This window comes from Pseudophryne corroboree, chromosome 3 (assembly GCF_028390025.1).
Source record: "Pseudophryne corroboree isolate aPseCor3 chromosome 3, aPseCor3.hap2, whole genome shotgun sequence".
In the NCBI taxonomy this organism is placed as follows: domain Eukaryota; kingdom Metazoa; phylum Chordata; class Amphibia; order Anura; family Myobatrachidae; genus Pseudophryne; species Pseudophryne corroboree.
In genome coordinates, this window is record NC_086446.1 from 769,086,616 (window position 1) to 769,158,704 (window position 72,089).

Sequence of the window (72,089 nt, forward strand, 5' to 3'; positions counted from 1 at the left end):
CAGGGAATCCGACCAGACCACCCCAGCACTGCACATCCAGGCTGAGGCGATGGCTGGTCGCAGTATAACACCAGTATGTGTGTATATACTTTTTAGGGTAGTTTCCAGCCTCCTATCAGCTGGATCCTTGAGGGCGGCCGTATCAGGAGACGGTAACGCCACTTGTTTTGATAAGCGTGTGAGCGCCTTATCCACCTTAGGGGGTGTTTCCCAGCGCGCCCTAACCTCTGGCGGGAAAGGGTATAATGCCAATAACTTTTTTGAAATTAGCACTTTTCTATCTGGGTTAACCCACGCTTCATCACATACATCATTCAATTCCTCTGATTCAGGAAAAACTACAGGTAGTTTTTTCACCCCCCACATAATACCCCTTTTTGTGGTACTTGTAGTATCAGAGATATGCAAAGCCTCCTTCATTGCCGTGATCATATAACGTGTGGCCCTACTGGAAAATACGTTTGTTTCTTCACCGTCGACACTAGATTCAGTGTCCGTGTCTGGGTCTGTGTCGACCGACTGAGGTAAAGGGCGTTTTACAGCCCCTGACGGTGTCTGAGACGCCTGGGCAGGTACTAACTGGTTTGACGGCCGTCTCATGTCGTCAACTGATTTTTGTAATGTGCTGACATTATCACGTAATTCCATAAACAAAGCCATCCATTCCGGTGTCGACTCCCTGGGGGGTGACATCACCATTACCGGCAATTGCTCTGCCTCCACACCAACATCGTCCTCATACATGTCGACACACACGTACCGACACACAGCAGACACACAGGGAATGCTCTATTGAAGACAGGACCCCACTAGCCCTTTGGGGAGACAGAGGGAGAGTTTGCCAGCACACACCCAAGCGCTATAATATATATGGGAACAACCCTATATAAGTGTTGTATCCTTATAGCAGCTTAAATATAGTAATATCGCCAAAAAAAGTGCCCCCCCTCTCTGTTTTACCCTGTTTCTGTAGTGCAGTGCAGGGGAGAGTCCTGGGAGCCTTCCTCACAGCGGAACTGAGCAGGAAAATGGCGCTGTGTGCTGAGGAGAATAAGCCCCGCCCCCTATTTCGGCGGGCTCTTCTCCGGAGTTTGTGAGATCTGGCAGGGGTTAAATACATCCATATAGCCTCAAGGGCTATATGTGATGTATTTTTAGCCATAAAAAGGTATTATACATTGCTGCCCAGGGCGCCCCCCCAGCGCCCTGCACCCTCCGTGACCGCTGTGTGAAGTGTGCTGACAACAATGGCGCACAGCTGCAGTGCTGTGCGCTACCTCAGGAAGACTGAAAAGTCTTCTGCCGCCTGCTTCTGGACCTCTTCCATCTTCGGCATCTGCAAGGGGGGTCGGCGGCGCGGCTCCGGGACCGGACTCCATGGCTGGGCCTGTGTTCGATCCCTCTGGAGCTAATGGTGTCCAGTAGCCTAAGAAGCCAATCCATCCTGCACGCAGGTGAGTTGACTTCTCTCCCCTAAGTCCCTCGATGCAGTGAGCCTGTTGCCAGCAGGACTCACTGAAAATAAAAAACCTAAAACTTTTTCTAAGCAGCTCTTTAGGAGAGCCACCTAGATTGCACCCTGCTCGGACGGGCACAAAAACCTAACTGAGGCTTGGAGGAGGGTCATAGGGGGAGGAGCCAGTGCACACCACTTGATCCTAAAGCTTTATTTTTGTGCCCTGTCTCCTGCGGAGCCGCTAATCCCCATGGTCCTGACGGAGTCCCAGCATCCACTAGGACGTCAGAGAAAATAGCTTTTAAAGTAGCCTCCTGCTTACGATCAGCCGGCTCCTTAAGAGTCGTCGACTGAGCCGCAGGGAGCGCTACCTGTTTAGACAAGCGTGCTAGGGCTTTGTCCACTGTGGGTGGTATTTCCCACTTATCCCTATTCGCTGCGGGAAAGGGGTATGCCACCTTGATCCTATTAGGAATGAGAAATTTCTTATCAGGTGTATTCCAAATGCCATCAAAAAGGTCATTTAGTTCAAAACAAGGAGGAAAAGAAACCGAGCGTCTCTTTTCTTTGTAAATAAGGACCCTCGTTTCTGGTGTAAAGGGGTCCTCGTCAATACGTAATATGTCTTTGACAGCCACAATCATATATTGAATACTCTTAGCCAATTTAGGATCTAACCTAGAATCAGCATAATCGGACCGGTATCAGAGTCCGTGTCGGTGTCTGTGTCATCTAATTGGTCAACACTACGTTTCAGTGACCCTTGAAATAAAGCGTCATCTACTGATTTCTTCCAAATCTGCAGCTGAGAGTCAGATTCAGTAAACTTTTGATTTAACAGTGTAACATTAGCATTTAAAGCATTAAAGCAGTTAACCAATCAGCCGTCGGCGGTGCCGACAGGACCCCCAAACCATTTGGTGTCCCCAATAAATGATCCCCTTGAGAGGAAAATTCTGCCTCAGACATGTTGTCTCCCTAACAGCACCCAAAGAAAAGCCTGTGAGGGAACAAAAGGAAAGGAGCCAGCTCACACCCCAGCGCCAAAGTGCAGGTCTGAAAAAAACACCCTCAAGTGTCACAGAGCTGCAGCGCTATATATCTGTATGGAAATAATCTGCCCTCCCTCGTTTTTATAGCCCCTGGTACTTGTCTGCTGTGAGGAAGGACCAGCGCTGCTGCTTGGAGGAGGAAATGGCGCCGAATGAGCCTGGAGGAAGAAGCCCCGCCCCCAACATGGCGCGCTTCTTCCCGCTTATTTTTACATGTTTATCCTGGCGGGGGTTTGCGGGCAGTGCCAGTGCACTGTACAGATATGCCAGCCTTATTTATGAGGTATTTTTAGCTCCCCAGGGCGCCCCCCCCCCCCCCCCCCCCCCCCAGCGCCCTGCACCCAGCGGTGTGTACAGTCCGGGAGCCTGGCACGCACTGAGCAAATCATGCTGTGCGGTACCTCTATATGCCGTCTTTGTTGAAGAGAGGATGTCTTTTCCTCACATACTCACCTGTCTTCTGACTTCTGGCTTGAAGAGGGGGGACGGCAAGCTGTGGGAGCGAGCATCCAGGAGAGCCTGGCGTTCATCTCCCCAAAATAAAAAACCTAACATTAAGTCTTTTCAGAGAAACTCTAAAGGTGGGTACACACTAATAGATATATCTGCAGATCAATTGATCTGCAGATATATCTATGGACGGATCGAGCAGTGTGTTCAGCATACACACTGCCCGATCCGTCGGGGACTGACGTCATGAACTGGGCGGGCGTGTACACACGCCCGCCCAGTTCAGCTGTCAATCACCGCCGGCCGACGCAGCATGTGTACGGGCGGTCGGCCGACGCAGCATGTGTATGGGCGGTCGGCCGACGCAGCATGTGTACGGGCGGTCGTACACACACAGCGACGCGCCAATTTATCGGTAGATATATTGGCCGTCGATTGTGCTGCGGGACCGACGCGATACATCTGTGAACGACGGAGTTCATAGACTTATCGGCCGTACACACTGGCCGACGGTCCCGCGATATATCGGCCATTCAGGAGAACGGCCGATATATCGACCAGTGTATACGGGCCTTAAGAGCTCCCTCAAGTGCCTCCATCTCGCAGGGCACATTTTCTAAACAGGGGCCTTAAGGTTATGGCACTCTAGAGCCTAGAAATTGGAGATTACATTATTACCATTTTACAGCTACAATACCCTATTATTTCTGGACTTGCAGGGTCCAGTCTGTGAGTTAAGCGTTAAGCGGTCACCATACCTCTAGTCGAAATCCCGACGCCACAGGATTTCCTCCCTCTATGGGTGTCCACGACACCCATAGGGGGAGAATAAATCTTGCGGCAAGCGCAGCGAGCCACCGTGCCCGCAGCGTGGTGAGTGTAGCGAGCCTGCAAGGGGCTTGCTAGCACTCGCCCCGCTCAGGGCATATCGTGGTCAGGATCCCGCCCACCAGCTGGATGCTGAATGCTTTCCATATATATTTCCTATTAGGATTGAGGGATATTAGAATGAATGGACAATAATACCTCTTTTAGAATAAAATGTTGAGTCGCACACGGGATCTTGTACATGGGTCCAACCTGGGTGTGACCCGGCTGAGACCCCTTTCAGACTGTTGGCAGGACCCAGCTTACTGCAGGGGCTGTGACGTCATCGCACATAGGTGCAGCCCCCGGCGCTGGGAGATTAGATCATCTCCTAGCGCCGGCTCTCTCTATACTGCAAATGGGTGCCAGGTCGCATCGACCCAGCTTACCCGTTTACACTGGCCGCAACCCGGGTCCTACCCGGGAACTACCCTGCAAGCTAGCCGGGTTGGATTTCCGGGTCACGGGGCTTGGGTTAACCCTTTGCCACTGAGCCACTCCCAGGTTATCACGACAATGAACCGGGTTTTAGCGGCAGTGGAAAAGGGGTATAACTAGACTGCGAAAGCTAAACCACCCCTCATTGTTTCTAGGGGATCCGGTCTGAAGATCGACAGTGTCTAGGTCGAGAATGTTTAGGCCGACCACTATAGGTCGACAATCACTAGGTCGACATGGATGGAAGGTCGACAGGGTTTCTAGGTCGACATGTGCTAGGTCGACAGGTCTAAAGGTCGACATGAGTTTTTCAATTTTTTTTCTTTTTTTTAATTTTTTCATACTTAACGATCCACGTGGACTACGATTGGAACGGTAAAGTGTGCCGAGCGAAGCGGTAGCGGAGCGAAGGCACCATGCCCGAAGCATGGCGAGCGAAGCGAGTCATGCGAGGGGACGCGGTGCACTAATTTGGGATCCCGGTCACTCTACGAAGAAAACGACACAAAATTAAATAAAAATCCTCATGTCGACCTTTAGACCTGTCGACCTAGCACGTCGACCTAGAAACCCTGTCGACCTTCCATCCATGTCGACCTATAGTGGTCGACCTAAACATTGTCGACCTAGACACTGTCGATTTGATGAACCACACCCGTTTCTAGGCCATTAATGTTGTCATGGGATGTAGTTCCTGACATACAGGATGCCAGCGGACAGAAAACCGGTGACGGAATGCCAACACTCGCTGGAATGCGGATGCCGGTATCCCCAACTTAAGTATGCCGGGGAGGGTTAGGCCGTGGAAAGGGAGGGATAGGGTTAGGCTGGGGAGGGGGGGTAGGGGGGGGAAGGGGAGTTGAGGGTTAGGAATAGGGTTACCTGAATTGAGAGCCCCTGTCGGGATTCTGACCGCCGGCATCCCATAACCAACCCGTCGCCATAGCTCGGGGAAAAGCAGATTCATGTCCCTGTCTTTGAGATAAATAGAAAAAAACAATTGGGGGAGAGAGGGGGGAATTCAATTAGGTGTGAGTTTGGTACTGCGAGCTGTAGTCACAGGGAACTTGCACTGCGAATTACATTCACAATTCAATTATAAACTCACATTTCTTTTTCAGAGTAAATTTGGGTGTTTTTGTTGATACCCTCGCCCCCGAGCAGGTGAAAAGGTGGGGAAGTCTTCATTTCAAGGTGAAAATGTCGGGACTTGCTTCAGAACCCCTCGGACACCCCCACCGCCAACCCCAATAACTAAGTAGGAATTTGGAAGTTTACAATTAGGCAAATTGTGCAAATAATTACATCATTATTGCAGTAAATATAATAATTGCCTCAAATTCCCCCAAAACAACTTTTTCTTCGTTAGTTCATGCACCAAAAATGTAATTATTTCAGTGAAAAGCAAATTTTTTGATTTTTTTGTTTGTTTCACAACTGCCCTCAGAGAATGCTGGGTATTGTAGTTCCACAGTTTATACAATACCTTCCCTGTGAGGTGTACGGGTGAGGCGCACTTATTACTAGACTATAGTAGCAGGGACCATGTGTGAGTGACAGCAGGGCCCGGGATGACGTCACATGGGCGGGGCAGAGCTGGTCGCAGTGTGGGCGAGGCTATCTGTTGTCATGGACATCGGTCAAGAACTACTTCCGGTCTTATCTATGGTTACCAGGAACGCTCATTCCGACTTCCGGTGATGTCTGTTGCCATAGTAACCAGCGCAGCCAGCAACGAGGTGAGAGCGATGTGTCCTGTGCTATATATATATATATATATATATATATATATATATACTGTGTACACTAATTCTTACTGTATATACTGTTACTGCTGTAAGTAGCCTTATATACAGTACTGATACTACTTTAAGCTATATAAGCATTCTATATATATTATGTACACTAGTGCTATATTTACTGATACTACTATTATATTCACTGATACTATATAAACTGATATTATGCTACATATACTATATTCACTAATACTTTATATACTGATACTACTGTAAACTATATAATCATTATACTACATATACTATGTACACTAATACCTTATATACTGATACTACTATAAGATACATTAATGCTATATACATTGATACTGTATACACTATGTACCAGTGACGTGCGGTGGGGGGTTAGCCAGTGCCTCCTGAGCCATTTAGCTCACCGCACGTCCCTGCTATGTACACTAATGCTTTATATACTGATACTACTGTAAACTATACACACTGATGCTATATAAATTGACACTATATACTATGTGTATATACTGATATTTTCTCTGACGTCCTAGTGGATGCTGGGTACTCCGTAAGGACCATGGGGATAGACGGGCTCCGCAGGAGACTGGGCACTCTAAAGAAAGATTTAGGTCTACCTGGTGTGCACTGGCTCCTCCCCCTATGACCCTCCTCCAAGCCTCAGTTAGATTTCTGTGCCCGGCCGAGCTGGATGCACACTAGGGGCTCTCCTGAGCTCCTAGGAAGAAAGTATATGTTAGGTTTTTTATTTTCAGTGAGACCTGCTGGCAACAGGCTCACTGCATCGAGGGACTAAGGGGAGAAGAAGCGAACCTACCTAAGTGGTGGTAGCTTGGGCTTCTTAGGCTACTTGATACCATTAGCTCCAGAGGGATCGAACACAGGACCCGACCTCGTCGTCCGTTCCCGGAGCCGCGCCGCCGTCCCCCTTACAGAGCCAGAAGCAAGAAGGTCCGGAAAATCGGCGGCTGAAGACTTCTGTCTTCTCCAAGGTAGCGCACAGCACTGCAGCTGTGCGCCATTGCTCCTCATGCACACCACACACTGCGGTCACTGATGGGTGCAGGGCGCTGGGGGGGGGGGGCGCCCTGAGCAGCAATATTAACACCTTGGCTGGCGAACTGGCACCATATATAGCCGAAGGGGCTATATGGGTGCTTATTAACCCCTGCCAGAACTTTTACAATAGCGGGAGAAAGCCCGCCGAAAAGGGGCGGAGCCATCTCCCTCAGCACACTGGCGCCATTTTTCCTTCACAGTTCCGCTGGAAGGATCGTTCCCTGGCTCTCCCCTGCAGTCCTGCACTACAGAAAGGGTAAAAAAAGATAGGGGGGGCACAAATTAGGCGCAGTATAAATATATTATGCAGATATAAGGGGAAAACACGTTTTTATAGGTGATATCCCTGTGATATATAGCGCTCTGGTGTGTGCTGGCATACTCTCCCTCCGTCTCCCCAAAGGGCTTTGTGGGGTCCTGTCCTCTGTAAGAGCATTCCCTGTGTGTCTGCTGTGTGTCGGTACTGCGGTGTCGACATGTATGAGGAGCAAAATGATGTGGAGGCGGAGCAAATGCCTGTGAATGTGATGTCACCCCCTGCGTGGTCGACACCTGTGTGGTTGGACTTATGGAAGGAATTGCGTGAAAGTGTCAATTCCTTACACAAAAGGTTTGACGACATAGGACAGCCGGCTACGCAGCTTGTGCCTGTTCCAGCGTCTCAAATGTCATCAGGGGCTTTAAAACGCCCGCTACCTCAGGTGACAGATACAGACGTCGACACGGATACCGACTCCAGTGTCGACGATGATGAGACTAGTGTACCCTCCAATAGGTCCACCCGTTACATGATTGAGGCAATGAAAAATGTTTTGCACATTTCTGATAATACCCCAGGTACCACAAAAAAGGGTATTATGTTTGGTGAGAAAAAACTACCTGTAGTTTTTCCTACATCTGAGGAATTAAATGAGGTGTGTGAGGAAGCGTGGACTTCCCCCGATAAGAAATTGATAATTTCAAAACGGTTATTGGCAGCGTACCCTTTCCCGCTAGAGGATAGGTCACGTTGGGAAACACCCCCTAGGGTAGATAAGGCGCTGACACGCTTATCAAAGAAGGTGGCACTACCGTCTCCGGATACGGCTACCCTGAAGGAACCTGCTGATAGAAAGCAGGAAGCTACCCTAAAAGCTATTTACACACACACGGGCATTATATTGCGACCAGCGATTGCATCAGCTTGGATGTGCAGTGCTGCTGCTGCGTGGTCAGATTCCCTGTCGGATAATATTGATACCATGGATAGGGACAATATTTTGCTGACGATTGAGCATATAAAAGATGCAGTCTTATACATGCGTGATGCACAGAGGGATATTTGCCGGCTGGCATCAAGAATAAGCGCTATGTCCATTGCCGCCAGAAGGGGGTTATGGACTCGGCAATGGTCTGGCGATGCCGACTCTAAGCGGCACATGGAAGTACAGGTTCAGATTTGTGGTACAGGACTGTCACTATCAGTTCCAGATGCTGCCGTTTGGGTTATCCACGGCACCGAGGGTCTTTACCAAGGTAATGGCCGAAATGATGATACTCCTTCGCAAGAAGGGAGTTTTAATTATCCCGTACTTGGACGATCTGCTGATAAAGGCGAGGTCCAAGGAACAGTTGGTAGTGGGGGTAGCGCTTTCTCGGGAAGTGCTACAACAGCACGGCTGGATTCTCAATATTCCAAAGTCACAGCTGGTCCCGACGACACGTCTTCTGTTCCTGGGAATGATTCTGGACACAGACCAGAAAAGAGTGTTTCTTCCAGTGGAAAAAGCCGAGGAGTTGTCATCTCTAGTCAGAGACATCCTAAAACCGGGACAGGTGTCGGTACATCAATGCACACGAGTCCTGGGAAAAATGGTAGCTTCGTACGAGGCGATTCCATTCGGAAGGTTCCACGCAAGGACTTTCCAGTGGGACCTGTTGGACAAATGGTCCGGGTCCCATCTCCAGATGCAACAGCGAATAACCCTGTCGGCAAGGACCAGGGTGTCGCTGCTGTGGTGGCTGCAGAGGGCTCATCTACTAGAGGGCCGCAGATTCGGAATACAGGACTGGGTCCTGGTGACCACGGATGCCAGCCTTCGGGGCTGGGGTGCAGTCACACAGGGAAGAAATTTCCAAGGACTGTGGTCAAATCAGGAGATTTCGCTTCACATAAATATTCTGGAGCTAAGGGCCATTTACAATGCCCTAAGCCAAGCAAGGCCCCTGCTTCAGAACCGGCCGGTACTGATCCAATCAGACAACATCACGGCGGTCGCCCATGTAAACAGACAGGGCGGCACAAGAAGCAGGAGGGCAATGGCAGAAGTCACAAGGATTCTCCGATGGGCAGAGAATCATGTGTTAGCACTGACAGCAGTGTTCATTCCGGGAGTGGACAACTGGGAAGCAGACTTCCTCAGCAGGCACGACCTCCACCCGGGAGAATGGGGACTTCATCCAGAAGTCTTCCAGATGCTGGTAAACCGTTGGGAAAAACCACAGGTGGACATGATGGCGTCCCGCCTCAACAAAAAGCTAAAAAGATATTGCGCCAGGTCAAGGGACCCTCAGGCGATCGCTGTGGACGCTCTAGTGACACCGTGGGTGTACCAGTCGGTTTATGTGTTTCCTCCTCTACCTCTCATACCCAAAGTACTGAGAATAATAAGAAAGCGAGGAGTGAGAACTATTCTCGTGGCTCCGGATTGGCCAAGAAGAGCTTGGTACCCGGAGCTTCAAGAGATGCTTGCAGAGGACCCTTGGCCTCTGCCGCTCAGACAAGACCTGCTGCAGCAGGGACCCTGTCTGTTCCAAGACTTACCGCGGCTGCGTTTGACGGCATGGCGGTTGAACGCCGGATCCTAAAGGAAAAAGGCATTCCGGAGGAAGTCATCCCTACCCTGATCAAGGCCAGGAAGGATGTCACCGCAAAACATTATCACCGCATTTGGCGAAAATATGTTGCTTGGTGTGAGGCCAAGAAGGCCCCAATGGAGGAATTTCAACTGGGTCGATTCCTGCATTTCCTGCAAGCAGGTGTGACGTTGGGCCTCAAATTGGGGTCCATTAAGGTCCAGATCTCGGCCCTGTCTATTTTCTTCCAGAAAGAACTGGCTTCACTGCCTGAAGTTCAGACTTTTGTCAAGGGAGTTCTGCATATTCAGCCTCCTTTTGTGCCCCCAGTGGCACCTTGGGATCTCAATGTGGTTTTGGAGTTTCTGAAATCACATTGGTTTGAGCCACTTAAGACTGTGGATTTAAAATATCTCACGTGGAAAGTGGTTATGTTGTTGGCTCTGGCTTCGGCCAGACGTGTGTCAGAATTGGCGGCTTTGTCATGTAAAAGCCCCTATCTGATTTTCCATATGGATAGGGCAGAGTTGAGGACTCGTCCTCAGTTTCTCCCGAAGGTGGTATCAGCTTTTCACTTGAACCAACCTATTGTGGTGCCTGCGGCTACTAGGGACTTGGAGGATTCCAAGTTTCTGTACGTAGTCAGGGCCCTGAAAATTTATATTTCCAGGACGGCTGGAGTCAGGAAAACTGACTCGCTGTTTATTTTATATGCACCCAACAAGCTGGGTGCACCTGCTTCTAAGCAGACTATCGCGCGCTGGATTTGTAGCGCTATTCAGCTGGCGCATTCTGCGGTGGGACTACCGCAGCCTAAATCTGTAAAAGCCCATTCCACAAGGAAGGTGGGCTCATCTTGGGCGGCTGCCCGAGGGGTCTCGGCTTTACAACTTTGCCGAGCTGCTACTTGGTCAGGGGCAAACACGTTTGCAAAATTTTATAAATTTGATACCCTGGCTGAGGAGGACCTGGAGTTCTCTCATTCGGTGCTGCAGAGTCATCCGCACTCTCCCGCCCGTTTGGGAGCTTTGGTATAATCCCCATGGTCTTTACGGAGTACCCAGCATCCACTAGGACGTCAGAGAAAATAAGATTTTACTCACCGGTAAATCTATTTCTCGTAGTCCGTAGTGGATGCTGGGCACCCATCCCAAGTGCGGATTTTCTGCAATACTTGTAAATAGTTATTGTTACAAAAATCGGGTTGTTATTGCGAGCCATCTGTTCAGAGGCTCCATTGTTATCATATTGTTAACCGGGGTTCCTATCACGAGTTATATGGTGTGATTGGTGTGGCTGGTATGAGTCTTACCCGGGATTCAAAATCCTTCCTTATTGTGTCAGCTCTTCCGGGCACAGTGTCCTAACTGAGGCTTGGAGGAGGGTCATAGGGGGAGGAGCCAGTGCACACCAGGTAGACCTAAATCTTTCTTTAGAGTGCCCAGTCTCCTGCGGAGCCCGTCTATCCCCATGGTCCTTACGGAGTACCCAGCATCCACTACGGACTACGAGAAATAGATTTACCGGTGAGTAAAATCTTATTATATACGCTAACACTGTATAAACTGCAGTAACTCTGCTCCCTGCCTCTCCCTGATACTGTATACATACCTCCTAACATGACCATCTCCGGGAGGGACAGAATGCTCTGCGCCTGACGTATAAGGAGCTAACTTCAGCCTCGTCTGCTCCTGGACTTTTCTCTCAATGTATGATTGCCATCACCTGTGCTGTAACACCTTTCTTATCCATTAACCTGTTCAACACAGGTGCCGGCAATCATAAATTAAAAGTCCAGAAGCAGAGCATTGTGTCCCTCCTGGACAGTAACTCTGCTCCCTGTCTCCTCCGCCTTCCTCTGATACTGTGTGTACTGCAGTAACTCTGCTCCCTGTCTCCTCCGCCTTCCTCTGATACTGTGTGTACTGCAGTAACTCTGCTCCCTGTCTCCTCCGCCTCCCCCCGATACTGTATGTACTGCAGTAACTCTGCTCCCTGTCTCCTCCGCCTCCCCCCGATACTGTATGTGCTGCAGTAACTCTGCTCCCTGTCTCCCCGATACTGTATGTACTGCAGTAACTCCGCTCCCTGTCTCCTCCGCCTTCCTCTGATACTGTGTGTACTGCAGTAACTCTGCTCCCTGTCTCCTCCGCCTCCCTCTGATACTGTATGTACTGCAGTAACTCTGCTCCCTGTCTCCTCCGCCTCCCCCCGATACTGTATGTACTGCAGTAACTCTGCTCCCTGTCTCCTCCGCCTCCCCCCGATACTGTATGTGCTGCAGTAACTCTGCTCCCTGTCTCCCCCTGATACTGTATGTACTGCAGTAACTCCGCTCCCTGTCTCCTCCACCTCCCCCGATACTGTATGTACTGCAGTAACTCCGCTTCCTGTCTCCTCCACCTCCCCCGATACTGTATGTACTGCAGTAACTCTGCTCCCTGTCTCCTCCGCCTCCCCGATACTGTATGTACTGCAGTAACTCTGCTTCCTGTCTCCTCCGCCTCCTCCCGATACTGTATTTACTGCAGTAACTCTGCTTCCTGTCTCCTCCGCCTCCCCCCGATACTGTATTTACTGCAGTAACTCTGCTTCCTGTCTCCTCCGCCTCCCCCCGATACTGTATTTACTGCAGTAACTCTGCTTCCTGTCTCCTCTGCCTCCCCCTGGTACTGTATGTACTGCAGTAACTCTGCTCCCTGTCTTCTCCGCCTCCCTCCGATACTGTATGTACTGCAGTAACTCTGCTCCCTATCTCCTCTGCCTCCCCCTGATACTGTATGTACTGCAGTAACTCTGCTCTCTATCTCCTCTGCCTCACCCCGATACTGTATGTACTGCAGTAACTCTGCTCCATCTCCTCTGCCTCCTTCCAATACTGTATGTACTGCATATAATGCAGTAATATTGTTTCCTATCTCCCCTGCTTCCCACTGATACTATATATATTGCAGTAATAGTGCTCCCTATCTCCTCCGCCTCCTCCTGATACTGTATGTACTGCAGTAACTCTGCTCCCTGTCTCCTCCGGCTCACTCTGATACTGTATGCACTGCAGTAAATCTGCTCCCTGTCTCCGCCTCCCTCCGATACTGTATATACTGCAGTAACTCTGCTCCCTGTCTCCTCCGCCTCCCCCCGATACTGTATGTACTGCAGTAACTCTGCTCCCTGTCTCCTCGCCTCCCTCCGATACTGTATATACTGCAGTAACTCTGCTCCCTGTCTCCTCCCCCTCCCCCTGATACTGTATGTATTGCAGTAACTCTGCTCCTTGTCTCCTCATATCCTCCGCCCCCCCCTCCCCCTGATACTGTATGTACTGCAGTAACTCTGCTCCGCCTCCTCCGCCTCCCCGTTACTGTATGTACTGCAGTAACTCTGCTCCATGTCTCCTCTGCCTCCCCCTGATACTGTATGTACTGCAGTTACTCTGCTCCGTCTCCTCCGCCTCCCCGTTACTGTATGTACTGCAGTAACTCTGCTCTCTATCTCCTTTGCCTCCCCCCGATACTGTATGTACTGCAGTAACTCTGCTCCGTCTCCTCTGCCTCCCCCCAATACTGTATGTACTGCATATAATGCAGTAATATTGTTCCCTATCTCCCCTGCTTCCCACTGATACTATATATATTGCAGTAATAGTGCTCCCTATCTCCTCCGCCTCCCCCTGATACTGTATGTACTGCAGTAACTCTGCTCCCTGTCTCCTCCGACTCACTCTGATACTGTATGCACTGCAGTAAATCTGCTCCCTGTCTCCGCCTCCCTCCGATACTGTATATACTGCAGTAACTCTGCTCCCTGTCTCCTCCGCCTCCCCCCGATACTGTATGTACTGCAGTAACTCTGCTCCCTGTCTCCTCCGCCTCCCTCCGATACTGTATATACTGCAGTAACTCTGCTCCCTGTCTCCTCCCCCTCCCCCTGATACTGTATGTATTGCAGTAACTCTGCTCCTTGTCTCCTCATATCCTCCGCCCCCCCCTCCCCCTGATACGGTATGTACTGCAGTAACTCTGCTCCGTCTCCTCCGCCTCCCCGTTACTGTATGTACTGCAGTAACTCTGCTCTCTATCTCCTTTGCCTCCCCCCGATACTGTATGTACTGCAGTAACTCTGCTCTGTTTCCTCTGCCTCCCCCCAATAATGTATGTACTGCATATAATGCAGTAATATTGTTACCTATCTCCCCTGCTTCCCACTGATACTATATATATTGCAGTAATAGTGCTCCCTATCTCCTCCGCCTCCCCCTGATACTGTATGAACTGCAGTAACTCTGCTCCCTGTCTCCTCCGACTCCCTCTGATACTGTATGTACTGCAGTAACTCTGCTCCCTGTCTCCACCTCCCTCCGATACTGTATATACTGCAGTAACTCTGCTCCCTGTCTCCTCCGCCTCCCCCCGATACTGTATGTACTGCAGTAACTCTGCTCCCTGTCTCCTCCGCCTCCCTCCGATACTGTATATACTGCAGTAACTCTGCACCCTGTCTCCTCCCCCTCCCCCTGATACTGTATGTATTGCAGTAACTCTGCTCCGTCTCCTCCGCCTCCCCGTTACTGTATGTACTGCAGTAACTCTGCTCCCTGTCTCCTCTGCCTCCCCCTGATACTGTATGTACTGCAGTAAATCTGCTCTTGTCTCCTCATATCATCCGCCCCCCCTCACCCTGATACTGTATGTACTGCAGTAACTCTGCTCCGTCTCCTCCGCCTCCCCGTTACTGTATGTACTGCAGTAACTCTGCTCCCTGTCTCCTCTGCCTCCCCCTGATACTGTATGTACTGCAGTAAATCTGCTCTTGTCTCCTCATATCATCCGCCCCCCCTCACCCTGATACTGTATGTACTGCAGTAACTCTGCTCCGTCTCCTCCGCCTCCCCGTTACTGTATGTACTGCAGTAACTCTGCTCCCTGTCTCCTCTGCCTCCCCCTGATACTGTATGTACTGCAGTAAATCTGCTCCGTCTCATCCGCCTCCCCGTTACTGTATGTACTGCAGTAACTCTGCTCCCTGTCTCCTCTGCCTCCCCTGATACTGTATGTACTGCAGTAACTCTGCTCTGTCTCCTCCGCCTCCCCGTTACTGTATGTACTGAAGTAACTCTGCTCCGTCTCCTCTCCGATACTGTATGTACTGCAGTAACTCTGCTCTCTATCTCCTCTGCCTCACCCCGATACTGTATGTGCTGTAGTAACTCTGCTCCGTCTCCTCTGCCTCCCCCTGATACTGTATGTACTGCAGTAACTCTGCTCCCTGTCTCCTCCGCCTCCCCCTGATACTGTATGTACTGCAGTAACTCTGCTCCCTGTCTCCTCCACCTCCCCCGATACTGTATGTACTGCAGTAACTCTGCTCCCTGTCTCCCCCTGATACTGTATGTACTGCAGTAACTCTGCTCCCTGTCTCCTCCGCCTCCCCCTGATACGGTATGTACTGCAGTAACTCTGCTTCCTGTCTCCTCCGCCTCCTCCCGATACTGTATTTACTGCAGTAACTCTGCTTCCTGTCTCCTCCGCCTCCCCCCGATACTGTATTTACTACAATAACTCTGCATCCTGTCTCCTCCGCCTCCCCCCGATACTGTATTTACTGCAGTAACTCTGCTTCCTGTCTCCTCTGCCTCCCCCTGGTACTGTATGTACTGCAGTAACTCTGCTCCCTGTCTTCTCCGCCTCCCTCCGATACTGTATGTACTGCATTAACTCTGCTCCCTATCTCCTCTGCCTCCCCCTGATACTGTATGTACTGCAGTAACTCTGCTCCCTGTCTCCTCCGCCTCCCCGTTACTGTATGTGCTGCAGTAACTCTGCTCCCTGTCTCCTCCGCCTCCCCCTGTTACTGTATGTACTGCAGTAACTTTGCTCTCTATCTTCTCTGCCTCCCCCCGATACTGTATGTACTGCAGTAACTCTGCTCCGTCTCCTCTGCCTCCCCCCAATACTGTATGTACTGCATATAATGCAGTAATATTGTTCCCTATCTCCCCTGCTTCCCACTGATACTATATATATTGCAGTAATAGTGCTCCCTATCTCCTCCGCCTCCCCCTGATACTGTATGTACTGCAGTAACTCTGCTCCCTGTCTCCTCCGACTCACTCTGATACTGTATGTACTGCAGTAAATCTGCTCCCTGTCTCCGCCTCCCTCCGATACTGTATATACTGCAGTAACTCTGCTCCCTGTCTCCTCCGCCTCCCCCCGATACTGTATGTACTGCAGTAACTCTGCTCCCTGTCTCCTCCGCCTCCCTCCGATACTGTATATACTGCAGTAACTCTGCTCCCTGTCTCCTCCCCCTCCCCCTGATACTGTATGTATTGCAGTAACTCTGCTCCTTGTCTCCTCATATCCTCCGCCCCCCCTCCCCCTGATACTGTATGTACTGCAGTAACTCTGCTCCATCTCCTCCGCCTCCCCGTTACTGTATGTACTGCAGTAACTCTGCTCTCTATCTCCTCTGCCTCCCCCCGATACTGTATGTACTGCAGTAACTCTGCTCCGTCTCCTCTGCCTCCCCCCAATACTGTATGTACTGCATATAATGCAGTAATATTGTTCCCTATCTCCCCTGCTTCCCACTGATACTATATATATTGCAGTAATAGTGCTCCCTATCTCCTCCGCCTCCCCCTGATGCTGTATGTACTGCAGTAACTCTGCTCCGTCTCCTCCGACTCCCTCTGATACTGTATGTACTGCAGTAAATCTGCTCCCTGTCTCCACCTCCCTCCGATACTGTATATACTGCAGTAACTCTGCTCCCTGTCTCCTCCGCCTCCCCCCGATACTGTATGTACTGCAGTAACTCTGCTCCCTGTCTCCTCCGCCTCCCTCCGATACTGTATATACTGCAGTAACTCTGATCCCTGTCTCCTCCCCCTCCCCGATACTGTATGTATTGCAGTAACTCTGCTCCTTGTCGCCTCATATCCTCGGCTCCCCCCTCCCCCTGATACTGTATGTACTGCAGTAACTCTGCTCCGTCTCCTCCGCCTCCCCGTTACTGTATGTACTGCAGTAACTCTGCTCCCTGTCTCCTCTGCCTCCCCCTGATACTGTATGTACTGCAGTAAATCTGCTCCGTCTCATCCGCCTCCCCGTTACTGTATGTACTGCAGTAACTCTGCTCCCTGTCTCCTCTGCCTCCCCCTGATACTGTATGTACTGCAGTAACTCTGCTCTGTCTCTTCCGCCTCCCCGTTACTGTATGTACTGCAGTAACTCTGCTCCGTCTCCTCTGCCTCCTCCCCGATACTGTATGTACTGCAGTAACTCTGCTCCATCTCCTCTGCCTCCCCCTGATACTGTATGTACTGCAGTAACTCTGCTCCGTCTCCTCTGCCTCCTCCCGTTACTGTATGTACTGCAGTAACTCTGCTCCCTGACTCCTCTGCCTCCCCCTGATACTGTATGTACTGCAGTAACTCTGCTCTGTCTCCTCCGCCTCCCTGTTACTGTATGTACTGCAGTAACTCTGCTCCGTCTCCTCTGCCTCCCTCTGATACTGTATGTACTGCAGTAACTCTGCTCCCTGTCTCCTCCGCCTCCCCGATACTGTATGTACTGCAGTAACTCTGCTCCCTGTCTCCTCCGCCTCCCTCTGATACTGTATGTACTGCAGTAACTCCGCTCCCTGTCTCCTCCACCTCCCCCTGATACTGTATGTGCTGCAGTAACTCTGCTCCATCTCCTCCGCCTCCTCCCGATACTGTATGTACTGCATATAATACAGTAATATTGTTCCGTCTCCCCTGCTTCCCACTGATACTATATATACTGCAGTAATAGTGCTTCCTATCTCCTCTGCCTTCTCATCTGATATTATATATACTGCAGTAACACTGCTCCCTAACTCCTCTGCTTCCCACTGATACTGTATATACTACAGTAATACTGCTCCCTACGGTCCGTCAAAATGGATCTATGAAAATGTTTGTTTCTGCCATTAATGTACCATGGGGGTCATTCCGAGTTGTTCGCTCGCTAGCTGCTTTTAGCAGCTTTGCACACGCTAAGCCGCCGCCTACTGGGAGTGAATCTTAGCATATTAAAATTGCGAACGAAAGATTAGCAGAATTGCGAATAGACACTTCTTAGCAGTTTCTGAGTAGCTCCAGACTTACTCGGCATCTGCGATCAGTAAAGTGCTTGTCGTTCCTGGTTTGACGTCACAAACACACCCAGCGTTCGCCCAGACACTCCCCCGTTTCTCCAGCCACTCCCACGTTTTTCCCAGAAACGGTAGCGTTTTTTCGCACACACCCATAAAACGGCCTGTTTCCGCCCAGAACCACCCACTTCCTGTCAATCACATTACGATCATCAGAACGAAGAAAAAACCTTGTAATGCCGTGAGTAAAATTCCTAACTGCATAGTAAATTTACTTGGCGCAGTCGCACTGCGGACATTGCGCATGCGCATTAGCGACTATTCGCTCCGTTGCGACAAAAAAATAACGAGCGAACAACTCGGAATGACCCCCCATATTCCACCTCTTATTATTTGAATAATTTCATATGTCTTTGTTGTCTGTGCTCTCAGGAGATGTCAGACACTGAAGACGAGGGTTTGGAGGAGGGACAGGAGGCTGAGGAGCCTGCAGAAGAGACAAATGAAGACATCGAGGAAGGAGACGAGGAGCACAAGAGAGAAGACAAGGATGAGGAGGAGAATGAGGAAGAAGAACCGGAAGTAGAAGAGGTGATGGCAGAATATATGGAAGATCCCATGTGTTACAGTCACAGGACGGAGTTTTATACGTATCACCTACATACAGGGAAACAGTATTAGCTCACCATGGATGTATTGCCTGATTGACACCACAGACTGAATGCCCAGGAATATGGGCCCACCCATAAATATAGCTGCTTCCACCGTATGTCGGGGGTTGGCAGAACAATGATTGAAATAAGCAGTTTGGGGAACATATTTAGCAATTGCGCATTAGCCTGATGCTTTGCAATGTTGTGAAACGCGTCTTCTGCATTTATCACTTGCTCATGCAGTGATGCTATATGCATGAAATGTAAGGACAATCGCCACAGACAGGCAAACGCTTGCATTAGTGTAAGGTAGTAAACTGGCTGCTGCGTGCGTACGGGAAAGTGCCCACAGATGCGTCAGACTTGGCCACATTGGGCCTTATTCAGAGTTAGCTGTAAGAGCAATTGAGGGAAATATACTCCCGGAACAAACCATGGTGCAGTGAGAGGGAAGCAAATGCAATTATCTTTTTGCATGCAGGTAATATACTGGCTGCGTCTGCACGTAGTGAACAAATACCAGGCAGCTTGCTTTATACACTGACAAATTAGAACAATCCTGTAGTCCAGCGATAGGGCAGAATAAAAGGACTATACACTCTTTGGCCCACTATACACACATAGGTACAGAGTAATAATGAAGTTGCAATAGAAGGTACAGTTATAATTAGTCTTTGCAAGAGTGCTAATATCAGAGGTATAGGGGGGAATTCAATTGTGGGGGAAGGATGTGAATTGCCTTTGCCGTGGTGTTTAAACACTGACAACCTTCTCGCACATTTCACATGGCCGATTCACGCAAAAATGCTTGCTGCCCTATGTAGTAGCGAACACTTTTGTGCAAGAGCTGTCGCTGCCGTAAAGCAAAGCAACTGCTGCGCTAATTTGGCAGGGTGCATACATCTGCCCACAATTGAATTCCCACCATAATCTCAGTACATAAGGAGCAGTCTCTGTGGGTTTGGTATGTAACCGACAGCGGCATCCCAACACTAAAGATCTGAACACCAGACCCTCCCACACCCCTACCCTAACCCTCGGGGGGCGGCAGCTATGGCTAACCCTCCGGGGGTAGGCGGTTACGGCTAACCATCGGGGGTGACGGCTATGTCTAACCACCACACCCCGAAACCCCCCCCACCCCTCTGCTCCCTAACTCTAAGCTGTCCGCCCATACTTACCTTCGTAATGCCGGCAGTCTGTATTCCGGCGCCGGTCTCCTGAGTTGTGTCGGGATTCCGGCATTTGTAACACCCCGTCTCTATGGCCCATTTACTAACATTGCATTTAGGTGAAACATTTGCCCTGAACCAGACAATCATTGTCCACTTGCACTAAAGTGTCAAGCTGCTTCCAGTTTCGCACTGTGACCACCGTTGCAAAACCATTGTGGCACACGCGCAGTGCGACTCAGATCATGTGCATTGCGAACAGTTTCCGCCCGCCTCTAAATCAGGCCCAGAGGAGATTATGATTACTCTCAACAGCAGAGCAATAATTGCGTGACACCACGGTAGTCACAGGTAACAGATCCGTGTAGTGGCGTGTTAGCGGGTGATGACTGTGTCGTCGTCTCTTACAGCCTCCTCCCCATGTGCCGCTGACTGAAGAAATGCTTAAGGAAGCCCTGTCTCTACTATGTAAGACTGGAAACGGACTGGCTCATGCCTACGTCAAACTGGAAGTCAATGATTTGTAAGTAAAAATCATTCAACTCTAACTGGTGATTTATCATTACCTGTTCTCTTCTTCTGCCTTACACTCCTGTCTTACACTACTACTACTGACAGACCCTACTCCTGCCTTACTCACACTACAACAGAGAGTCCCCACTCCTGCCTTACTCACACTACTACTACTGACAGACCCTACTCCTGCCTTACTCACACTACTACTACTGACAATCCCTACTCCTGCCTTACTCACACTACTACTACTACTGACAATCCCTACTCCTGCCTTACTCACACTACTACTACTGACAGACCCTACTCCTGCCTTACTCACACTACTACTACTGACAGACCCTACTCCTCCCTTACTCACACTACTACTACTGACAGACCCTACTCCTGCCTTACTCACACTACTACTACTGACAGACCCTACTCCTCCCTTACTCACACTACTACTACTGACAGACCCTACTCCTGCCTTACTCACACTACTACTACACAGAGTCCCGACTCCTGCCTTACTCACACTACTACTACTACTGACAGACCCTACTCCTGCCTTACTCACACTAATACTACTACAGAGAGTCCGCATTCCTGCCTTATTCACTTTACTACTACTGGTAGACCCTACTCCTGCCTTACTCACATTACGACTACAGACAGTCCCCACTCCTGCCCTACTCACACTACTACTACAGAGAGTCCCCACTTCTGCCTTACTCACACTACTACTACAGAGAGTCCCCACTCCTGCCTTACTCACACTACTACTACTGACAGACCCTACTCCTACCTTACTCACACTACTACTACAGAGAGTCCCCACTCCTGCCTTACTCACACTACTACTACTGACAGACCCTACTCCTACCTTACTCACACTACTACTACAGACAGTCCCCACTCCTACCTTACTCACACTACTGCTACTATAGACAGTACCAACTCCTGCCTTACTCACACTACTGCTACAGTCCCCACTCCTGCCTTACTCACACTACTACTACTGTAGACAGTTCACACTCCTGCGTTTCTCACACTACTACTATTACTACAGATAGTGCCCACTCATGCCTTACTCACACTAATACTACTGACAGACCCTACTACTACCACCTTACTCATACTACTACTACACACAGTCCCCACTCCTGCCTTACTCACACTACTACTACAGACAGTCCCCACTCCTACCTTACTCACACTACTACTACTACTACTACTACTACTACTACTACTACTACTATAGACAGTACCCACTCCTACCTTACTCACACTACTACTACAGTCCCCACTCCTGCCTTACTCACACTACTACTATTACTACAGATAGTGCCCACTGCTGCCTTACTCACACTACTACTACTACAGAGAGTCCCCACTCCTGCCTTACACTACTACTTTCTTTTTCATCCACTAGGGGTCACTGGAGTACTCTTGGGATATGGACGGTTTCCGTAGGAACAAGGCACTGAATATTAAAATTTAGAACTCTCCTCCCCTCCATATCCCAGAGTACCTCAGTGTTTTTTCTGTGCTTCTCGTAGCAACAGGGCTTGTGTGGAGCTTAACCACACTACTTTGAATATTTTAATTTTTTTTTTTCTACTTTTACATTTTTTGCTCACAGCACATCCCTTCCCAGTTTCTGTAAAAACTTGGGTCCGGGATAGTGCCGCTGCACGGAGCAGCGCATGGCGTGTCGGTCCTCACAAAGAGCACCCTCACAGCCACACGCAGCTCATTCCCTGACTGCTGCTACAGCTGGACAGAGCTTACAGATAGAAGCCCCGTCACAGCCTTCGCCTCTGGAGTCAGGTATGCTTGGGGTACGGGGCGATCAGCGCACGCTGCCGCCCCGCTGTTGGGGGGACACTGGTCACTGACGCCGCTCTCACTGCGCCCGCAACCGCCTCTCCTGACAGGCGCCCCGGCAACCGCTCCGAGCAGCGCCGCCTCCACCGCTGAGACCCGCCGGCCGCCGCGCTCACCTGCCGCTCGCACCCGCCGGCCGCCGCTCACACCCGCCGGCCGCCGCTGTAGGACCGCGCTCCATTACAGCGCTCCCCGGCTCCCTGCACCCTGATTGCGCTGGGAGTGAGATACCCGCGCCCCGGTAATTCCCGCTCAGACAGCGGTACACGGGCCACGGGGGAGGGAGCAGAAGGGGGGGGGAGATGACATTAGCGGAGGGCTGCATAAGGGGGGTGACATTGATGAAATAGGCTGTTAAGCCTATATTACAGGGTTGGCTGCACTTGTTACATATACCCTGCACTGTGAGGCATGGTGGCCATTTTAATCTTGCTTCCTGTCTTCCAGTTTGTGATTCCAGAACGTTCCTGTACTACATCTCTACTCCACCGGAGGCGCAGGGGTGTAGGTGGGAATTTGGGATCAGTTTCATATAGTACTGGCCACGTGCACTACACTTTGCCAGATATATATATATATATATATATATATAAATATATATATATAGAGACACCTTAGTACTATTTACTGAGTCGTGCAGGTTGTCTGTCTTTGTATGTTGTATTGTCTGTCTGCATAATGAGTAAGGCACCGGCAAAACCAAAAAAGCACTGCCATGTCTGTGACAGTGTGTTACCGGATGGTTCTACCACATGCGCAGTATGTTTTGTGGATTCAGCTTCTAATACAATCTCTGCTCCGCTGTCTAAGCCGGTTTCATCCCCGGACCCTCCATGGGCTATGCTAGCTGATGTCATGGCTGGATTGCAATCAGAATTGTCCGCCGCTCGACGGGAGCAGGAAGCGGCAAGATCTGAGTCTAGGGTGAGACCGCTAGGACTACCGGAGGGGTCTCAGCCTTGCCAACAGTCTAAGTCCATTTTGGGTAGTAGGGATAAATTTACTTTGTCTTATGATTTCTGCTATGTTACAGTCTGATGATTCTATGCCAGACCTCACTGCGCAAGATGACGGTGAGGAGGGCGAAGTAGACCAGCAGTCCGATAGTGAAGATTTTGACAGCCCAGGCATTGATAATCTCATCAGAGCGGTGCGTCAGTCTCTGAGGTTTACAGAATCTGAGGAGCCTCTGACAAATGATGAAGTCGTCTTTGCTAAACGACAGAGGACTCCGATGTGTTTTCCGGTTTCGGAATCTCTCCACTTAACTGACAATTTTTCCCTTCAAAAGCATTAATAACATTGTTTTATAATATTTATTTTATTTAATGAAGATGAAAAAGTTTTTTTTTAAATATTTAAACATTATATTATGCACATCTGCAGAACGGATCTCCTCGTCAAAAACGGGGGGACAGGGTGGGACGGCGCAGTCGCATGAGATCTGTCCATGCCAGTTAAGTGGTTTTAATAAGATGTTACTGGAAACACGAAAGAATCCGGATAAACGGTTTTCTATACCTCGCAGATTTAAGTCTAGTTACCCGTTTCCGGAGTCTGTGACAGCTACATGGGAGAATCCGCCATTGGTGGATTCGTCTGTGTCTAAACTTACAAAGAAATTAACCATACCAGTACTAACGGCTACTACGCTTAAAGACCCTTCAGACCGTAAAATTGAAGCTATGCTAAAATCCATGTATATTGCAGCAGGAGTGTTGCTTAGACCTGAGTTGGTTGGCATTTGGGTAACTAAGGCGCTCATGGTATGGATAACAGAACTCAAGTCTGCCCTACATGACGATCACCGCTGATCAAATCTGGGAAGCTGCTGATTCTCTATGTACAGCTTCTACTGACGTCTGTCAGCTCACTTCTCGCCTTTCATCGTCGCTAGTTGCAGCACGACGAGCACTCTGGCTGCGCTCTTGGCAAGCGGAGGCGGAGGTCAAAAGAGGTATAGAGGCGTTACCTTACGGTGGCGAGAAGTTGTTTGGTCCTGAAATGGACAAATGGATTGCTGAGGTAAGTCTGTTTTTGAGGTATAGAGGCGTTACCTTACGGTGGCGAGAAGTTGTTTGGTCCTGAAATGGACAAATGGATTGCTGTGGTAAGTCTGTTTTCTTACCATTGCCTCCAACGGCGCCTAGGCGGAAATACTCGGGCCCGGCGTTCAAATCCTTTCGGCCTCAGCCCTTTCGAGGCCGTGGTAGGGGACCAGGTCGAGGGCGTGGTTTCCAACAAACCAACGCCAGTCGTCAAGACGCTAAGGTCACCGACAAGCCAGTGGCATGACGGACTCCCAGCCCATCTTGGATCTCCAGTTGTGGGAGCACGCCTTCAGACGTTCCATTTGGCGTGGTTCCAGACGTCCACAGATGGGTGGATCCGCAATTTAGTGCTCAAAGGTTACAAAATAGAGTTCGACTGTCTCCCGCCACTGCGGTTTTTCAAGACAGGACTGCCTGTGTCGGACGACAAACGGGCGGTTCTGCAACTTGCCATTCAGTCTCTGCTGGAGTCAGCAGTTTTGATTCCGGTCCCTGTACACCAACAGGGGCAGAGTTATTATTCCAGTCTGTTTGTGGTACCAAAGCCGGATGGCTCGGTCAGGCCAATATTGAACTTAAAGGGCCTCAATCAGTACATCACTTACTACAGATTCAAGATGGAATCTCTGCGGTCGGTAATTGCAGGTTTAGAGCCACAGGAATTCATGATTGCGCTGGATCTCAAAGATGCGTATTTACACATTCCGATTTGGCCACCTCATCAGAGGTTCTTGCGGTTTGCAATCCGGCAGAACCATTACCAGTTTCAGGCTCTACCGTTTGGCCTCTCGTCAGCGCCTCGGGTATTCACCAAAGTGATATCTGTGATGATAGCTCATCTCAGATCCCTGGGAGTGATAATAGTTCCGTACTTGGACGATCTGCTCATCAAAGCTTCGTCTCAACAGATGCTCCAACAACATGCGTTGCTAACGTACGATGTCCTAGTTCAGCACGGTTGGATTGTCAACTCCAAGAAATCACATCTGATTCCGTCTCAACGACTGACATTCCTAGGTATGATTCTCGATACGGTAAATCAAAGAATTTACCTACCAGAACAGAAAGTACAGATCATTCGTCATCTGGTTCGACTGGTGCTCAAGCCACGCACAGTCTCGGTACATTTGTGCATTCGCCTCTTAGGCACAATGGTGGCGGCTTTCGAAGCGCTTCAGTTCGGGAGACTTCACTCACGTCCTTTTCAACTGGATGTGCTCGCACAGTGGTCGGGCTCGCATCTGTAGATTCACCATAGAGTGAGGTTGTCGCCACGGGCCAGGGTATCTCTACTCTGATGGCTCAATGTACACAATCTGACCGCAGGGAAACGGTTCGGCGCCTGGAATTGGATAATTCTAACGACGGACGCGAGTCTCTGAGGTTGGGGAGCTGTAGTTCAAAATTGTCAGCTCCAGGGTCTCTGGGCGGCTCACGAAAGATTGCTGTCTATAAATGTCCTGGAACTCCGGGCAATTTACAATGCGCTACGACAAGCAGTGCACATTCTTCGGTCTCAGCCTGTCCAGGTGCAGTCGGACAATGCGACGGCGGTCGCATACATCAACAAACAAGGAGGAACGAGAAGCCGCATGGCAATGCGAGAAGTAGCTCGAATCCTCAATTGGGCCGAGCGTCACCAAGTGATGTTGTCGGCAGTGTTCATTCCGGGAGTGGACAACTGGGAGGCGGATTGTCTCAGCCGTCGGGATTTTCATCCAGGAGAATGGGCATTACATCCAGAAGTGTTTCACATGTTGGCCCAGAGGTGGGGTTACCCTCAAGTGGACCTGATGGCATCTCGCCACAATCACCAAACGCCCCAGTATGTGTCCAGAACGCGAGATCCAAAGGCAGTGGCGGTGGATGCTCTCACCGTAGCGTGGCCGTACAGCCTCGTGTACCTGTTTCCACCGTTTCCGCTGCTCTCTCTGTTGCTAAAACGGATCAAAAGAGAGTCCGTCACAGTCATAGTGGCGCCTCATTGGCCTCGGAGAGCTTGGTTCTCGGATCTCCGAGGACTACTCGCAGACGAGCCTTGGCCGCTCCCACTTCGTCCGGACCTGTCACAACAGGGTCCGTTCCTTTACCCCGATTTAGCGCGGCTGCGTTTGACGGGGTGGCTGTTGAGACCGCCCTCTTAAGGAGAGAGGGCATTCCAGAATCGGTTATACCAACCATGTTACGTGCCAGGAAGCCAGTTACGGCAGCTCATTATTACAGAATTTGGCGTGCCTATAAAGGTTGGTGTGAGGATCGGAAGTTTCCGACATCATCTTTCAAGTTATCCCGTCTTTTGTTATTTCTACAGACGGGGTTAGATGGAGGACTGCGTTTATCTACACTAAAGGTGCAGGTATCTGCTTTGTCAATTTACTTTCAAAGACGATTGGCTCTATTGCTGTCTGTACACACTTTTCTGCAAGGTGTCCTCAGAGTACAGCCTCCATTCATTCCACCTACAGCGCCATGGGACTTGAATCTGGTTTTAGATTTCTTACAGTCTTCATATTTTGAACCCTTACACCAAGTGGATATTAAGTTTCTCACTTGGAAAACAATTTTCCTACTAGCCTTGGCTTCGGCAAGGCGTGTTTCCGATTTGGGTGCCTTGTCATGCAAGCCACCGTATTTGGTGTTTCATGATGACAGAGCGGAACTTCGGACGAATCCCGCTTTCCTACCAAAGGTAGTGTCATCCTTTCACATCAATCAACCAATAGTAGTTCCTGTGTTGACAGGAAATTCTGGAACCTTGGATGTGGTACGCGCATTACGCGTTTATGTGCCCCGAACGTCTACAGTTCGTAAGACGGATACGTTGTTTGTTCTGTATGATGCTGCCAAGATGGGTTGGCCAGCTTCTAAGCAGACCTTATCCAGATGGATTAAACTGACCATACGTCAGGCTTACCTTCATGCTAGGTGACAGCCGCCTACATCAGTAACTGCTCATTCCACACGTTCTGTGGGAACTTCATGGGCAGCTGGTCGTGGGGCTTCTACGACGCAGCTTTGCCGTGCGGCTACCTGGTCATCCGTGCACACGTTTGTGCGCTTTTACAAGTTTGATACGTTTGCGGCATCAGCATCTAGCTTTGGCCGCCTAGTGTTACAGGTGCCAAACTGCTCTCCCGCCCACGGGGGAAGCTTTGGTACGTCCCAAGAGTACTCCAGTGACCCCTAGTGGATGAAAAAGAAAATAGGATTTTGGTACTTACCAGGTAAATCCTTTTCTCTAACGTCCTAAGTGGATGCTGGGGACTCCGTAAGGACCATGGGGAATAGCGGCTCCGCAGGAGACTGGGCACATCTAAAGAAAGCTTTAGGACTATCTGGTGTGCACTGGCTCCTCCCCCTATGACCCTCCTCCAAGCCTCAGTTAGATCTCTGTGCCCGAACGAGAAGGGTGCACACTAGGGGCTCTCCTGAGCTTCTTAGTGAAAGTTTTAGTTTAGGTTTTTTATTTTCAGTGAGACCTGCTGGCAACAGGCTCACTGCATCGAGGGACTAAGGGGAGAAGAAGCGAACTCACCTGCGTGCAGAGTGGATTGGGCTTCTTAGGCTACTGGACATTAGCTCCAGAGGGACGATCACAGGCCCAGCTTGGATGGGTCCCAGAGCCGCGCCGCCGGCCCCCTTACAGAGCCAGAAGGCAGAAGAGGTCCGGAAAATCGGCGGCAGAAGACGTCCTGTCTTCAACAAGGTAGCGCACAGCACTGCAGCTGTGCGCCATTGCTCTCAGCACACTTCACACTTCGGTCACTGAGGGTGCAGGGCGCTGGGGGGGGGCGCCCTGAGACGCAATAAAAACACCTTGGATGGCAAAAAAATGCATCACATATAGCTCCTGGGCTATATGGATGCATTTAATCCCTGCCAGAATACATAGAAAAACGGGGGATAAGGCCGCCGATAAGGGGGCGGAGCCTATCTCCTCAGCACACTGGCGCCATTTTCCCTCACAGCTCCGTTGGAGGGAAGCTCCCTGGCTCTCCCCTGCAGTCACTACACTACAGAAAGGGTTAAAAAAGAGAGGGGGGCACTAATTAGGCGCAGTATTAACTATACAGCAGCTATAAGGGGAAAAACACTTATATAAGGTTATCCCTGTATATATATAGCGCTCTGGTGTGTGCTGGCAAACTCTCCCTCTGTCTCCCCAAAGGGCTAGTGGGGTCCTGTCCTCTATCAGAGCATTCCCTGTGTGTGTGCTGTATGTCGGTACTTTTGTGTCGACATGTATGAGGAGAAAAATGATGTGGAGACGGAGCAGATTGCCTGTAATAGTGATGTCACCCCCTAGGGGGTCGACACCTGTGTGGATGAACTGTTGGAAGGAATTACGTGACAGTGTTAGCTCTGTATAAAAGACAGTGGTTGACATGAGACAGCCGGCTACTCAGCTTGTGCCTGTCCAGACGTCTCATAGGCCGTCAGGGGCTCTAAAGCGCCCGTTACCTCAGATGGCAGATATAGACGCCGACACGGATACTGACTCCAGTGTCGACGGTGAAGAGACGAATGTGACTTCCAGTAGGGCCACACGTTACATGATTGAGGCAATGAAAAATGTTTTACACATTTCTGATAATACGAGTACCACCAAAAAAGGGGTATTATGTTCGGTGAGGAAAAACTACCTGTAGTTTTCCTGAATCTGAGAAATTAAATGAGGTGTGTGATGATGCGTAGGTTTCCCCCGATAACAACTGATAATTTCTGAATGCTATTGGCATTATATCCTTTCCCGCCAGAGGTTAGGGTGCGTTGGGAAACACCCCCTAGGGTGGATAAAGCGCTCACACGCTTGTAAGGGCTCTACCTTCGCCTGAGATGGCCGCCCTTAAGGATCCTGCTGATAGAAAGCAGGAGGGTATCCTAAAAGGTATTTACACACATACTGGTGTTATACTGCGACCAGCAATCGCCTCAGCCTGGATGTGCAGTGCTGGGTTGGCGTGGTCGGATTCCCTGACTGAAAATATTGATACCCTAGATAGGGACAGTATATTTTTGCCTATAGAGCATTTAAAAGATGCATTTCTATATATGCGTGATGCACAGCGGAATAATTGCCGACTGGCATCAAGTCTAAGCGCGTTGTCCATTTCTACCAGTAGAGGGTTATGGACACGTCAGTGGTCAGGTGATGCGTATTCCAAACGGCATTTGGAAGTATTGCTTTATTAAGAGGAGTTATTTGGGGTCGGTCTTTCAGACCTGGTGGCCACGGCAACAGCTGGGAATTCCACGTTTGTACCCCAGGTCGCCTCTCAACATGAGAAGACGCCGTATTATCAGGCGCAGTCTTTTCGTGGACAAGCAGGCAAAAGGTTCCTCATTTCTGCCCCGTGACAGAGGGAGAGGAAAAAGGCTGCAGAAATCAGCCAGTTCCCAGGAACAGAAACCCTCTCCCGCCTCTGCCAAGCCCTCAGTATACGCTGGGGCTTTACAAGCAGAATCAGGCACGGTGGGGGGCCCGTCTCAATGAATTTCAGCGCGCAGTGGGCTCACTCGCAAGTAGACCCCTGGATCCTTCAGGTGATATCTCAGGGGTACAAATTAGAATTCGAGACGTCTCCCCCTCGCCGTTTCCTAAAGTCGGCTTTACCGATGTCTCCTTCTGACAGGGAGACAGTTTTGGAAGCCATTCACAAGCTGTATTCCCAGCAGGTGATAATCAAGATACCCCTCCTGCAACAGGGAACGGGGTATTATTCCACACTGTTGTGGTACCGAAGCCAGACGGCTCGGTGAGACCGATTCTAAATCTAAAATCTTTGAACACTTACATACAGAGGTTCAAATTCAAGATTGAGTCACTCAGAGCAGTGATTGCGAACCTGGAAGAAGGGGACTACATGATGTCTCGGGACATCAAGGATGCTTACCTTCATGTCAAAAATTTACCCTTCTCACCAAGGGTACCTCAGGTTTATGGTACAGAACTGTCACTATCAGTTCAGACGCTGCCGTATGGATGGTCCACGGCACCCCGGGTCTTTACCAAGGTAATGGCCGAAATGATGATATTCCTTTGAAGGAAGTGAATTTTAGTTATCCTTTACTTGGACAATTCCCTGATAAGGGTAAGATCCAGGGAACAGTTGGAGGTCGGTGTAGCACTATCTCAGGTAGTGTTGCGGCAGCACGATTGGATTCTCAATATTCCAAAATCGCACCTGGTTCCGACGACGTGTCTTCTGTTCCTAGGGATGATCCTGGACACAGTCCAGAAAAAGGTGTTTCTCCCGGAGGAGAAAGCCAGGGAGTTATCCGAGCTAGTCAGGAACCTCCTAAAACCGAGCCAAGTCTCAGTGCATCAATGCACAAGGGTTCTGAGTAAAATGGTGGCTTCCTACGAAGCAATCCCATTCGGCAGATTCCACGCAAGAACTTTCCAGTGGGACCTGCTGGACAAATGGTCCGGGTCGCATCTTCAGATGCATCAGCGGATAACCCTGTCACCAAGGACAAGTGTGTCCCTCCTGTGGTGGTTGCAGAGTGCTCATCTTCTAGAGGGCCGCAGATTAGGCATTCAGGACTGGGTCCTGGTGACCACGGATGCCAGCCTGCGAGGCTGGGGAGCAGTCACACAGGGAAGGAATATCCAGGGCTTATGGTCAAGCCTGGAGACATCACTTCACATAAATATCCTGAAGCTAAGGGACATTTACAATGCTCTAAGCTTAGCAAGACCTCTGCTTCAAGGTCAGCCAGTGTTGATCCAGTCGGACAACATCACGGCAGTCACCCACGTAAACAGACAGGGTGGCACAAGAAGCAGGAGGGCAATGGCAGAAGCTGCAAGGATTCTTCGCTGGGCGGAAAATCATGTGATAGCACTGTCAGCAGTATTCATTCCGGGAGTGGACAACTGGGAAGCAGACTTCCTCAGCACGACCTCCACCCGGGAGAGTGGGGACTTCACCCAGAAGTCTTCCACATGATTAAAAACTCGACAGGTATTGCGCCAGGTCCAGGGACCCTCAGGCAATAAGCTGTAGACGCTCTGGTAACACCGTGGGTGTACCAGTCAGGGTATGTGTTCCCTCCTCTGCCTCTCATACCCAAGGTACTGAGATTGATAAGATGGAGAGGAGTAAGCACTATATTCGTGGTTCCGGATTGGCCAAGAAGGACTTGGTAACCGGAACTTCAAGAGATGCTCACGGAGGATCCGTGGCCTCTACCTCTAAGAAGGGACCTGCTCCAGCAAGGACCCTGTCTGTTCCAAGACTTACCGCGGCTGCGTTTGACGGCATGGCGGTTGAACGCCGGATCCTGAAGGAAAAAAGGCATTCCGGATGAAGTCATCCCTATCCTGATCAAAGCCAGGAAGGATGTAACCGCAAAAACATTATCACCGCAATTGGCGAAAATATGTTGCGTGGTGCGAGGCCAGTAAGGCCCGACGGAGGAAATTCAACTGGGTCGATTCCTACATTTCCTGCAAACAGGAGTGTCTATGGGCCTGAAATTGGGGTCCATTAAGGTTAAAATTTCGGCCCTGTCAATTTTCTTCCAAAAAGAACTAGCTTCAGTCCCTGAAGTTCAGACGTTTGTAAAAGGGGTACTGCATATACAGCCTCCTTTTGTGCCTCCAGTGGCACTTTGGGATCTCAATGTAGTTTTGGGTTCCAAAAGTCACATTGGTTTGAACCACTTAAATCTGTGGAGTTAAAATATCTCACATGAAAAGTGGTCATGCTGTTGGCCCTGGCCTGGGCCAGGCGCGTGTCAGAATTGGCGGCTTTATCCTGAAAAAGCCCTTATCTGATTTTCCATTCGGACAGGGCGGAATTGAGGACTCGTCCTCAGTTTCTCCCCAAGGTGGTTTCAGCGTTTCACCTGAACCAACCTATTTGTGGTGCCTGCGGCTACTAGAGACTTGGAGGCCTCCAAGTTGCTAGACGTTGTCAGTGCCCTGAAAATATATGTTTCCAGGACGGCTGGAGTCAGGAAATCTGACTCGCTGTTTATCCTGTATGCACCCAACAAGCTGGGTGCTCCTGCTTCTAAGCAGACTATTGCTCGTTGGATTTGTAGTACAATTCAGCTTGCACATTCTGTGGCAGGCCTGCCACAGCCAAAAATCTGTAAATGCCCACTCCACAAGGAAGGTGGGCTCATCTTGGGCGGCTGCCCGAGGGGTCTCGGCTTTACAACTTTGCCGAGCAGCTACTTGGTCAGGAGCAAATACGTTTGTAAAATTCTACAAAATTGATATCCTGGCTGAGGAGGACCTGGAGTTCTCTCATTTGGTGCTGCAGAGTCATCCGCACTCTCCCGCCCGTTTGGGAGCTTTGGTATAATCCCCATGGTCCTTACGGAGTCCCCAGCATCCACTTAGGACGTTAGAGAAAATAAGAATTTACTTACCGATAATTCTATTTCTCATAGTCCGTAGTGGATGCTGGGCGCCCATCCCAAGTGCGGATTGTCTGCAATACTTGTACATAGTTATTGTTACAAAAATCGGGTTATTATTGTTGTGAGCCATCTTTCAGAGGCTCCTCTGTTATCATGCTGTTAACTGGGTTCAGATCACAGGTTATACGGTGTGATTGGTGTGGCTGGTATGAGTCTTACCCGGGATTCAAAATCCTTCCTTATTGTGTACGCTCGTCCGGGCACAGTATCCTAACTGAGGCTTGGAGGAGGGTCATAGGGGGAGGAGCCAGTGCACACCAGATAGTCCTAAAGCTTTCTTTAGATGTGCCCAGTCTCCTGCGGAGCCGCTATTCCCCATGGTCCTTACGGAGTCCCCAGCATCCACTACGGACTATGAGAAATAGAATTATCGGTAAGTAAATTCTTATTTTCTTTGAATCCATAGGGGGCACTGGACGCCCACCCAGAGCAGTTTTACCTAGTTTGCGGTAAGTTCAGGGAATCGTATGGTAACACATTCTCACCGACTGGTTCAAGTTTCAAGTTCTATCGGTTATTGTGCCAACTGTTTAGTTGTCAGTCTCGTTATGTGTCAACTTTATTGTTGTCCGTTCTGTTATATGTAATTCTCCATTGTCAACCTCTCTATCGCTCCTGTTCGGCTCAGTAAAAAACACTGAGGTACTCTGGGATATGGAGGGGAGGAGAGTTCTAAATTTTAATATTCAGTGCCTTGTTCCTACGGAAACCATCCATATCCCAAGAGTACTCCAGTGCACCCTATGGATTCAAAGAAAAGGATTTACCTGGTAAGTACCAAAATCCTATTATTACTAGGTAGTCCCTACTCATGCCTTACTCACACTACTACTACAGAGTCCCTACTCATGCCTTACGCACACTACTACTAGAGAGTCCCCACTCCTGCCTTACTCACACTACTACTATTACTAGATAGTCCCCACTCCTGCCTTACTCACACTACTACAGCCAGTCCCTATTGCTGCCTTACACTACTACTACTACTACTACTGCTGCTATAGACAGTCCCCACTCCTGCCTTACTCACACTACTACTACAGACAGTCCCTACTCCTGCCTTACTCACACTACTACAGACAGTCCCCACTCCTGCCTTACTCACATTACTACTATTACTATAGACCGTTCCCACTCCTGCCTTACTCGCACTACTACTACAGTCCCCACTTCTGCCCTACTCACACTACTACTACTATAGACAGTCCCCACTCCTGCCTTACTCACACTACCACAGACAGTCCCCACTTCTGCCCTACTCACACTACTACTACTACTATTATAGACAGTCCCCACTCCTGCCTTACTCACACTACTACAGGCAGTCCCTACTCCTGCCTTACTCACACTACTACTATAGACAGTCCCCACTCCTGCCTTACTCACACTACTACTACTACAGACAGTCTCCACTCCTGCCTTACTCACACTACTACTACTACCAGTCTCCACTCCTGCCTTACTCACACTACTACTACTATAGACAGTCCCCACACCTGCTTTACTCACATTACTACTACTACTATAGACAGTCCCCACTCCTGCCTTACTCACACTACTACTACAGTCCCCACTTCTGCCCTACTCACACTACTACTACTACTATAGACAGTCCCCACTCCTGCCTTACTCACACTACTACAGACAGTCCCTACTCCTGCCTTACTCAAACTACTACTACAGACAGTCCCCACTCCTGCCTTACTCACACTACTACTGCTGCTGCTGCTGCTGCTACTACTACTACTATAGACAGTCCCCACTCCTGCCTTACTCACACTACCACAGACAGTCCCTGCTGCTGCCTTACTCACACTACTACTACTACTACTACTATAGACAGTCCCCACACCTGCCTTACTCACATTACTACTACTATAGACAGTCCCCACTCCTGCCTTACTCACAATACTACTACTATAGACAGTCCCTACTCCTGCCTTACTCACACTACTACTACAGTCCCCACTTCTGCCCTACTCACACTACTACTACTACTATTATAGACAGTCCGTACTCCTGCTTTACTCACACTACTACTAATATAGACAGTCCCCACTCCTGCCTTACTCACACTACTACGGGCAGTCCCTACTCCTGCCTTACTCATACTACTACTATAGACAGTCTCCACTCCTGCCTTACTAACACTACTACTACAGACAGTCCCCACTCCTGCCTTACTAACACTACTACTGCTACAGTCCCCACTCCTGCCTTACTCAAACTACTACAGTCTCTACTCCTGCCTTACTCACACTACTACTGCTACTGACAGTCCCCACTCCTGCCTTACTCACCCTACTACTACTACTACACACAGTCCCCACTCCTGCCTTACTCACATTACTGCTGCTAGACAGTCCCCACTCCTGCCTTACTCACACTACTACTATTACAGACCATCCCCACTCCTGCCTTACTCACACTACTACTACTACTACTACTACTACTACAGACAGTCCCCACTCCTGCCTTACTACTACATACAGTCCCCACTCCTGCCTTACTCACACTACTACTAGAGACAGTCCCCACTCCTGCCTTACTCACACTACTACTACTACTACAGACGGTCCCCACTCCTGCCTTACTCATACTACTACTACTATTATTACAGACAGTCCCCACTCCTGCCTTACTCACACTACTACTACTACTACTACTACTACTACAGACAGTCCCCACTCCTGCCTTACTCACACTACTACTACTACAGACAGTCCCCACTCCTGCCTTACTCACACTACTACTAGAGACAGTCCCCACTCCTGCCTTACTCACACTACTACTGCTACAGACAGTTCCCACTCCTGCCTTACTCACACTACTACTACTACTACAGACAGTCCCTACTCCTGCCTTACTCACACTACTACTAGAGACAGTCCCCACTCCTGCCTTACTCACACTACTACTGCTACAGACAGTTCCCACTCCTGCCTTACTCACACTACTACTACTACTACTACAGACAGTCCCTACTCCTGCCTTACTCACACTACTACTAATATAGACAGTCCCCACTCCTGTCTTACTGACACTACTACGGTCAGTCCCTACTCCTGCCTTACTCACACTACTACTATAGACAGTCTCCACTCCTGCCTTACTCACACTACTACTACTACTACAGACAGTCCCCACTCCTGCCTTACTAACACTACTACTGCTACAGACAGTCCCCACTCCTGCCTTACTCAAACTACTACTACTACTACTACTACACACAGTCCCCACTCCTGCCTTACTCACATTACTGCTGCTAGACAGTCCCCACTCCTGCCTTACTCACACTACTACTACTACTATTACAGACCATCCCTACTCCTGCCTTACTCACACTACTACTACTACTACTACTACTACTACTACTACAGACAGTCCCCACTCCTGCCTTACTCACACTACTACTAGAGACAGTCCCCACTCCTGCCTTACTCACACTACTACTACTACTACTACTACTACTACAGACAGTCCCCACTCCTGCCTTACTCATACTACTACTACTACTACTACTACTACTACTACAGACAGTCCCCACTCCTGCTTTACTCACACTACTACTAGAGACAGTCCCCACTCCTGCCTTACTCACACTACTACTGCTAGAGTCCCCACTCCTGCCTTACTCACACTACTACTACTACAGACAGTCTCCACTCCTGCCTTACTCACACTACTACTAGAGACAGTCCCCACTCCTGCCTTACTCACACTACTACTGCTACAGACAGTCCCCACTCCTGCCTTACTCACACTACTACTACTACTACTACTACTACTACTACAGACAGTCCCCACTCCTGCCTTACTCACACTACTTCTACAGTCCCTACTGCTGCCTTACTCACACTACTACTACTACTACTACTACAGACAGTCCCCACTCCTGCCTTACTCACACTACTACTACAGACAGTCCCCACTCCTACCTTACTCACACTACTACTGCTACAGATCGTCCCCACTCCTGCTTTACTCACATTACTGCTGCTATAGACAGTCCCCACTCCTGCCTTACACTACTACTACAGACAGTCCCCACTCCTACCTTACTCACACTATTACTGCTACAGATCGTCCCCACTCCTGCTTTACTCACACTACTACTGCTACAGACTACCCACTCCTGCCTTACTCACACTACTACTACTACAGACAGTCCCCACTCCTGCCTTACTCACACTACTACTAGAGACAGTCCCCACTCCTGCCTTACTCACACTACTACTGCTACAGACAGTCCCCACTCCTGCCTTACTCACACTACTACTACTACTACTACTACTACAGACAGTCCCCACTCCTGCCTTACTCACACTACTTCTACAGTCCCTACTGCTGCCTTACTCACACTACTACTACTACTACTACAGACAATCCCCACTCCTGCCTTACTCACACTACTTCTACAGTCCCTACTGCTGCCTTACTCACACTACTACTACTACTACTACAGACAGTCCCCACTCCTGCCTTACTCACACTACTACTACAGACAGTCCCCACTCCTACCTTACTCACACTACTACTGCTACAGATCGTCCCCACTCCTGCTTTACTCACATTACTGCTGCTATAGACAGTCCCCACTCCTGCCTTACTCACACTACTACTACAGACAGTCCCCACTCCTACCTTACTCACACTACTACTGCTACAGATCGTCCCCACTCCTGCTTTACTCACATTACTGCTGCTACAGACAGTCCCCACTCCTGCCTTACTCACACTACTTCTATAGTCCCTACTGCTGCCTTACTCACTACTACTACTACTACAGACAGTCCTCACTCCTTGTTAGGCGCGGCGGCTCGCGCCAGCGCCCGACCGTTGCTAAGCAACGGTCTCGGCGCGTCACGTCCGCCGCGCCTCCTCCTGCTCCCCGCCTGGCGACGCCAGGACGCTGAGCGCCCTGAGCCGCCGGGTCCATGGCAACGGGGAAGCCACAGGCGGACCGCGTTCCCCGTTGCCATGTAATTAATTATCACCTGTCAGCATGTGGTCGAGCAGCAGGGCAGCTGCACGACATCATCAAATTAGGTGCTCTTTAGCTATTGGTGCAGACACCTCTTATATTCTCCCTCAGTGCCTTACACAGACACCGGTGATAGCTTCCTGTGAGCTGTTCCTGCTCTGAAGAATTCCTTGTTCAGTGTGCTGTTATCTGGTCTACCCTGTTCCAAGTGGTCCTGAGTCCTGGTGTCGGAAGCCGGTCGTGGGAGTCTTTCCAGCCCTCCAGTCGATTGAAACCTGTGCCTGTCATCTCAGGGTTCTCGTTCACTTGTGGTTACTCTCCCGGTGTTGTGAGTAGCGGCTTCTGCCGTGTCTTGCGGCCTAGGCCGCAGTATTCTTTGGTTAAACTTTTTGCTGGTGTTTTTGCGGAGGTTTCTGCCCAAGCTGTCCTCCCCGCTACACGACGGTGCCGTGTAGGGTGTGGACAATATTACCTTTGTTGTCCTTTTCCTTTGGCGGCGTTCCGCACATACGTTTACTTTTGTAGTAGCTCCTAGCTCTGACTTTTGTTTAGTTAGAGGTCCCCTTGTTATCATCCCGTCTCAGTTTACGCCTTGTCTCATATTAAGACCGGGGGGCATCGGAGTTGGGCAGACTTAATCCGCCCTTCAAACGCGGCTGCCGTGGGCCCAAGAACACATAGTCTCGCAGGCGTAGACTAACCACGCGGGTGAAACAACAAAGGTAGGGTCCTAGGGGTTACTGCTATTCTTTGTCCTTATTGCAGTTCCTGTGCTCGGGACTTACCCACTCACTAGCTTACGTTCTAAGCACAGAGAACGTAACATTATCACCGGCCCAAGCAAAAAAAATAATCTGTTATTTAAACCAGGGTGGCCTTGAAATTCGGTCCTCATGAATCCGGCAGTGCTAGGACAGAATCCCAGCCAGCTTTTGGCCAATCAGATTCAGGAACTCACTCAGATGGTTCAGGATCTTACCCTTCGGGTGAGGTCGCAGGAAGATCTTTTACGAGCCTCCCCGGGTATGATTCCTGAACCAAAGATGCACCTTCCAGACCGCTTTTCGGGTAACCGAAAAGATTTATTTTATTTTAAGGAAGCCTGTAAACTTTATTTTCGTTTAAAACCCCGGTCCTCGGATACAGAGTCTCAGCGGGTGGGCATTGTGATGTCTTTGCTTCAAGGCGATCCGCAAACCTGGGCTTTTGGGTTGAAATCCGATGATGCAGCCTTGCTAACAGTAGATGTCATTAGGCCTTTTGTATGATGACCCAGATAGGGAAGCGTCGGCTGAGAGCCACCTACGTGCACTTAAAAGGGTAAAAATCCCGCAGAGGCATATTGTACAGAATTTCGCCGTTGGTGGAACGACTGTGGCTGGAATGATCCTGCCCTGCGCAGTCAGTTTCGCCTCGGCCTGTCTGAAGTAATCAAGGATAGTCTCTTTCAGTATCCAGCTCCGGAGACTTTAGATAAGCTCATGGAGCTTGCTATTAAGATTGATCATCGTCTCCGGGAGTGGAGGGCTGAAAGAGGGGCTAATTTCAGGTCTAGTCCATGTGTGTATGCTCTCCCTGAGGACGTCGAGGAGCCCATGCAAGTGGGTCTCTCCCGGCTGTCTCCAGAAGAAAGAGCCAGAAGGCTAAATTCAGGGCTCTGCTTATATTGTGGTGGCAAGGGACATGTTGCGCGTAACTGCCCAAATAAACAGGGAAATGCTCTGACCAAGTGAATTGTGAGGGGGTTCACTTGGGTCTGCAGTTAATCTCCTCAAACGATTCCTTGTTAATTCCTGTAAAAATTTCTTTTGAAAAATTTGTTTCCGCCTTCATTGACAGTGGAGCTGCCAGGAACTCTATGGATCTTGCCTGGGCTCAGGCTTTGGGAGTTCCACAGCTTCAATTACATAGACCTATCACTATGCACAGACTGGACGGTGGTCCACTCTCTAATGGGGTAATTACTCACCGCACACCTCCAGTACAATTTACAGTGTGGGCCTTATATTCCGAGAAGATTGAGTTTTTTCTCACCCATTGTCCAGCTGTGCCTGTCGTTTTAGGTCATCCCTGGCATGCCCTTCATAATCCCACCATAGATTGGCGGTCTGGAGGAAATTTCCCGGTGGGGTTCCTTCTGTGTTAAAGAATGTATTACTCGTCCAGTCCGGGTCGCGGCTGTCACTCCGGAACTCATACCTTCGGTATATCAGGATTTTGCTGATGTTTTCTCTAAGGGTAACGCTGATATCCTGCCACCCCACCGGTCATATGACTGAACCATTGATCTAGTCCCTGGTGCCACTCTGCCAAAAGGGAGACTTTATGCATTGTCTGGCCCCGAGACAGAGGCCATGGATGACTATGTACAGGAGAGCCTGAAGATGGGGTTTATTAGGCCCTCGAAATCTCCGTTAAGTGCAGGGGGTTTTTTTGTTGAGAAAAAAGACGGATCTCTTAGACCGTGCATAGACTATCGGGCCTTGAATAAGATTTCTATTAAAAAACACCTACCCCTTGCCGTTGATTTCAGTGTTGTTTGATCAGCTCCGCACTGCGGTTATTTTCTCCAAAATCGATCTCAGAGGAGCCTACAACCTCATCCGAATAAGATCTGGGGATGAGTGGAAGACGGCTTTCAGTACACAGTCCGGACATTACGAATATCTTGTGATGCCGTTTGGTCTGTCTAATGCTCCTGTGGTGTTTCAGGATCTAATTAACGATGTCCTCCGCGATTTTCTGGGGAACTTCATGGTTGTTTATTTGGACGACATTTTAATTTACTCCGAGTCTCCAGAACAGCATGTTGTCCATGTGCGACAAGTGCTTCAAAGGTTACAGGAGAATCATTTGTATGCCAAATTGGAGAAATGTGATTTCCATATCACTGAGGTGTCCTTTTTAGGGTATATTATTTCTCCTAAGGGGTTTTTTATGGAGCCTAAGAAACTCCAGGCAATCCTAAACTGGACGCAACCCACTAACTTGAAGGCTATCCAGCGATTTTTGGGTTTTGCGAATTATTATAGACGTTTTGTTCATGCCTTTTCAGATTTAGTTGCTCCTATTGTGGCGTTAACAAGAAAAGGAGCTGATCATTCCAACTGGTCGCCTCAAGCCAAGTCTGCCTTCCAGGCCCTAAAACAGGCCTTTGTCTCAGCTCCAGTTCTCAGACACCCCAACCCTGATCTTCCCTTTATTGTCGAGGTGGACGCCTCAGAGGTTGGAGTGGGAGCCATTCTTTCTCAGGAAGACCCCAAGTCTCTGGTGTTACACCCTTGTGCCTTCATGTCCAGGAAATTCTCCTCTGCTGAATCCAACTATGATGTTGGTAATCGAGAGTTGCTGGCAGTCAAATGGGCGTTTGAGGAATGGAGGCACTGGCTTGAAGGAGCAAAGCATACCATTACGGTGTTCACTGACCACAAGAATCTACAGTATATTGAATCAGCAAAACGGCTAAATGCTCGGCAGGCACGTTGGGCGCTGTTTTTTACACAATTCAATTTTATCATCACCTACAGGCCCGGTTCTAAGAATACGAAGGCCGATGCCCTTTTACGTTGTTTTCTTCCTGCTCACAATAACCACTCTTCCACAACTCCCATTGTCTCAACGTCCGTCATCCGAGCCGGCCTCACACAGGATTTGTTCACACAGCTTGTCCAGGTTCAGCAGCAGGCTCCCAGTGATACTCCTGTTGGTCGTCTCTTCGTTCCAGAGTTCTTGAGAGGCAGTTTCCTCGCTGAGTTTCATGATAGTAAGGTTGCTGGTCATCCTGGTATTGCTAAAACCTTGGAGTTAATCTCTCGCTCGGTGTGGTGGCCTAATCTTTCCAAGGATGTTAGGGAGTTTGTCCTTTCCTGTCAGGATTATGCTCAGCACAGTGTCCCGATCCTTGCCGGTCGGGCAACTCATGCCTCTTGCAATTCCACTCAGGCCATGGTCACACATTTCTATGGATTTCGTGGTGGATCTTCCTCTTTCATCCGGGTAATTTTAGTAGTTGTGGACCGTTTTAGCAAAATGGCCCACTTCATTGCTTTACCCCGTTTACCCTCCGCTCAAGTTCTGGCAGTTCTGTTTCTCCGCCATGTCTTCAGGCTTCATGGTTTACCCGTGGATATAGTCTCAGACCGGGGACCACAGTTTATTGCCCGTTTTTGGAAACGTTTTTGTGCCTCGTTAAACATAAAACTCTGTTTAACATCTGGATACCATCCACAGTTTAATGGGCAGACGGAACATGTGAATCAGTCACTAAAACAATATTTACGTCTTTATACTGCCAAACTTCAAAACGATTGGTCAGATTTTCTTCCTCTGGCCGAATCTGCCTACAATAACTCTTGCCATTCTTCCACCAAGCAGTCTCCATTCTTTTCGGTCCTGGGCTTTCACCCTAGAGCCAATTCCTTTACTCCCCATTATCCAGCTTCTGCGTTGACCTTAACCTCCCGTCTCAGGGTCATTTGGAGAAAGGTACACCTTGCTCTTAAGAAGGCTGCTTTCCGAGATAATTTTTTTTCTGATAGGTTCCAACGCCCGTGCACATTTAAGGCCCATATAGACGGGCCGATGCAGGAGAGATGTGTGCTGAGCGAACCGCTCAGCACACATCTCTCCCACCGCTCAGCACAGCGCGATCTGTGCTGAGCGTACGGGGGGGGCCGCTCACTTCACCCAGCGGGTGAAGTGAGCGACCCGCTAGATTGGCCTGCATGCAGGCCAATCTAGCAGCAGCGATAGCGATGCGCGGGGCTGCGCATCGCTATCGCTGTAGGGGGAACACACGGAGCAATAATGCTGAAATTCTAAGCAATTTAGTCAGATTGCTTAGAATATCGCTCCGTGAGTACCCCCCTTTAAGGTAGGGGATAAGGTGTGGTTGTCAACCCGCAACATCAAGCTTCGACAACCCTCGGCTAGATTGGGACCCAGATTTATTGGACCATTCCTTATTGTCAAAAAAGTCAATCCTGTAGATTTTCGGCTGCAGTTGCCAAAGTCGCTTAAAATCGGCAACACTTTCCATTGTTCTCTTTTGAAGCCATATGTTTTTTTCCAGAAGATTTCCTCGGAAAATTTTCCAGGGTAGACCTCCGGTGGATGTTCAAGGTCAACAGGAATTCTTAGTGGAGAAGGTCTTAGATTCTAAATTTTCTCGTGGTCGGCTCTATTTTTTGGTTCATTGGGAAGGGTACGGCCCGGAGGAAAGGTCTTGGGTCCTGGACAAAGATTTGCATGCCCCTAGGCTTAGGAGGATGTTCTTTCAGGAATTTCCTCATAAACCCGGATATAGGGGTTCTTTAACCCCTCCTCAAGGGGGGGGGGGGTACTGTTAGGCGCAACGGTCCCAGCGCGTCACGTCCGCCGTGCCTCCTCCTGCTCCCCGCTCGGCGCCTGGCAACGCCAGGACGCTGAGCGCCCTGAGCCGCCGGGTCCATGGCAACGGGGACGCCACAGGCGGACCGCATTTCCCGTTGCCATGTAATTATCACCTGTCAGCATGTGGTCGTGCAGCAGGGCAGCTGCACGACATCATCAAATTAGGTGCTCTTTAGCTATTGGTGCAGACACCTCTTATATTCTCCCTTAGTGCCTTACACAGACGCCCGTGATAGCTTCCTGTGAGCTGTTCCTGCTCTGAAGAATTCCTTGTTCAGTGTGCTGTTATCTGGTCTACCCTGTTCCAAGTGGTCCTGAGTCCTGGTGTCGGAAGCCGGTCGTGGGAGTCTTTCCAGCCCTCCAGTCGATTGAAACCTGTGCCTGTCATCTCGGGGTTCTCGTTCACTTGTGGTTACTCTCCCGGTGTTGTGAGTAGCCTAGGCCACAGTATTCTTTGGTTAAACTTGTTGCTGGTGTTTTTGCGGAGGTTTCCGCCCAAGCTGTCCTCCCCGCTACACGATGGTACCGTGTAGGGTGTGGACAGTATTACCTTTGTTGTCCTTTTCCTTTGGCGGCGTGCCGCACATACGTTTACTTTTGTAGTAGCCCCTAGCTCTGAGTTTTGTTTAGTTAAAGGTCCCCTTGTTATCATCCCGTCTCCGTTTACGCCTTGTATCATATTAAGACCGGGGGGGCATCGGAGTTGGGCAGACTTAATCCGCCCTTCAAACGCGGCTGCCGTGGGCCCAAGAACACATCTCGCAGGCGTAGGCTTACCACGCGGGTGAAACAACGAAGATAGGGTCCTAGGGGTTACTGCTATTCTTTGTCCTTATTGCAGTGTCACGTTCCTGTGCTCGGGACTTACCCACTCACTAGCTTACGTTCTAAGCACAGAGAACGTAACACTCCTGCCTTACTCACACTACTTCTACAGTCCCTACTGCTGCCTTACTTACACTACTACTACTACTACTACTGCTACAGACAGTCCCCACTCCTGCCTTACTCACACTACTACTGCTACAGACCGTCCCCACTCCTGCCTTACTCACACTACTACTGCTATAGACAGTCCCCACTCCTGCCTTACTCACACTACTACTACAGACCGTCCCCACTCCTGCCTTATTCACACTACTACTACAAACAGTCCCCACTCCTGCCTTACTCACACTACTACTATTACTACTACAGACAGTCCCCACTCCTGCCTTACTCACCCTACTACTAGACAGTCCCCACTCCTGCCTTATTCACACTACTACTACAGACCGTCCCCACTCCTGCCTTACTCACACTACTACTGCTATAGACAGTCCCCACTCCTGCCTTACTCACACTACTACTACAGACCGTCCCCACTCCTGCCTTATTCACACTACTACTACAAACAGTCCCCACTCCTGCCTTACTCACACTACTACTATTACTACTACAGACAGTCCCCACTCCTGCCTTACTCACACTACTACTAGACAGTCCCCACTCCTGCCTTATTCACACTACTACTACAGACAGTCCCCATTCCTGCCTTATACTACTACTACAGTCCCTACTCCTGCCTTACTCACACTACCACAGTCCCCACTCCTGCCTTACTCACACTACTTCAGACAGTCCCCACTCCTGCCTTGCTCACACTACTACTACAGTCCCCACTCCTGCCTTACTCACACTACTACTACTACTACTACTACTACAGTCCCCACTCCTACCTTACTCACTTACACTACTGCAGCCTGTCCTGACTCCTACTTTACACACATCTGAGTTGAACCTTTTTGCAGTATAGACATTCTCATTTCTGACCGACCTTATGCTAGAAGCACAGTATGTCATAGAGAAGCGTGTCTCCTACATGTAATACATGTGTAATGTGATAAATACAAGGCTCCTACCAGTATTTTGTTTTCCTTTGCAGGGAGATCACAGACATCTCCATACTGCAGTCATTCATACACCTGCGCTATGTGGATCTATCCCGCAATTCCCTGCGAGATCTGTCTCCATTGGGGTCTCTCACCCATCTGTTGTGTCTGCGTGTGGATCAGAATCATCTGGTCAGTGTCGGTGGATTGGGAGAGCTGCCTTATCTGCAACTGGCTAGTCTGTCACAGAACCGCATCCAGAACCTCCAGGGAATTGCCCATCCCAGACTGGAGTCTCTCAACCTCTTAGGTTGGTGCTAAACACATCTGGACTGCACCATATTGGACCATACTGTCTGTATCTTGTGTAGTTTGTCCTCTTTTGATTGTCATTCCCACCTTGACTACTGCAACCTAAACCAAAGCTACTGTATGTGTTCATTTACTATTGTAACCGGACTATTAATCTCACCAGCTACTGCAAGAATAACCTCAGGCACGCGTACATTAGCTATTTATAACCACCTGACCCAAGCATAGTTACTGCAAATGAATCAACAACTGCTACCAAACCTGGGGCCTAATTCAGATCTGATCTGGCCCTGCTGCAGCGATGCAGTCTGAACTACCCCCCTAAGTCAGTCCCACTGCATTGTAAATTTAAGTTTTTGCTGGGGAATCTCCTCATGGTCCTAAGAAATTATTCTTCACGCTCAGGTGTCATGATAACGGTGTTATAACATCACGTATGGTGTTATGGTTAGCATTACCGCTTCGCAGAACGGAGATCCTGGGTTCGGGCCCCACCACTGTGTGGAGTTTGTATATTTTCCCTGTGCTTGTGTGGGTTTCCTCTGGGTCCTCCGGTTTCCTCTCACACTCTAAAAATATACTGGTACGTTAATTGGCTCCCACAAAAAATGAACCCTAGTGTGTGTGTACGTGGGCAGGTTAGATGGGCCAAGTGGTTCTTATCTGCCGTCACATGGTTTCTATGGCCCAAATGTATTAATCGATAAAATACCAGCCAATCAGCTTCCTAACTGCCATATCACAGGCTGTGCTTAAAAAATGGCAGTTAGGAGCTGATTTGCTGGTACTTTATCTCTCTCCACTTTTTAAGGCTTAATACATTTGGGCCTATGTGTTTTATGTCACGCAAAATATGACTTTATCAGTATCCTCCCTGAAGTCTTGTATGAAGAGTCACCGGCACATTCCCTGCGTTATATCTGTTGTCACAAGCTGGTGAGCGTCCGCAGACATATTCGGGTGCAGGGGCTTGTGCAGTCATGATGTCGACGTAGTTAAAATGTTGCAATTATTTATGTTGACACTTGCAAAACGTTATACCTTAAATGTCAACATTGTGGTAGTATCGACATTTCCAGGAGACTGCATCCGCGATGTCGGACGCAGTGGGCTGCGTATGCGTCCAGATAGCGGGCGCACTGAGTCATATTTCGATTGAGGAATATGGGAGACACATGGTCTCAGGAATGTTCTGGACGTACCTGGGCTGTGACAGGGAGGTGGCTTAACGGATGCATGGAGATGGTCCGTCTTATGGGAGTATTGCAGAGACTCAGGAGGCCGCATTCAGGTGGAGGAACCGCGCATGCCGTACGGGAGTATCGCAGATAGTGGTTGCGTACAGAGACACAGGAGGCCGCATTCAGGTGGAGGAACCGCGCCTGCCGTACGGGAGTATGGGAGTATCGCAGATAGTGCTTGTGTACGGAAACACAGGAGGCCGCATTCAGGTGGAGGAACTGCGCCTGCCGTACGGGAGTATCGCAGATAGTGGTTGCGTACAGAAACACAGGAGGCCGCATTCAGGTGGAGGAACCGTGCCTGCCGTACGGGAATATGGGAGTATCGCAGATAGTGGTTGCGTACAGAGACACAGGAGGCCGCATTCAGGTGGAGGAACCGCACCTGCCGTACGGGAGTATCGCAGATAGTGGTTGCGTACAGAGACACAGGAGGCCACATTCAGGTGGAGGAACCGCGCATGCCGTACGGGAGTATTGCAGATAGTGGTTGCGTACAGAGACACAGGAGGCCGCATTCAGGTGGAGGAACTGTGCCTGCCGTATAGCTGGTGCACGTTTCTCTGGTGTGAAAGACACATCACCCAGTCTGACTGTACACTAGGGAAAGGTGCGGTAGCGGTGTGAAAGACACATCACCCAGTCTGACTGTACACTAGGGAAGGGCGCGGTAGCGGTGTGAAAGACACATCACCCAGTCTGACTGTACACTAGGGAAGGGCACGGTAGCGGTGTGAAAGACACATCACCCAGTCTGACTGTACACTAGGGAAGGGCGCGGTAGCGGTGTGAAAGACACATCACCCAGTCTGACTGTACTCTAGGGAAGGGCGCGGTAGCGGTGTGAAAGACACATCACTCAGTCTGGCTGTACACTAGGGAAGGGCACGGTAGCGGTGTGAAAGACACATCACCCAGTCTGACTGTACACTAGGGAAGGGCACGGTAGCGGTGTGAAAGACACATCACCCAGTCTGACTGTACACTAGGGAAGGGCACGGTAGCGGCATTTGCTTACAATCTCAGATGTGCGATCAGCAAAAGGCGCAAACATAGATGTGGCTGCGAAGACTCAGAATCAGGCCCATGGTGTAGGGTTAGGTGTTGGGGTTTAGGGTTAAGAACAGAATCAGAACAAAACAGTGCTGTTGACATGCTACAATGTTGACATGGAGAATGTTGACATTGTGACGTCTAGCATATATACTGTACCCTGTGCTGTGCTTACGTGTCCTTACTTCTCGGCAATGTGTGAGTGCAGGAAATGAGCTGCGCACGCTGGAAGGGCTGGACTGCAGTAACCTGTACAGTCTGCGCACCCTGGAGCTACGAGGAAACCAGCTGCAGAGTACGGCCGGACTCTACCTGCCCAGCCTGCGGGAACTCTTTCTGGTAAGTCCAGGGCACCATGTCTCAGTATATATACTGATACTGTATGTATATACTTTCTGGGTGCGGTGTTGGCTCATGTAATCTCGGTAATGATACATTACGTGATTCCAGATAAGTTATGTAAGCCCATCGCTATATAAATATTATTGCCCTGTACCATTCATCTATTAAGCTCTAGCCAGCACCGAGCATAGAGATAAGAAACTAGACCCAATAGTAAATAACACTGGAAGATTTCATCAGCAGTGTAGGAGGTAGTTTGCGCCATGACCAAATGTCCTTTTATCTCCATGTTCCCAATGAACTCTCTGACAACCCTTCTATCTCTGACAACCTCCAGGCCCAGAACAACATGAAGACACTGGAAGGGCTGGAGAGTCTCGTACACCTCACCCGCCTTCACCTGAGAGACAACCAGCTGGAGACTCTGGACGGCTTCTCTGAGAACATGCAGAACCTTCAGTACCTTAACCTCAGGTCAGTATGGAGACCTTGGTCGAAAGACCTTCCTATGGACAGTTCCATACCCATCTGTAAGATGTCATTGTGCCTGTTGTTAAAATTCCGGTCCCAGCCACATCCCACTCACCCCATTTTGTTGCATTGTAGGGGCAACCTGGTGTCCAGGATGCAGGAGGCGGAGAAGCTGAAAGTTTTGCCCATGTTGCGGGCCCTGGTTTTGCGGGAGAACCCATGTGCGGATGAAGATGGCTATCGCTTGGAGACACTCATCGCTCTGCCCAACCTGGAGAGGCTGGATAAAGATTTCTTTGAGGAAGATGAAAGAACGGAGGCTGCAGAGACGCAGAGGGCGAGGCTGGAGGATGGGGTAACTACGGATAGAACAGAATGAGATGGCAGAGGAAGAGAACTATAAAAAGCGGGATCTGAGAAAGGGGTGGTAGATAGCAGCATACATTGTCAGCAGAAGATGAGTTGTGTTTATTCACAAGTAATGGATGTTCTGTATACTGTATAAAGCAGAGGTTCTCAAATGCGGCCCTCAAGGCACCCCAACGGTCAAGGTTTTAGGTATATCCATGGCTCAGCACAGATGGTTAAATCACATTGACTGAGGTGCTAATTAAGTCACCTGTGGCCAAGCATGGATAAACTTAAAACCTGGATGGTTGGGATGCCATGAGGTTTGAGAACCTGTTCTGGGTGAATGGATAACAAACTATATTTATAAAGAGTAATGAGAGCGGACAAAGGATGGGCTGCAAAGGATGCACCTCTAGCAGATTGAAGGGGTAGATTTGTATGTTATAGGTGGGACTATTCACATATTACAATCTCTTATTCTATTGCAGATCGTTGAGTCGTAAACGAGTTCTACATTTTGATGTACACACCAAAGGGAAAAAGAATTAACGCCTAAAGGATGACACTGAGATGAAATGTGATGGAATGCGATGAGCGTCACTGAAGTGAAAATCCAACACCCCATCAGCTACTGTACAGTGTACAGGAGGCTATCCTGCAATCCCCCATGCAAGGGGAGGAGCTTATGCTGCAATACTCTTCATCTCCGTACAATGGGAGGAGCTTATGCTGCAATACTCATCTCCATACATACAATGGGAGGAGCTTATGTTGCAATACTCTTCATCTTCATATAAAGGGAGTATTTTATGCTGCAATACTCTTCATCTTCATACAAAGGGAGTATCTTATGCTGCAATACTCATCTCCACACAAAGGGAGGAGCTTATGCTGCAATACTCTTCATCTCTACACAAAGGGAGGAGCTTATGCTGCAATACTCTTCATCTCCATGCGAAGGGAAGAGATTATTCTGCAGTACTCTCCATCTCCGAACAAGGGAGGGGTTTATACTGCAATACTCTTTAAGTCCGGATAGGGGAGGAACTTATGCCGCAGTACTTTTCAGGCAATGGACTGGGGGAAGGAACTTATACCGTGACACTCTAAAAGTAATTAATGGGGAGGAGCTAACTGTGGACTAAACCAGACTCTGTGTTTAATGGTTACAGTGGTCTTTGTTGGGTTTTCTTTTATATAGTGCAAATAGTCTCAGTAAACAGGGATTTGTGTTCATCAGACCTGTCGGGTGTCTTTTTTTCCTGTTTATGAATCTGCTCAAGTCTGTTCTTTCCACAAATCCTCTAAGAGGAGGGTGGAATTGTGTAGTTTATCAAGCGGCAAACTAAAGCCAACTAAATGGTGTCAGCATTAAATGGGGTCCAGCGAAGCCGGAGAGTTTTGGTTGAATCCCCCTGCCAAGTGAAATCACTGTGCCTGTGCGGACATTAGACATGCATACACTTATTACTTCCTTTCCTGAAAAGGATAAAGTAATGGCAGAGGAAGGTGTTTTCATCTGGGCTCGCAGATCAGCTGCGGCGTGGTAAATAGCAGCACTCAATCATAATGTATCGCTGCAATGTGCGGCAATACATAAACCTAGTTCAGGGCCGCAACTAGGGGGGAGGCTAAGGGGGCATGCGCCCCGGGTGCAGGATTTGAGGGGGTGCTGAGGAGTTACAGAGGAGCAGGGTTTGTTTTTTTTTTCCCTCCTGACCCACCTGTCTGCCCGCAGCTGGTTCCGATGCTGTGCGGGTGAGCTCCAGTACCTGGGATCTCTCCTATGCTGGCTACTGTCTTAAACTCTCTTCTTTGCCATGTAGTGCTGCGACTAGCCTGCAGTGCACCGTGCAAGCTATAAAAGCGAGATGTTGGATCTGTGTTTTTCAGCAAGCTATGATCCCAGCATGTAGTGCACTGATGTGGTGTAGTGATGTAGTGTAGCATATAGGGTATGTAGTGCATTGTATAGGGGCATGTAGTGTAGTGATGTAGTGCAGTGATGAAGTGTTATGATATAGGGGCTAATTCAGACCTGATCGTAGATGTGCTAAATTTAGCACATCTACGATCAGTCACACAGACATGTGGGGGGGATGCCCAGCACAGGTCTAGTCCGCCCTGCATGTCAGTCCCTGCCCCGTCGCACAAGTACAAAAGCATCGCACAGCGGCGATGCTTTTGTACTTGAAGCGTACCTCCCCACCAGCGCAGCTCCTGCGCGCTGGCAAGGAGCTAGTCGTCGCTGTGAGGGGCGCAGCGGCTACGTGTGATGTCACGCAGCCGCCGCGGCCCGCCCTCCCAACGGTCCGGGCATGCCTGTGTTGCCCGAACCGTGCCCCCTAAACTGCGGTCAAACGCCGCCAGCCCTTCACCTCCCACCCAGCGACCACCTCTGCCAGTCAATCAGGCAGAGGCGATCGCAGGGCTAAGACAGCCGTCGGCTGTCTGGCATGCGCCGGCGCGCTGCGGCGCCAGCGTATGCGCAGTTCAGACCTGATCACTGCTGTGCGAAAACGCACAGCACCGATCAGGTCTGAATTAGGCCCAAAGTGCAATGTATGTGGACACACAGGGGGATATGTAGAGGAACACTCCGCTGGGGGGGGGGGGGATGTATGTGACGCTTAGGGCATTTGGGGCACATAGGGAAATATTGTCCAATAGTATCCCCTTTTTTTCTAAATTTTTGATAATCTGATTATTTTAGTCTGACAGGGTTTGTTTGTATTTATTTTTATTTTATATATTTTTTTGAGAGGGGGGGCGCGCCAAATTACTGCCTTGCCCTGGGTGATGAAAATTCTAGTTTCAGCCCTGCCTAGCTACCGCTAGCCCGCAGCCACATATGGTAATTATATTACGCGTTCTTACGTACATTTTCCCCTTTATTCTTTGTATAGCGGGGTCATTCCGAGTTGATCGTAGCTGTGCTAAATTTAGCACAGCTAGGATCATTCACACTGACATGCGGGGGGACGCCCAGCACAGGACTAGTCCACCCCGCATGTCAGTGCCGGCCCCTCCCGCAGAAGTGCAAAAGCATCGCACAGCGGCGATGCCTTTGCACTTCAAGAGTAGCTCCCGACCAGCGCAGCTTTAGAGTGCTGGCCGGGAGCTACTCGTCGCTCCCCGGTCCGCAGCCGCTACGTGTGACGTCACGCAGCCGCCGCGCCCCCCCCCAACGGTCCGGCCACGCCTGCGTTGGCCGGACCGCGTCCCCTAAACGGCGTCCCTAAACGCCCGCCGTTCAGCCCCCTCCCGCCTCTGCCTCAGAGGCGATCGCTAGGCAACGACGGCTGGCATGCGCTGGCGCACTGAGGCGCCGGTGCATGCGCAGTACCGACCCGATCGCTGCGAGAAACTGCAGCGAGCGATCCGGTCGGAATGACCCCCAGCATCATTACGTCAAGATGCTGGAGGGACACGTTTGCTGGGGGTTCTTCCAGGAGCCTATATAGTGTATAGCTCAGCATCAATATTAACATACTGAGCTAACCGCCATGGAGGGTTTAATATGGAGACCTGTTGAGAAATGGAAATATAATTTTTTAGCAGATCCCTGGTTATAAGTGTCACCCAAACCAATCGGTTCCAGTATATTCGCTCCCGCATTGAACAGATCACGCATTGCGTTAATACCCCCCCCCACACACACACACACACATCATTACTCCCCATATAAGACCTCATTTTCTTATCTCCACCAGCACCCACTTACCATTAATATCCTGACCAGCTCTGCAACTAGACCCATATCTGCTCTACAGTTGAATGGTGGCTCTCTATAGAGAAAAGCTCCCCCCCCCCCCCGTCAGCTCACTTCTGTCATATAATTGGGATTAAGGAGACAGAGATGCGAGAAGTGGGGAGGGAGGAGAGAGAAGGCTGAGGTAGGTTGAATCACTCCCCACTCACATTTCAGGCGGTGCTACCTACCTTCCACCTAAGCATGCCTAGATGTGGCCCTGTTGCCAGCCATGTTATTGTGATCCAGAAGCTACAAATGCAGGGAGGAGAGGGGGGTTTCCAGTTGCCCAGAATCCCCCCTTCCCCACAGCCTGCCAGCATACAGTGTAAAGGATGGAATGGAGCTGCGGCACATGCCCAGAGGTAGCAGATTTTCCTACCATGTTTGCTATGTGTCTGTGGATCTGGTAAGTCGCTTACTGTGGTCATCGGGGCTGCCTATGGGGGTAATTCAGACCTGCTCGCTGCTGTGCGTTTTCGCACAGGGGGCGATCAGATCTGAACTGCGCATGCGTATGCACCGCAATGCGCCGGCGTGTCGCACAACAGCCCCGGGCGTCAGTGCCTAGCGTCAGGATGGTGCGAAAAAAACAATCGCATGGGCGATTGACAGGAAGTGGCCGTTTGTGGGTGGCAACTGACCAATTTAGAGGAGTGTCCGGAAAAACGCAGGAGAGACCAGGCGTTTTCAGGGAGGGTGTCTGACGTCAGCTCCAGCCCCGATCAGCAGCAAACAATCGCAGCGGGTAAGTCCTGGGCTGCGCAGCTCTGCTACAAAAGCGATTGCATACCTGCACAGCACTTTACCCCTCCCCCTGGAGGCGGCGACTATCTAATCGCAGGGCTGCAAAAAACGCACCCTAGCGATCAGGTCTGAATTACCCCCTATGTCTGATGTACTGTGTTATTGTATATTAAAACACACATTTACTAACATTTAAAAATGAATATCGAAAATCATCCTTTAGTAAATGTTTCAACTCCTGAAATCCAACATCGATCGAGATTGATTTCCATAGATTTGAATTTGATAAAAATCGATGGTAATCGGCCTTTGGTAAATAAACTCCTAAGGGTGGGATTCAATTATTTTCACCCCTTTCCACACCCGTTCTGTTTCTGCCCTCTGGTGTATTGTATCATTATTTCAGCTCCCTTCCCTTGGAGTAGCGAGGCACCCAACCCTTTACACAGCTAAACCTGATTACTATGGGCACAATATGCACGATAACGGGGATCATTTTAGACAGGAGATTGGGTGTGATATATCATTTGAATTCCACCCTTAAGGCCCCCATACACTAGTGCGATTTTACACGATTTCATACAATTCCGATATATCCGTCTGATATATTGTATGAAATTGTGTACAATCGTATGTGTTTTAGATCGTATCCAATCTGATGCGCGTCCCCGTGACTGTCAGATAGTATCCCCTAGGTCGTTGGTGCTGCACCAGTGCCGTAACTAGCCATTTCTCTGACATCCTAGTGGATGCTGGGAACTCCGTAAGGACCATGGGGGGGTAGCGGCTCCGCAGGAGACTGGGCACAAAAGTAAAGCTTTAGGACTACCTGGTGTGCACTGGCTCCTCCCCCTATGACCCTCCTCCAAGCCTCAGTTAGATTTTTGTGCCCGGCCGAGAAGGGTGCACACTAGGGGCTCTCCTGAGCTTCTTAGTAAAAGTTTAGTTTTAGGTTTTTTATTTTCAGTGAGACCTGCTGGCAACAGGCTCACTGCATCGAGGGACTAAGGGGAGAAGAAGCGAACTCACCTGCGTGCAGAGTGGATTGGGCTTCTTAGGCTACTGGACACCATTAGCTCCAGAGGGACCGAACACAGGCCCAGCCTCGGAGCTCGGTCCCAGAGCCGCGCCGCCGGCCCCCTTACAGAGCCAGAAGCAAGAAGAGGTCCGGAAAAATCGGCGGCAGAAGACATCAGTCTTCACCAAGGTAGCGCACAGCACTGCAGCTGTGCGCCATTGCTCCTCATACACACCTCACACTGCAGTCACTGAGGGTGCAGGGCGCTGGGGGGGGGGGGGGGGGCTGAGCAGCAATAAAAACACCTTGGCTGGCAAACATACATCACATATAACCCCCAGGGCTATATGGATGTATTTTAACCCCTGCCAGAATCCATAAAAATGCGGGAGAAAAGTCCGCGAAAAAGGGGCGGAGCCTATCTCCTCAGCACACTGGCGCCATTTTCTCTCACAGCTCCGTTGGAGGGAAGCTCCCTGGCTCTCCCCTGCAGTTACTACACTACAGAAAGGGGTTAAAAAAGAGAGGGGGGCACTAATTAGGCGCAGTATTAATAAAACAGCAGCTATAAGGGGAAAAACACTTCTATAAGGTTATCCCTGTATATATATAGCGCTCTGGTGTGTGCTGGCATACTCTCCCTCTGTCTCCCCAAAGGGCTAGTGGGGTCCTGTCCTCTATCAGAGCATTCCCTGTGTGTGTGCTGTGTGTCGGTACGATTGTGTCGACATGTATGAGGAGGAAAATGGTGTGGAGGCGGAGCAATTGCCTTTAATGGAGATGTCACCCCCTAGGGATTCGACACCTGAGTGGCTGAGCTTATGGAAGGAATTACGTGACAGTGTCAGCTCTTTACAAAAGATTGATGACATGAGACAGCCGGCTACTCAGCCTGTGCCTGTCCAGGTGTCTCAAAAGCCATCAAGGGCTCTAAAACGCCCGTTACCTCAGATGGCAGATACAGACGCCGACACGGATACTGACTCCAGTGTCGACGATTAAGAGACGAATGTGACTTCCAGTAGGGCCACTCGTTACATGATTGAGGCTATGGAAAATGTTTTACATATTTCTGATAATACCAGTACCACTAAAAAGGGTATTATGTTGGGTGAGAAAAAACTGCCGGTAGTTTTTCCTGCATCTGAGGAATTAAATAAAGTGTGTGATGATGCGTGGGTTTCCCCCGATAAAAACTGTTAATTCCTAAAAAGTTATTTGCATCATACCCCTTCCCGCCAGAGGATAGGGCACGTTGGGAAACACCCCCTAGGGTGGATAAAGCGCTCACACGCTTGTCTAAACAGGTGGCACTACCGTCCCTGGATACGGCCGCTCTTAAGGAACCTGCTGACAGAAAGCAGGAAAATATCCTAAAAATGTATATACACTCACACGGGTGTGATACTGCGACCAGCAATCGCCTCAGCCTGGATGTGCAGTGCTGGGGTGGCTTGGTCGGATTCCCTGACTGACAATATTGATACCCTAGATAGGGACAGTATATTACTGACTATAGAGCATTTAAAAGATGCATTTCTATATATGCGTGATGCACAGAGGGATATTTGCCGACTGGCATGAAGAGTAAGTGCGCTGTCCATTTCTGCCAGAAGAGGGTTATGGACAAGACAGTGGTCAGGTGATGCTGATTCCAAAAGGCATATGGAAGTATTGCCTTATAAAAGGGAGGAGTTATTTGGGGTAGGTCTAACAGACCTGGTGGCCACGGCAACGGCTGGGAAATCCACATTTTTACCCCAGGTAGCCTCTCAACATAAGAAGACGCCGTATTATCAGGTGCAGTCCTTTAGGCCCCATAAGGGCAAGCGGGCAAAAGACTCCTCATTTCTGCCCCGTGGCAGAGGGAGAGGAAAAAGGCTGCAGCAGAAGCCATTCACAAGCTGTATTCCCAGCAGGTGATAATCAAGGTACCCCTCCTACAACAGGGAAAGGGGTATTATTCCACGCTGTTTGTGGTACCGAAGCCGGACGGCTCGGTGAGACTTATTTTAAATCTGAAATCCTTGAACACTTACATACAAAGGTTCAAATTCAAGATGGAGTCACTCAGAGCAGTGATTGCAAACCTGGAAGAAGGGGACTATATGGTGTCTCTGGACATCAAAGATGCTTACCTACATGTCCCAATTTACCCTTCTCACCAAGGGTACCTCAGGTTTGTGGTACAGAACTGTCACTATCAGTTTCAGACGCTGCCGTTTGGATTGTCCACGGCACCCCGGGTCTTTACCAAGGTAATGGCCGAAATGATGATACTCCTTCGAAGGAAGGGAGTTTTAGTTATCCCTTACTTGGACGATCTCCTGATAAGGGCAAGATCCAGGGAACAGTTGGAAGTCGGAGTAGCACTATCTCAGATAGTGCTGCGCCAGCACGGTTGGATTCTCAATATTCCAAAATCGCAGCTGATCCCGACGACACGACTTCTATTCCTAGGGATGATCCTGGACACAGTCCAGAAAAAGGTGTTTCTCCCGGAGGAGAAAGCCAGGGAGTTATCCGAACTAGTCAGAAATCTCCTAAAACCAGGCCAAGTCTCAGTGCATCAATGCACAAGGGTCCTGGGAAAGATGGTGGCTTCTTACGAAGCAATCCCATTCGGCAGATTCCACGCAAGAACTTTCCAGTGGGATCTGCTAGACAAATGGTCCGGGTCGCATCTTCAGATGCATCGGCGGATAATCTTGTCACCAAGGACAAGGGTGTCTCTCCTGTGGTGGTTGCAGAGTGCTCATCTTCTAGAGGGCCGCAGATTCGGCATTCAGGACTGGGTCCTGGTGACCACGGATGCCAGCCTGAGAGGCTGGGGAGCAGTCACACAGGGAAGGAATTTCCAGGGCTTGTGGTCAAGCCTGGAGACATCACTTCACATAAATATCCTGGAGCTAAGGGCCATCTACAATGCTCTAAGCCTAGCAAGACCTCTGCTTCAAGGTCAGCCGGTGCTGATCCAGTCAGACAACATCACGGCAGTCGCCCACGTAAACAGACAGGGCGGCACAAGAAGCAGGAGGGCAATGACAGAAGTTGCAAGGATTCTTCGCTGGGCGGAAAATCATGTGATAGCACTGTCAGCAGTGTTCATTCCGGGAGTGGACAACTGGGAAGCAGACTTCCTCAGCAGACACGACCTCCACCCGGGAGAGTGGGGACTTCACCCAGAAGTCTTCCACATGATTGTGAACCGTTGGGAAAAACCAAAAGGTGGACATGATGGCGTCCCGCCTCAACAAAAAACTAGACAGGTATTGCGCCAGGTCAAGGGACCCTCAGGCAATAGCTGTGGACGCTCTGGTAACACCGTGGGTGTACCAGTCAGTGTATGTGTTCCCTCCTCTGCCTCTCATACCCAAGGTACTGAGAATCATAAGAAGGAGAGGAGTAAGGACTATACTCGTGGCTCCGGATTGGCCAAGAAGGACTTGGTACCCGGAACTTCAAGAGATGCTCACAGAGGACCCGTGGCCTCTTCCTCTAAGAAAGGACCTGCTCCAGCAGGGACCCTGTCTGTTCCAAGACTTACCGCGGCTGCGTTTGACGGCATGGCGGTTGAACGCCGGATCCTGAAGGAAAAAGGCATTCCGGATGAAGTCATCCCTACCCTGATCAAAACAAGGAAGGATGTAACCGTACAGCATTATCACCGTATTTGGCGTAAATATGTTGCGTGGTGCGAGGCCAGGAAGGCCCCTACAGAGGAATTTCAACTGGGTCGTTTCCTGCATTTCCTGCAAACAGGACTGTCTATGGGCCTAAAATTAGGGTCGATTAAGGTTCAAATTTCGGCCCTGTCGATTTTCTTCCAGAAAGAACTGGCTTCAGTTCCTGAAGTTCAGACGTTTGTCAAAGGGGTACTGCATATACAGCCTCCTTTTGTGCCTCCAGTGGCACCTTGGGATCTCAATGTAGTTTTGGGGTTCCTAAAATCACATTGGTTTGAACCACTCACCACTGTGGACTTAAAATATCTCACATGGAAAGTGGTAATGCTGTTGGCCCTGGCTTCAGCCAGGCGTGTCTCAGTATTGGCGGCTTTATCCTATAAAAGCCCTTACCTAATTTTTCATACGGACAGGGCAGAATTGAGGACTCGTCCTCAATTTCTCCCTAAGGTGGTTTCAGCGTTTCACTTGAACCAGCCTATTGTGGTACCTGCGGCTACTAGGGACTTGGAGGACTCCAAGTTGCTGGACGTAGTCAGGGCCCTGAAAATATATGTTTCCAGGACGGCTGGAGTCAGAAAATCTGACTCGCTGTTTATCCTGTATGCACCCAACAAGCTGGGTGCTCCTGCTTCTAAGCAGACTATTGCTCGTTGGATTTGTAGTACAATTCAGCTTGCACATTCTGTGGCAGGCCTGCCACAGCCAAAATCTGTAAAAGCCCATTCCACAAGGAAGGTGGGCTCATCTTGGGCGGCTGCCCGAGGGGTCTCGGCTTTACAACTTTGCCGAGCAGCTACTTGGTCAGGGGCAAACACGTTTGCTAAATTCTACAAATTTGATACCCTGGCTGAGGAGGACCTGGAGTTCTCTCATTCGGTGCTGCAGAGTCATCCGCACTCTCCCGCCCGTTTGGGAGCTTTGGTATAATCCCCATGGTCCTTACGGAGTTCCCAGCATCCACTAGGACGTCAGAGAAAATAAGAATTTACTTACCGATAATTCTATTTCTCGTAGTCCGTAGTGGATGCTGGGCGCCCATCCCAAGTGCGGATTGTCTGCAATACTTGTACATAGTTATTGTTACAAAAATCGGGTTATTATTGTTGTGAGCCATCTTTTCAGAGGCTCCTCTGTTATCATGCTGTTAACTGGGTTCAGATCACAGGTTGTACGGTGTGATTGGTGTGGCTGGTATGAGTCTTACCCGGGATTCAAAATCCTTCCTTATTGTGTACGCTCGTCCGGGCACAGTATCCTAACTGAGGCTTGGAGGAGGGTCATAGGGGGAGGAGCCAGTGCACACCAGGTAGTCCTAAAGCTTTACTTTTGTGCCCAGTCTCCTGCGGAGCCGCTACCCCCCCATGGTCCTTACGGAGTTCCCAGCATCCACTACGGACTACGAGAAATAGAATTATCGGTAAGTAAATTCTTATTTTTAGCGCTGTGTGCAATAAACGACAATGGCGCGCACCTCCCATGTAAGACAGGGGCAGTGCGCGCCGCAGGCGCGCGAAAAATTTATAGGGGCGTGGCTTCACGGGGAAGGGGCGTGGCCACAAAATAACAGCAATTCATACTACGGTGCACAGTAGTCTACATTATTCAAATTACGCTGCACAGTAGCGCCACTACACCAGGTAGAGCCCCTTTTATACATTACAGCAGACAGCGTCCCCCTTTTTACACATTACGGCAGCCAGTCCCCCTCTTTACACATTGCGGCAGCCAGGCACCCTTTTTACACATTGCGGCAGCCAGACCCCCTTTTTATACATTGTGGCAGCCAGTCCCCCTTTTTACACATTGCGGCAGCCAGGACCCCATTTTACACATTGCGGCAGCCAGTCCCCCTTTTTACACATTGCGGCAGCCAGGACCCCATTTTACACATTGCGGCAGCCAGGCCCCCTTTTTACACATTGCGGCAGCCAGACCCCCTTTTTATACATTGCGGCAGCCAGGACCCCTTTTTACACATTGCGGCAGACGGTGTCCCCCTGAGAGAGAGAGAGAGAGAGAGAAAGAGAGAGAGAGAGAGAGACATACTTACCTTCTCCCCGCTGACAGGCTCCTCGTGCAGCTCCCTCTCGGTGCAGGCTGTGTGAGGTGAGAAGGAGGAGGAGGGAGGGGGAGCAGGGAGCCGCAGCAGCGCTATTTGATTGGTAGTAAGCGCCGCTGCAGCATCCCCCTCTCCTTCTGTATTGGTTGCCTGGCGCTGCTGTGGATGCTGGGATGAAGGAACCGCATCCCAGCATCCATAGCAGCGCCGGGCAGCCAATACAGAAGGAGAGGGGGATGCTGCAGCGGCGCTTACTACCAATCAAATAGCGCTGCTGCGGCTCCCTGCTCCCCCTCCCTCCTCCTCCTTGAACCCGGCGCTGGTCTCTCTCCTCCAGCGCAGCGCACGGCGCACACAGAGGCGGCATGTAATGAGTCAATTTGACTCATTACATGCCGCTGGCCGTTGCGCCCCCAGGGCAACTGCGCTGTGTGCCAAGCCCCCTTGGCACACACGTAGTTACGGCCCTGTGCTGCACTAATGATATATCGGAATTGGATGGAATCGGATGAAAAAATAAGATTTTAAACCTACCGGTAAATCTTTTTCTCCTAGTCCGTAGAGGATGTTGGGGACTCCGTAAGGACCATGGGGTATAGACGGGCTCCGCAGGAGACATGGGCACTATAAAGAACTTTTAGTATGGGTGTGCACTGGCTCCTCCCTCTATGCCCCTCCTCCAGACCTCAGTTAGAGAACTGTGCCCAGAGGAGATGGACAATACGAGGAAAGGATTTTGTTAATCTAAGGGCAAGATTCATACCAGCCCACACCAATCATACCATATAACCTGGAATACACGTAACCAGTTAACAGTATGAACAAAGAACAGTATCAGTCAAAGACCGATTCCAACTGTAACATAACCCTTATGTAAGCAACAACTATATACAAGTCTTGCAGATTTAGTCCGCACTGGGACGGGCGCCCAGCATCCTCTACGGACTAGGAGAAAAAGATTTACCGGTAGGTTTAAAATCTTATTTTCTCTTACGTCCTAGAGGATGCTGGGGACTCCGTAAGGACCATGGGGTTTATACCAAAGCTCCCAATCGGGCGGGAGAGTGCGGATGACTCTACAGCACCGACTGAGCAAATGCGAGGTCCTCGTCAGCCAGGGTATCAAACTTGTAGAATTTAGCAAAAGTGTTTGAACCCGACCAAGTAGCTGCTCGGCAAAGCTGTAATGCCGAGCGCGCCTCGGGCAGCCGCCCAAGAAGAGCCCACCTTCCTAGTGGAATGGGCCTTTACCAAATTTGGTAACGGCAATCCAGCCGTAACATAAGCCTGCTGAATCGTGTTACAGATCCAGCGAGCAATAGTCTGCTTCGAAGAGGGCGCGCCAATCTTGTTGGCTGCATACAGGACAAACAGAGCCTCTGTTTTCCTAACCCTAGCCGTCCTGGCTACATAAATCTTTAAGGCCCTGACTACATCCAGGGACTTGGAATCCTCCAAGTCACTCGTAGCCACAGGCACCGCGATAGGTTGGTTCATATGAAATGAAGATACCACCTTAGGTAAAAATTGAAGATTGTAATTGTAAAGCGCAACGGAATATGCTGCGCTATATAAGAAACTGTTAATAAATAAAATAAATAATAAGACGAGTCCTCAATTCTGCTCTATCCACATGAAAAATCAAGTAGGGGCTCTTGTGAGACAAGGCCGCCAATTCTGACACCCGCCTTGCAGATACCAAGGCCAATAACATGACCACCTTCCAGGTGAGAAATTTCAACTCAACTGTTTGAAGGGGTTCAAACCAGTGCGATATAAGGAACTGTAACACCACGTTCAGGTCCCATGGTGCCACTGGGGGCACAAAAGGAGGCTGGATGTGCAGCACTCCCTTCACAAAAGTTTGGACTTCTGGGAGAGAAGCCAATTCCTTCTGAAAGAATATAGATAGGGCCGAGATCTGTACTTTAATGGAGCCTAACTTCAGGCCCATATCCACACCTGTCTGTAGGAAGTGGAGAAAACGTCCCAGATGGAATCTTCCGTAGAAGCATTCTTGGTTTCACACCAAGACACATACTTCCTCCAGATACGGTGATAATGTTTCGCCGTCACCTCCTTCCTAGCCTTTATTAGAGTAGGTATGACCTCCTCCGGAATACCTTTCCCAGCTAGGATCCGGCGTTCAACCGCCATGCCGTCAAACGCAACCGCGGTAAGTCTTGGAACACAAAGGGCCCCTGCTGCAACAGGTCCTCCCTTAGAGGAAGAGGCCAAGGATCTTCTGTGAGCATCTTCTGAAGATCTGAGTACCAGGCCCTTCGAGGCCAATCTGGAACAATGAGAATTGTCTGTACTCTTTTTCGTCTTATGATCCTCAAAATTTTTGCGATGAGAGGAAGTGGAGGAAACACATAGACCGACTGAAACACCCATGGTGTTACCGGGGCATCTACTGCTATTGCCTGATGGTTCCGGGACCTGGTACAATACCTCCGAAGTTTCTTGTTGAGGCGTGACGCCATCATGTCTATTTGAGGAACTCCCCAGAGACCCGTTATCTCTGCAAAGACTTCTTGATGAAGTCCCCACTCTCCTGGATGGAGATCGTGCCTGCTCAGGAAGTCTGCTTCCCAGTTGTCCACTCCCGGAATGAAGACCGCTGACAGAGCGCTTACGTGACTTTCCGCCAAGCGAAGAATCCTGGTGGCTTCCGCCATCGCGACTCTGCTCCTTGTCCCGCCTTGGCGGTTCACATGAGCCACGGCTGTGACATTGTCTGATTGAATCAGAACCGGTAGGTTGCGAAGAAAACTCTCCACTTGTCATAGGCCGTTGTATATGGCCCTTAATTCCAGCATGTTGATTTGCAGACAGGACTCCTGGCTTGACCATAGGCCCTGAAAATTTCTTCCTTGGGTGACTGCTCCCCATCCTCGGAGACTCGCGTCCGTGGTTACCAGAACCCAGTCCTGAATGCCGAATCTGCGACCCTCTAGAAAGTGAGCACTTTGCAGCCACCATAGAAGAGACACCCTGGCCCTGGGGGACAGTGTTATTTTTTGATGTATTTGCAGATGGGACCCCGACCACTTGTACAGAAGGTCCCATTGAAAAGTCCTCGCATGAAACCTGCTGAAGGGGATGGCCTCGTAGGCTGCCACCATTTTTTCCATAACTCGAGTGCATTGATGAACTGACACTCTTTTTGGCTTTAGCAGGTCTCTGACCATGTTCTGTAGGTCCTGGGCTTTTTCCAACGGGAGAAAAACCTTCTTTCGTTCTGTGTCTAGTATCATGCCTAGGAACGATAGTCGAGTTGTTGGAACCAATTGCGACTTTGGCAGATTGAGAATCCAACCGTGCTGTTGGAGCACTCTCAGGGAGAGCGACACGTTCTTCAGCAATTGATCTCTTGATCTCGACTTTATCAGGAGATCGTCCAAGTATGGGATAATTGTGATTCCCTGCCTGCGCAGGATCACCATCATTTCCGCCATTACCTTGGTAAAAATCCGCGGGGCTGTGGAAAGCCCAAACGGCAACGTCTGAAACTGGTAATGACAATCCTGTACAGCGAATCACAGGTACTCCTGATGAGAGGGATATATGGGGACATGAAGGTAAGCATCCTTTATGTCTAGCGATACCATAAACTCCACCCCTTCCAGGCTGGATATTACAGCTCGGAGCGATTCCATCTTGAATTTGAATCTGTACAGCGAATCTCAGGTACTCCTGATGAGAGGGATATATGGGGACATGAAGGTAAGCATCCTTTATGTCTAGCGATACCATAAACTCCCCCCCTTCCAGGCTGGATATTACAGCTCGGAGCGATTCCATCTTGAATTTGAATCTTTTCAAGTACAGGTTTAGGGATTTTAGATTTAAAATGGGTCTGACCGAACCATCCGGCTTCGGGACCACAAACAGGGTTGAATAATATCCTTTTCCCTGTTGGACCAGGGGAACCCTGACAATCACTTGCTGTTGCCACAGCGTTTGAATTGCAGATAACACTACTTCCCTCTCTGGGGAAGAAGCTGGAAAGGCCGACTTGAAAAACCGGCACGGGGGCACCTCCTTGAATTCCAGCTTGTAGCCCTAGGAAACAATTTCCCTCGCCCAAGGATCCACGTCTGACCGAACCCAGACTTGGCTGAAGAGTCGAAGGCGTGCCCCCACCGGTGCGGACTCCCGTAGGGGAGCCCCAGCGTCATGCGGTGGACTTAGTAGAAGCCGGGGAGGACTTCTGCTCCTGGGAACTAGCCGAAGCAGGTGTTCTCTTACCTCTACCCTTACCTCTGGCGAGGAAAGAGGAGCCCCGACCTCTTCTGGACTTATGCGACCGAAAGGACTGAATCTGATATTGTGGAGTTTTCTTTTGCTGTTGGGGAACAAAAGGTAAAAAGGTAGATTTACCCGCGGTAGTTGTGGAAACCAGGTTCGCGAGCCCCTCCCCAAACAACACGTCCCCCTTGTAGGGTAAAACCTCCATATGCTTTTTTGAGTCCGCATCACCCGTCCATTGGCGGGTCCATAAGGATCGTCTCGCAGAAATAGCCATGGCATTGGCTCTGGAACCCAGCAATACAATGTCTCTTTGAGCGTCTCTCATATATAAGACTGCATCCTTAATATGGGCTAAAGTTAACAAAATGGTATCCTTATCTAGGGTATCAAGGTCCAAGCTGCAACTGCGCTACATACCCATGCCGACGCAATTGCCGGTCTGAGCAAAGTATCAGTATGTGTATAAATAGACTTTAATGTAGTCTCCTGCCTGCGGTCTGCAGGATCCTTGAGGGCCGCTGTGTCTGGAGACGGCAGCGCCACCTTCTTGGACAGGCGTGTTAATGTTAGGCGCCGGGGTCCGCATGTCCGCGCGGCCCGGCGCCTAGCAACTAGGGACGCCGTGCGCGTTCAGCCGCCGGCTCCCTAGCAACACTAGACGCCGGGCGCGCTGAGCCGCACGGACCCTAGCAACGGGGACGCCACGGGCGGACCGCGTTCCCCGTTGCAGGGCCTAATTAACAAGCACACACATTTGTCCTCTGGCCGTGCAGCAAGGCAGCTGCACGGCATTTATTCCCAATCAGGCTCTAAGCAGCTGATTGGAGGATTCCCTGTTTAATACCTTCCCAGTGCTTCTCACAGACGCCGGTAATAGCTTCCTGCATGCTGCTTTGGTTTGCTGAGAGTCTGTTCCAGTCCTGCTGTATCCGGTCATTCCTGTCCTCAGAAGTCCTGTATTCGGGTGTTGTCATCTCATCCCTGGAAGTCGTTTGGTCCCCAGTAGTCCTGACTGATCACCTTTAATATCGAGTGGTGTTTCGTGAGTTGCGGCTCTGCCGTGTGTTGCGGCTCAGCCGCTTTATCTTTATAATATTCTGTTCTTGGAGCATTTGCGGAGGGTTCCGCTTCCACAAGTCCTCTCTGGAACTCGGCGGTGCCGGGTAGGAGAAGTGGACAAGTGGATATTTTGGTTGTCCTTTTCCCTGGCGGTGTTTCCGCACATATTCTAGTTTTAAATTAGGTTGTAGCCCCTGGCCTGGTTGTTTAGTCAGAGGGCCCCTTGTTATCACCCTGTCTCGGATTTCCCTTTGTCTCTCATTAAGACCTGGGGGGGCATCGGAGTTGGGCAGACATAATCCGCCCTTCAAACGCGGCTGCCATGGGCTCAAGCAACCATAGTCTCGCAGGGGATTTCTGACAGCACGGGTGAGACAACGGAGTTAGGGCGTCAGGGGCTATTTTCCATTCCCGCTCCCTTCCCCAGCATTTCGTTCCAGTGCTCCGGTCCTCGCAAAAAGATCTCCTCTGACCAGAGTGCTGGAATCATAACATTATTACCGGCCATACCAAAAACTTAAAATTAAACAGGGCTTTAATTTTTCCCTCTCATTTAGTTTTTGTTAAAAATTTTTGGCCTCATGAATCCGACAGGTTTAGGGCCAAACCCTGGCCAGCTCTTAGTCAATCAGATTCAAGAACTTACTCAGATGGTTCAGGATCTTTCTCTTCGGGTGAGGTCGCAGGAAGATCTTTTGCGAGCCTCCCCAAAGGTAGTCCCTGAACCAAAGATGCATTTGCCTGACCGTTTTTCTGGCGATAGAAAAGAATTTTTTAATTTTAAAGAATCCTGTAAACTTTATTTCTGTTTAAGACCTACTTCCTCTGGTTCTGAATCTCAGCGGGTTGGGATTATTATTTCTTTACTCCAGGGGGATCCTCAGACCTGGGCATTCGGTTTAAGGGCAGAGGATCCTGCGTTGTTGTCAGTAGACGCTTTCTTTAAGTCTTTAGGGCTTTTGTATGATGACCCAGATAGAGAGGCGTCCGCTGAAAGTCAGCTGCGCGCTCTCAAACAAGGAAGAAATCCTGCAGAGGTTTATTTTACTGAGTTTCGCCGTTGGTCGAACGACTGTGGCTGGAATGACCCAGCCCTGCGCAGTCAGTTTCGCCTCGGCTTATTAGAGTCTATTAAAGACAGTCTCCTCCAGTACCCCGCTCCTGAGACTCTCGATAAACTCATGGAGCTTTCTATTAAGATTGATCGTCGTCTCAGAGAGCGGAGGGCTGAAAGAGGAACACCTGTAAGGTCAAGTCCTGGTGTTTATTCCATTCCAGAAGACGTAGAGGAGCCCATGCAGATGGGTCTCTCCCGGCTGTCTCCTGAGGAAAGGTCCAGAAGGCAAAATTCCGGTCTTTGTTTGTACTGTGGTGGTAAGGGACATTTTGCTCGTAACTGTCCGATCAAGTCGGGAAACGCTTTGACCAGGTGAATTGTGAGGGGGTTCACCTAGGTCTGCAGCTTATCTCCTCGAATAACTCTCTTTTAGTTCCAGTTAAGGTTTCCTTCGGCAGCCTCAGTTCTTTGGTGTCGGCTTTTGTTGACAGTGGAGCTGCAGGAAACTTTATGGATTTAACTTGGGCTAAGGCCTTAGGCATTCCTCAGTTACCATTGGGTAGGTGTGTCACCATGCATGGCTTAGATGGTAGTCCGCTTTCCAACGGGGTTATTACTCACCGTACACCTCCCGTAGTACTTACAGTAGGAGCTTTACATTCCGAAAATATCGAGTTCTATCTAACACATTGCCCAGCAGTTCCAGTTGTTCTGGGTCATCCTTGGCTGGCCTTTCATAATCCCACCATTGATTGGCGGTCCGGGGAGATTTCACAATGGGGTACTTTTTGTGCTAAGGAATGTATTTCGTTTCCAGTTAGAGTAGCAGCTATCATTCCAGAACTCATTCCTGTGGAATACCAGGAGTTTGCCGATGTATTCTCCAAAAGCAATGCGGACATTCTGCCTCCCCATCGGACTTATGATTGTGCTATTGAGCTAGTTCCTGGTGCCGCATTGCCAAAGGGGAGATTATATGCATTGTCCGGGCCAGAAACTTCGGCTATGAATGACTATGTTCAGGAGAGCTTACAGAAAGGTTTTATTAGACCATCAAAATCCCCTTAAAGTGCTGGTTTTTTCTTTGTGGAGAAAAAGGATGGCTCGCTTAGACCATGCATAGATTTTAGAGCCCTGAATAAGATCTCAGTCAAAAACACCTATCCTTTGCCGTTGATTTCTGTACTCTTTGATCAGTTACGTTCTGCTGTGATTTTTTCTAAAATTGACCTGCGAGGAGCTTACAACCTCATCCGAATTAAATCTGGAGATGAGTGGAAGACGGCTTTCAGTACTCAGTCGGGTCACTACGAATACCTGGTGATGCCGTTCGGCCTGTCTAATGCTCCAGCAGTTTTTCAAGACCTCATTAACGATGTGCTCCGTGACTTCCTAGGGAAATTCGTGGTCGTTTATTTAGACAACATCTTGATTTTTTCTGAATCGATGGAACAACATATCACCCAGGTGCGTCTGGTTCTTCAAAAGTTACGTGAGAATCATTTATATGCCAAGCTGGAGAAGTGTGAATTTCACGTCACGAAAGTATCTTTTTTAGGGTACATAATTTCCCCTCAGGGATTTTCCATGGAACCTAAGAAGCTTCAGGCCATCCTTAATTGGGCGCAACCCACCAATTTAAAAGCAATTCAGCGCTTTTTAGGGTTTGCGAATTATTATAGGAGGTTCATTCATTCTTTTTCTGACCTGGTTGCTCCCATTGTGGCTCTGACAAAGAAAGGAGCGGATCCTACCAACTGGTCGCATGAAGCTGAGTTGTCATTCCTCCACTAAAGAGTCTCCATTCTTTTCAGTTTTTGGTTTTCACCCCAGAGCTAATTCTTTTTTTCATCATTCTCCAGTCTCCTCGCTGGCATTGACCTCCCATCTCAGAGCAATTTGGAAAAAAGTGCACCTTGCTCTTAGAAAAGCGGCCTTTCGAAAAAAGAAATTTTCTGACAGGCTCCGACGTCCTTGCACTTTTAAGGTGGGAGATAAGGTGTGGTTGTCAACTCGCAACATCAGGCTTCGACAATCCTCGGCTACACTGGGACCCAAATTTATTGGACCTTTTCTTATTATTAAAAGAGTCAACCCAGTTGCCTTTCGGCTACGTTTACCAAGATCTCTCAAGATTGGAAATACGTTTCATTGTTCCCTGTTGAAACAATACGTTTCTTCCAGTAGATTTCCTCGGAGGATCCCTCAGGGTAGATCTCCAGTGGATGTACAGGGACAACAGGAGTACTTGGTAGAGAAAGTTCTTGATTCCAAATTGTCCCGGGGTCGGCTTTATTTTTTAGTTCACTGGAAGGGCTATGGTCCGGTGGAAAGGTCTTGGGTCCTAGATAAGGATCTTCATGCCCCTAGGCCCAAGAGGGCATTTTTACGGGAATTTCCTCAGAAGCCTGGCTTTAGGGGTTCCTTGACCCCTCCTCAAGGGGGGGGTACAGTTAGGCGCCGGGGTCCGCATGTCCGCGCGGCCCGGCGCCTAGCAACAAGGGACGCCGTGCGCGTTCAGCCGCCGGCTCCCTAGCAACGCTAGACGCCGGGCGCGCTGAGCCGCACGGACCCTAGCAACGGGGACGCCACGGGCGGACCGCGTTCCCCGTTGCAGGGCCTAATTAACAAGCACACACACTTGTCCTCTGGCCGTGCAGCAAGGCAGCTGCACGGCATTTATTCCCAATCAGGCTCTAAGCAGCTGATTGGAGGATTCCCTGTTTAATACCTTCCCAGTGCTTCTCACAGACGCCGGTAATAGCTTCCTGCATGCTGCTTTGGTTTGCTGAGAGTCTGTTCCAGTCCTGCTGTATCCGGTCATTCCTGTCCTCAGAAGTCCTGTATTCGGGTGTTGTCATCTCATCCCTGGAAGTCGTTTGGTCCCCAGTAGTCCTGACTGATCACCTTTAATATCGAGTGGTGTTTCGTGAGTTGCGGCTCAGCCGCTTTATCTTTATAATATTCTGTTCTTGGAGCATTTGCGGAGGGTTCCGCTTCCACAAGTCCTCTCTGGAACTCGGCGGTGCCGGGTAGGAGAAGTGGACAAGTGGATATTTTGGTTGTCCTTTTCCCTGGCGGTGTTTCCGCACATATTCTAGTTTTAAATTAGGTTGTAGCCCCTGGCCTGGTTGTTTAGTCAGAGGGCCCCTTGTTATCACCCTGTCTCGGATTTCCCTTTGTCTCTCATTAAGACCTGGGGGGGCATCGGAGTTGGGCAGACATAATCCGCCCTTCAAACGCGGCTGCCATGGGCTCAAGCAACCATAGTCTCGCAGGGGATTTCTGACAGCACGGGTGAGACAACGGAGTTAGGGCGTCAGGGGCTATTTTCCATTCCCGCTCCCTTCCCCAGCATTTCGTTCCAGTGCTCCGGTCCTCGCAAAAAGATCTCCTCTGACCAGAGTGCTGGAATCATAACAGTTAAGGCCTTGTCCACACTAGGAGAGGATTCCCAACGTACCCTGTCCTGTGTAGGGAAAGGGTACGCCATAAGAACCCTTTTGGGAATCTGCAGTTTCTTATCTGGAGTTTCCCAAGCTTTTTCAAAAAACTCGTTAAGTTCATGAGATGGGGGAAAAGTTACTACCTGCTTCTTCCCCTTAAACATGTGTACCCTCGTGTCAGGGACAGAAGGTTCATCAGTGATATGCAAAACATCATTTATTACAATAATCATACACTGAATACTTTTTGTCACCCTAGGGTGCAATCTTGCTTCCTCATAGTCGACACTGGAGTCAGAGTCCGTGTCGGTATCCGTATCTACTATTTGTGACAAGGGACATTTCTGAGACCCTGAAGGGCCCTGTGACTCGGTCCAATCAGTGGATTTACCCCCTGTTGTCTCCCTGGACTCTGCTTTGGCCAGTCTCCTATGTAAGGATGCTACACTTGCATTTAACATATGCCACATATCCATCCACTCCTGAGTCGGCACCACCGACGGGGACTCACCACTCATCTGCTCCACCTCCTCCTTGGACGAGCCTTCCGCTTCAAACATGCCGACACGCACGTACCGACACCCCACACACACCGGGATATAACTATAAGGGGACAATTCCCCAACCAGGCCCTTTGGAGAGACAGAGAGAGAGTATGCCAGCACACACCCAGCGCCAAACTGACACTGGAATAAACCCAGGTAGCGCTTTTATATTATAACACTGATTTTCCCACTCACTGCGCCTGTAATTGTGCCCCCCTCCTTTTTTTCAGCCCTCTGAGCCTTGTTCAGCAGGGGAGAGTCCGGGGAGCCAGCGTTCTCTGCAGCTTCTGTGGAGAAAATGGCGCTGGTTAGTGCTGAGGGATCAAGCTCCGCCCCCTCCAGCGGCGGGCTTCGGTCCTGCTCTGATTTACAAAAAATGGCGGGGGTTACTTTATTTACTGCCTCCGCAGTCTAATAACCTGTATTATGCCATCCCTGAGGTTTATTGCTGCCCAGGCCCCCCCCCCGCGCCCTGCACCCATCTGTGTCTGCTCTGTGTGTGTTGTGTGGGAGCAATGGCGCGCAGCGGCTTACCTCAGTGAAGATCTGAAGTCTTCTGCCACCTTGAAGTCTTCTTTTCTTCTCATACTCACCCGGCTTCTATCTTCCGGCTCTGCGAGGAGGACGGCGGCGCGGCTCCGGGACGAACTACAGGGTGAGACCTGTGTTCCGAATCCCTCTGGAGCGAATGGTGTCCAGTAGCCTAAGAAGCAGAGCCTATCAGTTAAGTAGGTCTGCTTCTCTCTCCTCAGTTCCACGATGCAGGGAGCCTGTTGCCAGCAGTGCTCCCTGAAAATAAAAAACCTAACAAAATTCTTTAAACAGAGAAACTCAGTAGAGCTCCCTGTAGTCAGAATCCGTGTCGGTATCAGTGTCTGCTATTTGGGATAGGGGACGCTTTTGAGACCCTGACGGGCCCTGTGACCCAGTCAAATCTATGGACTGACTCCCTGCTGTTTCCCTGGACTCAGCTTTGTCCATTCTCTTATGTAATAAGGACACATTTGCATTTAAAATATTCCACATATCCAACCAATCATGAGTCGGCGTTGCCGACGGAGACACCACAATCATCTGCTCCACCTCCTCCTTGGATGAGCCTTCCGCTTCAGACATGCCGACACACACGTACCGACACCCCCACACAGGGATATATCTATAAGGGGACAGTTCCCCAACAAGGCCCTTTGGAGAGACAGAGAAAGAGTATGCCAGCACACACCCAGCGCCAACTGACACTGGAAACAATTCCCAGATAAAGCGCTTTTATATATATTAACTGTGTAATACACTCACTGCGCCTACATGTGCCCCCCCCCCCCCCCTTTTTTTCAGCCCGGGGAGCCAGCTTCTCTGCAGATCACTGTGGAGAAAATGGCGCTGGTTAGTGTTGTGAGACCAAGCTCCGCCCCCTCCAGCGGCGGGCTTCGGTCCCGCTCAAATGTACAAATAATGGCGGGGGATGTATATATCTACTGCCTCCGCAGCCCATATATTAAAAATGCCAGTCCAGAGGTTTATATTGCTGCCCAGGGCGCCCCCCCCCCCCCCCCCCCCTGCGCCCTGCACCCATCAGTGCCTGTCAGTGTGTGTAATGTGTGGGAGCAATGGCGCGCAGCGTTACCGCTGCGCGCTTACCTCAGGGAAGATCTGAAGTCTTCTGCTGCCTTTGAAGTCTTCTTTCTTCTTATACTCACCCGG

General features: G+C 49.8%; 1 protein-coding gene across 1 annotated transcript; it reads left to right on the plus strand.

Annotated features, from left to right (window-relative positions):
• Window positions 1-5,905: 5,905 nt before the first annotated feature.
• LRRC23 (leucine rich repeat containing 23) lies at window positions 5,906-49,999 on the plus strand. Its single transcript, XM_063962482.1, has 8 exons — window positions 5,906-6,002; window positions 18,483-18,641; window positions 20,286-20,398; window positions 45,044-45,300; window positions 47,805-47,935; window positions 48,276-48,412; window positions 48,545-48,764; window positions 49,249-49,999. Exons 1-8 carry the CDS (start codon window positions 5,964-5,966, stop codon window positions 49,261-49,263), a joined length of 1,071 nt encoding a protein of 356 aa, XP_063818552.1. The 5' UTR covers window positions 5,906-5,963; the 3' UTR covers window positions 49,264-49,999.
• Window positions 50,000-72,089: the final 22,090 nt, after the last annotated feature.

Coding starts and splice junctions, on each gene's coding strand:
- LRRC23 (XM_063962482.1), top strand. CDS start 5,964: ATGTCTGTTGCCATAGTAACCAGCGCAGCCAGCAACGAG. Junction 18,642..20,285: donor AAGAACCGGAAGTAGAAGAG/GTGATGGCAGAA, acceptor CGTCTCTTACAG/CCTCCTCCCCATGTGCCGCT. Junction 45,301..47,804: donor GGAGTCTCTCAACCTCTTAG/GTTGGTGCTAAA, acceptor GTGTGAGTGCAG/GAAATGAGCTGCGCACGCTG.